At 32.7% G+C, this 72089-nt stretch overlaps 4 protein-coding genes across 7 annotated transcripts; all 4 read right to left on the bottom strand.

Moving 5' to 3' along the window:
- Window positions 1-27980: 27980 nt before the first annotated feature.
- Window positions 27981-30995, bottom strand: LOC134709346 (uncharacterized). The gene is made up of 2 exons (XM_063569516.1): window positions 30921-30995; window positions 27981-28638 (listed from the first exon to the last, which is right to left on the bottom strand). Exons 1-2 carry the CDS (start codon window positions 30988-30990, stop codon window positions 28067-28069), a joined length of 642 nt encoding a protein of 213 aa, XP_063425586.1. The 5' UTR covers window positions 30991-30995; the 3' UTR covers window positions 27981-28066.
- A 5013-nt stretch (window positions 30996-36008) lies between these two features.
- On the bottom strand, window positions 36009-37356 carry LOC134709345 (uncharacterized). Its single transcript, XM_063569515.1, has 2 exons — window positions 37231-37356; window positions 36009-36617 (listed from the first exon to the last, which is right to left on the bottom strand). Exon 2 carries the CDS (start codon window positions 36604-36606, stop codon window positions 36049-36051), a length of 558 nt encoding a protein of 185 aa, XP_063425585.1. The 5' UTR covers window positions 36607-36617; window positions 37231-37356; the 3' UTR covers window positions 36009-36048.
- A 4362-nt stretch (window positions 37357-41718) lies between these two features.
- On the bottom strand, window positions 41719-43738 carry LOC134709344 (uncharacterized). 4 transcript variants are annotated; one of them, XM_063569512.1, is made up of 2 exons: window positions 43667-43738; window positions 41719-42468 (listed from the first exon to the last, which is right to left on the bottom strand). In XM_063569512.1, exon 2 carries the CDS (start codon window positions 42456-42458, stop codon window positions 41901-41903), a length of 558 nt encoding a protein of 185 aa, XP_063425582.1. In that variant the 5' UTR covers window positions 42459-42468; window positions 43667-43738; the 3' UTR covers window positions 41719-41900. The 4 variants fall into 4 exon arrangements, with proteins under 4 accessions (XP_063425582.1, XP_063425581.1, XP_063425583.1 ...); XM_063569511.1 differs by lacking the exon at window positions 43667-43738 and adding an exon at window positions 43461-43628 and having other exon boundaries at window positions 41720-42468; XM_063569513.1 differs by lacking the exon at window positions 43667-43738 and adding an exon at window positions 43099-43143 and having other exon boundaries at window positions 41720-42468.
- Window positions 43739-45253: 1515 nt separating this feature from the next.
- Window positions 45254-70579, bottom strand: LOC134711225 (uncharacterized). Its single transcript, XM_063571699.1, has 2 exons — window positions 70556-70579; window positions 45254-45956 (listed from the first exon to the last, which is right to left on the bottom strand). Exon 2 carries the CDS (start codon window positions 45942-45944, stop codon window positions 45387-45389), a length of 558 nt encoding a protein of 185 aa, XP_063427769.1. The 5' UTR covers window positions 45945-45956; window positions 70556-70579; the 3' UTR covers window positions 45254-45386.
- Window positions 70580-72089: the final 1510 nt, after the last annotated feature.

Here is a 72089-nt window from a genome sequence, read left to right as displayed (position 1 = left end):
TTTAGAGTTGTTTGTTATACTCTAAAGACCGCTAAAAAATCAAGAATCAATACATTCTGATGAATAGAAGCGGTAAAGTTATAATTTTGTATCAATTTTTATTGATATTTCTGCCCTTTTTGCAAGAGTTATTTCCCTTTTCAATGCAAATCTCCATAGGAATTTTAAATGGTGAATTTTTTAGTTTTCCTCAAGTTAGATTTTTTGGGACTTTTTTCTGTGTATATTTGGGGTATAATGCTAAAGATTAAAACTCAAAAATCTTCTGTTGCAATTACTTTCAGGTTAGGGTCAAATTTATGCTAGATTGACTGGACTAAATGTGACGTTCGTATGTAAGACGGAAGTTAATTACCGAGATCCTCGAGGAGAGAAGCATTTTCCTTTGCCTAGCATGTTTAAACGTGTCGAAAACTTCTTTAGTGTCAATGTCATAGCCAGAATGAACGTGTAGCAGTGCAAGTAAAGAAAGTCGCTTTTGTCCCACGGTCCATTTCAGACACGTTTTTTTCACGTTTCAGAGCGCTAAAAGAGTATTCAGCAGTAGCGGGTAAGGGTGGCATTGTGAGAATTCAGATCTCCAATGTTGCAAAGAGTTGGTCCTGTTTGGTAATACTTTCATGTCAACAGTATGTGCTTCACAAATTATAACCGTCATGTAAAGCTAAAACATTTCAAACATTTCAAACATTTCAATTGATGTTTAAACTCATTAATAGAATTTAAGTCCTGTTCTTAAATTTAGTTATCACGGTGCGCTGTGCTATTGAGTTGGTTGGTTATAAGTGAGAAAACTCAAATTTCATTGGTGGTTAGTGAACCATACAATTTGACGTCACGATCCTTTTTATAATTCGGGTCCAACAGGAGAGGCTGCTTAAATAACTTGTTTTTATTAGAGGAAAATTTTATTCAAAATCCCTCCCTCCTCCCGAAATGTATATTTATTGTAAATACAATGTATTAGAATAAGATACTGCTGTGTTGTAATTTATAATTTCAGGCGAAGTTATCGAACCTTCCAACAAAGACTTTGAATTTATAAGGTCTGTGATTTGCATAATTCGCTGAATCGAAAAACATTTTGTTTTATGAATAGGATCATTTACTACATATCTAGATGAACAATGTAAGGGTTTCGATCCATCACCTGTGTTCCCACGGTGATTTCCAAATTGTTTCCTATCTAAATTAATCCGATCTTCAGTTACCATTATCTGTGGTAGTAATTTATATATATATGTAAGACTCAGATCGACGTCCGTTCCTTTAAATCGACGTCCAATTCTTACGTCACAATAAAACAAGACTCCAAATCGATGGCAAATTTATGCCCCTCTAATCGACGGCCAATTTATGCCCCTCTAATCGACGTCCAATTTCAGCTTCTCTAATCGACGTTCATTTTATAAACTGGCAGCAATGACGTCATAACTTTATAAGAGGACGTAGTAAGTATCTTTCAGATAGCAATGATGGAACAAAACACAATACCGGATGAAGGGTATGTTTTCGAAAGAAAAAGAAAAAAAGGGATAAGCAAAGATCCGAACGCCGAGACATTTTGGGCCGACATGCTTTATTATGTGGAAATAGCTAAAGCAAAAGAACAAAACAGCAAATGGGGTCCGAAAAAAATTATTGCAGAACTAAAACTTGGATTAACTGAGAGAGTAGTAAAAACGGTATTAAGTCAATATTTTTATGATCAAAATACAGATTGTCTGTTCAGAAAATCTATTGATTTAAATGTTCACCATAGAAGATGTGTTAGCAAAAATGATTTGATGAATATGATAAAAGAAAATCATAAGAAGGACCACAGAAAAGCAGACAATTTACGAAGCACTGAGGTCAACAGTATTTCCCGTTGTCAGAGAAACCATTAAAATTCTGTTCAAAACAGAAGTTAAATGTCAGCAATGTGCCAGTGGTATTGATTTACCAAAAACTACTACAACACGCTGACCAATTCCAGCTACGTATCCTAACAGTCGCTGGCAAGTAGATTTGAAGAAGATGCCATCTGTAAGAGGATATATATATGCATGCAACATAATTGGTTGTTTCTCAAGATTTGCCTTTGGAGGACCAACAAAAACCAAATCGCTAAAGAAATAGCAGATTTAATTCTAAAGTATCTTTACCTGTTAGGATATCCAAGAATTTTACAGACTGATAATATAAAAGAATTTTCAAACTCAAACCTAGCAGATGTTATTGATGTTTTTAAAACACGACAAATTCATGGGCGTCCTTATCATCCCCAAAGCCAGGGCCGGTTAGAAAGGTTTAACAGAACGTAAACAGAGTATTTTAGAATCCAGATGTCTGTACACAAAGACTGGCCTTCTGAACTTCCAAGAGTTTTACTATAACTACAATAAAAGAGTCCACAAAGTCAGCATCGCCATCAGTTATTTTTCCAGCGACCAAACTTCGCCCCCCCCCCCCCCTCAGTAGATGAACAGGTAAGTTTCGTTAAAAGATATATAAATATGCTAAATTTATGATGTAACGCTAGTTTATTAAAAAAAACAAAGGGAACCTTGAATTCCGTATTTGTCAAATTTTGTAAATGTTCAATTAAATTTATTATCTTATTTAATTCTTCATATCATTATTATTTGACTATTTACTTTAGATGTTACTGCATATCATGCAATTTGCTCATTTTTAATAGTTTTACATTTTAAAATATTTTTAGATTCCATTCACAATCCTCACCCAGGTGGAGAGAAATTTTTTGACCACAGCACATTTGGATGTAGAGGATAAAGATTTAGAGCCTCATGGTACAGAAGAAACTACAGAGACCTATCAGCCCGAGGTCGGTGATAGTTTCACCAGTGAGCACATAAAAGATGGGGTTAATCTTAGTGAAGAAAATATAAAAGAGAATATAGGTATAAATTTCGTACATTTTTTTTTTATTAGAGTATTTTTTTTTACAAAAAAAGGACATTTTCAGTGAACTAAACTTTTGCATGTAAAATAATTTAATTTTTGCTAAATAGCTTTTGACTTTAGGAGTCCAAGTAACAACAAAAACCACACAGTTCATCATCTAGTTATATATAAATGCTGTAAAGATGCATGTTTATTTGATATTTACTTGTAAAATACCACACTAGCGTGTTAAAAGTATCCAAAAATCGTCATTACAAATACGCTAAGACGACTATATATCGTCCTAGAATCTACGAAATATTTGCCACTGGACTTTAAAACCCAACAATGGATAAACACTATAATATTATAGTAGTCTATGACAAACGTTAATACTTTGTCGCTTACAAACTACAATAAAAGTAGGTACATGTACATGTAGAAGAAAATATTGATGAAAGAATTTGTGATGATGTACGTGTGTATTTATTTACTGTGGAAAACTTGTGAAAGTTAACGCTAAATTACAGAGCTTTATACGAGCGCCAGTTTTGAACAGATCTTACAATCGAAACTAACCCAAAATTACGTAAGATTTTGATGACAATTGTTGATTTGTTACATTATTTCAACGTCAAACTTATTTCTTAAAAAGATAAACTATAAAATCTAACTGATTATATTGTAGCGCGCAAGAGATATATGGCAAATAAGGTTGTCAGCAAACTCCCAAACAATGACCGTACACAAGACCTTGACCCAAGACTAAATCTCAAAATCAGAACCAACTGAGGTGACACAATAAACCAGATATAAGACTGGAAAAGCAAACTATGTCTCGCTAGATTTGTTAAAATCTAAAGTAAAGGGAAATACGTTTTCAAGTTCAATACTTTATTATTAGCATGATGTTATGGTCACTTTCAATATATATAATGGACTATTAAGGACTACAGTTTACCAATAAAATATGAATAACAATAGTGTGTTTATTATTTGACTAGGGTTTTCTTCAGATACACTGACACTGGTATATAAAAATGAGACCAGTAGCAAATATTACATATAACAAAGAGACAAGTGTACTAGAGACTTTACTAGTAGCGTATGTCTAATATTAACAAGGTATATCTGAGGTATATATATATATCACTTAAAGGTTTAACTGAGTACCTAACTTCTGAGTTTAAATTGGTAACGTTATATAAACAATAAGAATATTCAACAGTTTAATACACAAGAAAGTGTGCTAGCTGACCCTGTGCTAGAGCGTTATCAAGTGTACAAAATTTAGAGGCAAGTGTGCTAGCTGACCCTGTGCTAGAGCGTATGCCTAAGTTCTAAAAGGTTTTTAATATATTAAATTCTTTATTATAAACGTTATAACTTTAGTACACAAGAAAGTGTGCTAGCTGACCCTGTGCTAGAGCGTTATCAGGTGTATAAAATTTAGAGAGGCAAGTGTGCTAGCTGACCCTGTGCTAGAGCGTATGCCTTAGATCTAAAGGTTTTTAAGTATTTACTTGTAAATGAATGTACAAATAGATTTATGAAGAGAAAATCAGTTAATCTCAGTTTATACAAATTTAAGCTATTATGACAATTGTGCTAGAGACTTTACTAGCAGCATATGCCATATAATTTATCTCAAAGTTTACTCAAAAATATGTTTATCTGTAACTTGGTTTTCTTATTTACTTCAAGACAATTGCTAGAGACTTTACTAGCAGTGTAGTCCTGAGACCCTTATCCTTATCTTAATTACTTTAACAGGACAAATGTACTAGAGACTTTACTAGTAGTGTATGTCTTTTGACTAATCTCCCTATTTATACAGTAACTGTTATTTAAACAGGACAAATGTACTAGAAACTTTACTAGTAGCGTAAGCCCTTTATCCTTATTCCAATTATTTTAATCAAGACAAAATACTAGAGACTTTACTAGTAGTGTATGTCTTTTAACTAATCTCCCTATTTATAGTTATTTAAACAAAACAAGTGTACTAGAGACTTTACTAGTAGCGTATGTTTTGTGTCCCTATTGCCTTATCTAATTTATTTAATTTGCGTAAATGCAGACAAGTGTACTAGAGACTTCACTAGTAGCGTATGTCTTGTAAAATAGAGGACAATAAAAGTGTAACAAAGAACTCTCAGATATACCTTTAAAATCCTATAATATAGTTTATATTTTAAACGCAAAAATAGTTTTATTGGCTTTGGACTCATAAATAGAAAAATCTAACTTTCCAGTAAAATGTACTTAAACAAAACTTTACAATTCCAAAACAATGAAATTTTGAACCATAAATTCGTGAAACAGCCTTTAAAAGTTACTTTTGAAATGAAAATAAACTTCTTGAAATTATCATTAAAATCTCTGTAAAATTACGTTTTTTTCCAATAAGAAAATTTAGTTAAATAAATAATTTTCTAAACGTAAAAATTGGCCTTACTTTCTAATAAAATTTTGTCAGCGGTTCAATCCCTAATAAAATGGCGTGAAAGTGACGTCAGTGCAGCGTTTTCGAAAGGTTATATAATACCCGCCACTGCACGACAGTGCGAATGTACCGCACAGGGGCATGCACGATACCCTTAAGTGCCCCATCTTGCACGTTGCAAAGTAACCAATAGCCAATCAAAAAGCTCCATTCTTTAACAAGTTGAATCGACAAAGAATACAAAGTTATTAAAATATAAACTTTTACATTTTCTAACATTAATCGTAAAATAAAACATTTCTATAACAATTTCTACAAAAATTAAGGTAAAATACTTTATTCTTTTAATCAACCAATGAAATCGCTAGCCTTCCATCTGAAGTAATGGCGGATAGCGATACATGCTGTCTGTAACAGAAACGAAGATCGACAAGTTTAAGCAAAATGCATAACCTTCAGTGGGGAAAAGTGAATTCGCAAACTCAATTCGACTTTAGAAAAGAGTGTATATAAGAAAGTTTGGCTGTCATTGTCCAAAATTGACAGAAAGTATGTCTAAAGTGGCGTCGATCCCGAAAAAGTTACAGATGAAAAAGTACGGGAACTTTCTCAAAATAACAACAAGTCTCAAAATTTAAATATCACAATATTTCTCATTTTCTACCCATTTGTTGGTACAAGTCAATACACAACACAATTATTAAAGCATTTACCATGACTAGGTAAACATAAAAATATATGGAAAGTCATTTTAACAGAAATCTTGATGTTTACAATTTATGCAAAAATGAAAACATTCCTGACTTGGATTATTTTATGAAAATATCTCTTCAATGAACAATAAACAAACAGTTTAGTTCTATTATCATAGGAACTTAGCACTCATATAGAATGAGTAACATTATCAACAATTCAAAACATATATCTTATCTATAACAGGGAAATAACATATTTACAGCATAATATAAAAATAAAAAATATATGCCCTGGGGGTTACTTGTCACATTTTACCCCCTGTTAAAATTTGTGTCCCCACAAATTGGACGGACTAGAAAACATCTTCTCCCTCTATCGTGTCACCTTTGAAAAGCTTTCCACATTTTCCAAAATTTATTACATCCAAACATTTATCTTGCAAATATCAAAATTTATATTTATTGTCACCAAAATATTTCTTCAGCAAATTATGACTAGTGTTTAGTCATAAATAAATGAAAGCAGAGACGTTTTCAAAAGTAACGGTACGTATCTATAAGAAACTCATGAGTTAAGTAATAATTTCTTTACTTTACTATAATAATTTAACAGTAAAAATAATTTCTAATATTTATTTTCTAATAATGTATCACCATTTATCTAGGTACATCCACAACCATTATCCAATACAATATTAACTATATCATATTACTTTACTTAAATACATACAATTTTAAAATACACAACCATAAATGATCGACCCTTTACCATGCTATAAGCAACACATAGCTAAATCTAAAATTATATTTTTCAGAATGACAGGAAATGCTATTGATCTAATGAATTTAAGATTGAACAGAAAGGTATGTTTTATTTTTAAAAGTGTAACAATTTGAATTAAACAATTATAAACTTGATTTCTGAAATGTTTTCAATACTTATAAAATCTCTAGAATAAAACCATTATTTAGCTGGATAACATTTAAAAAAAAATAATTTACTCTCCCTTACATAATTTCAAATTAATTTCATGATTTTCCACCATTTTACCCTAAATATTTACCCAAAATTTATAATACCCTAAATATAACAAGTTTATCTTCTTCTTTTTGCAGGTGGAAGTGGATGGCCAAATCTCTGTCTGCTGGGTGTCGGCGTCCGGCGCCTTTGTTGAATTCTGGATCTGTTAACGATGGTAGTTGTGTTCGGTCGATCGTTCTTTAATCTTCTGATTTCATCCCCTTGCTCCCTCACCACTGATCTCAAACCCTGTACCTGCGACACCAGACTTTCAATAACCGTGCCCATGAAGTTCTGGACCTTGGCTAAGAGGAACACCATTCCATTCCGTGGCTGGATGGTTTGTTGAGGGTGATACAGGTGGGTTGCTAGCACCTAACAGCTGGGGCAACAAATTTACCTCTTCCTCTATTTCTCTGTCTCTCATAATGATGTTCCTCACTGGAGAGGCCAGTTCTGGTGTGGATACCAATGGTGATTCTGGTAAATCAAAAAATTCTATGGTGTTTGTGTACTGGAGGTCAACCCCAAGGGCAGCCTGGTTCTCCTGTATTATTTCCTGAACAATGTTGGTTTCTGTTGGCAAGGGTGGTGAAGCTTGGATGGAGGGTGATGACCAGTGTCCTGGGTTGAAGTCGAAAGGAGGTGGAGGTAGAGATGAGGAAATATCAGATGGAGAAGTGTAATTTACAAACTGGGCTGGTTCTGGTTCTGGTTCTGGTGGTGGCATAAAAGATGGTATGTAAACAGTGGCCCTTCCTACTGGCCGTTCTGGGATCACACATGTTGGTTAAGTGGGAGGCGATACTCCACCAGTACTGCTCCCTGAACTCAATTCTACTGGGTCTAATGTAGTGCCCAAACCGGGTCTCTGCCTAGGCAACAGTTTAAAATCTCTTCCTGTCTGCGGGAAGTAAGGTGATTCTGAAATAAGAAAGTAGTCCTTGTCTGGCAAGGCTGAAAGGCTATCCTTCAATGTCTGATGAGGCCTATGAAAGTTCACATGCTGTTTCAGAGTATCCATGTTGGTGCATCTAAACTGGCAAAGTGTGCAGAAGTAAGGTGTTCTCGAAACGGACACATGGTTCACCAAAATGTGTGTTACAACTCTATGCTTCTGGCCCATATCAGCAGGTGAATCGGTACACAGAAGACAGATGGTTGCCCTTCTCTTGGCCTTGGCGGCATCATACTGAAAACTCATCTAAAAAGAGTATAGGACCTTTAAAACTCTTGCCCAGTTTAATGGGTCTGGTCCCAGAAATAACCTGGCAGTGTATCTGAAGTTTACTTTAGCTTTATACAGGGGAGATAATTATACCCTTAAACCAAAAGAAGGTACGTTTATATTACTACTTATTAAACGGTATATAAAAATTTCATACACCAAGTTTATATTATTTAAAATAAACTTAAATACTTAACAATTTTCATATTGGTAAGCAAAATATAAATTTGATCCCTAACTTGTCAAGTTAGATTTCTTTGGAAGAATTCATAAAAATAATGAATTCATATTTGATATCTCTACTGATATTTACAAAAAAATATTTTTATATTTTCAGTTCATCACTCAAGTATAGTACAGACAAAGGATAATGGAGTTTAACCGGCCATTAACAACAGTTAAGAAATTTGTTTTTCAACTATTTTCATCCACTTGGGTATGTTTTCACCAATGTAAGGTTTCAACTTGTTATGATTAATAACCTTTCTGGTTCCCTTAGCATCTAGTTGTATTTGAAAATTTATTTCATTCAACTTTTTGATAATAAGGCAAGGTCCCAAATATAAGGGTTGCAGTTTTGGACTTATGCCTTCCTTCCTGGTCTCGTTTAAGTACCAAACTTATTAAAATATTATAAATGACTAAGTTTACTTTCTGGTCATAGTAATCTTTACGCCTTTTAGCATTTGCTGATAAATGTTTTCTGGCAACACTATGAGCCTTTTGCAACCTCTCTCTTAATTCACAGACAAAATCGCCTGGATTTACTTGGACTTCACCTTGAACCAAAACTTTTGCTTGTGTCACCTCAACTGGAAACCTGATTTCCCTTCCTAACATCAACAAGTTAGGAGTAAGACTTGTAGATTAATTCGGAGTAGACCGGTAAGCACCTGCAAGACAACCAAGATTTAAATCCCAGTCTGTCTGTTCACCTTGTAAATAAGATTTAATCATAGACAGTAAACTGCGATTAAATCGCTCTGTTTGACCATTACCCTTTGGATTTCTTACACTGGTTCTTGTTTTTCTAATGTCTAACATAGAACACAGCTCTTGAAAATATCACTTTCATAGTTGCGACCTTGATCAGAGTGTAAGGCAAGTGGACAACCATAACGACATATAACATCATTTAAAATCAAGTAGACACAGGTAACAGCAGTGGAGTCCGGTACAGGAAAAACCTCGACCCACTTTGCAAAATGGTCTGTTACCGTTAAAACATATTTATTATGTCTTGGTGTGACAGGGAGAGGGCCTAAAATATCAGTAGCCAATCGATCCCATGGTCCACCAGTAGGCATACTTCCTAAAGGGGCCCTGTATCCTTTTACTGAAGGTTTATTTGCCTGGCAAATATCACACTTTGCTAACCATATGGTGATGTCCTCTCTCATCTCATACCAATAAAATCTCTGGGAAAGCTTTGCCTTTGTCTTTTTCCTTCCCAAATGCCCAGATGTAAATGAATTATGCATTTGAGCTAAAATTTCAGGTTTCAATTTCTGTGGGGTTAAAAACTGTATTTGGTCAGCAGTTTCATCTCGCTTAGAGAATTCTTTAAAGAGTAAATTCTCTTTAAAAAATAAGGATTCCCAAAAGTGCCAATAATGTCGGGTAGCTGGACTCAAACTTTCCACATCTCTCCTTGGCGGTCTCTTCCCATCTGTTTTCCATTTAAAAATATGGCCAATGGCTTCATCTTCCTCTTTTAATTTCTTTAGCTCTGGTATAGTGTGTCCTGATTTCCAAATGGTCCAAGTATTAGCTTCCTCTGTCTGTTTCCTTGTCTTTACTACATTAAGACTTTTGAAAATTTTCTTTTCTTCTATAAAGGGGGGGGGGGAAATCATGGAAGTCACCATGTCACGAGCTCTTCTTGTACATTTAGCACAAGGACCACATTTCACATATTCCATATGGTCTGTTTGGGGACAATCACACTCACGGGGGTTTATGCATCGTGACATAGCATCTGCATTTCCATGTTTGGGGCCTGGTCTATATTCTACAGTAAAATCAAAAGCGGATAGTATTTCAATCCACCGGGCAATCCTGCCCTTAGGCTCTTTAAGGCTAAATAATCATATCAAGGCCTGGTGGTCAGTCCTGACCATAAAACTTCTACCCAATAAATACTGCCTATAATATTCTATAAAATAACGGACTGTCAACAATTCTTTGTCTGTAATGCAATAATTGCACTCAGCTTTATTTAAGGTACGACTGCCATAAGCGATCACTCTGGGTCTTCCATCTTGAATTTGGCTCAAAACTGCTCCAATGGCAAAATCACTTGCATCCGTATCTAATATAAAATCTCCCTTGTCTAAAGGATATCCCATTATTTCTCGACTCATAAATACTTCTTCAAGTTGTTCAAAAGATTTTTGGCACTCATTCGACCAGATAAATGCATTTGACTTCTTAGTGAGCTCTGTTTAAGGCTTCACAAGAGAAGAAAAATCTTTAATAAAACGACGATAATAGCTACCCATACCAATTAATTGACGGACTTCAGTTACATTTGTTGGCTATGACCAAGTTAAAATTTTGGCAATGTTATCATAATTTGGTTGAACCCCTTTTCCTGATACAAAATGACCAAGAAATGCAACTTCTGACTTTAACATAGTGCATTTTTCTGGTTTCAGCTTTAACCCTGCCTCCAAAATTCTAAGGAGCACCTCTTCTAGTCTTTCAATATGCTGGTCAAAACTAGGGGAGAAGACTATAATGTCGTCCAGGTAAATTAGACAAGTTTGCCACTGTAAACCGTTTAAAACTAATTTCATTAGTCTTTGACAGGTGGACGGCCCATTACAAAGACCAAAGGGGAGAGTTGTGTATTCAAATAGACCATACTTAGTCACGAATGCAGTCTTGGGGATGTCTTCTTTCTTTACGGGGATCTGATTGAAACCACTGATCAAATCAAAAGTACTAAAAATGGTGGAACCACTCAAAGTATCCAGGCAGTCCGGTATGCGTGGAATAGGAAAACTATCGAGCCGACTTAGCTTGTTTAGCCTGCGAAAATCGCAGCATGGTCTCAGCTTACCAGACTTCTTCACAACCAAAACCAGTGGAGATGCCCATGGACTGTGCGATTTCTGGATAATCCCTTGTTGTAACATCTGGTCTACCAACTTCTTTTCCTCATTAGCGTAGGCCAAAGGTACTCTTCTTGGTGGCTGCTTCACTGGTCTGGCATCCCCTGTATCTATACAGTGTTCTGTTAAATTAGTTAAACCAAGGTCCATGTCATTTTTAGAAAAAGTATTTGAAAATTTATTTAATAAATTACAAATAATATCACATTCTTCTGCTGAACGTTCTTTAGTAGATTCTAAAAATAAATCCTGTAAGTGATCAGGAACAATACCACTTTTCCCACCATCTGCAGTCCCTTTCTTTGAAATGTTCCTAATAATTCCAGTGTTGGTTTCCCACTGAACTGGTTTATGGTCACCTAATTAAATACGTCTAACTACTGAAAAATTACTGATTTCAGCTTTATCTTCGCATGAAACTAAAATTTCTGGTTCCTTTATCAAGCTTTCAGCTTCTCCAATAACTGTATCTTGATATAAAGTAAATTCTGTATCAAAAGGGTTTAATATTCTAACTAAACTGGTTACATCTTTTTCAATGTTAACTATAGTAGGGGCCATAACAACGGGGTATCTCTGTAATATATCTTCAGTGGGGTCTAAAACAAAATCAAAGGATCCTAAAATTTGGTCATCTTCATATCTATCTATAAAAACATCTATAAGCATTTCACTTCTGGGCGGTATATAAAAATTATCAGCTACTCTAATTTTTCTTACTCTTTCAGGTAAGCCAATTTGTTGACAGGGAATGGAAGTATCACCTAGCAGCATAATCCCATCGCGTAATCTTAAATTAGCTGGTCCACAATCTGCCTTCATAAATACATCAAGACCCAACAAGGCTTCGTCCTCAATATCTGCAACTACAACTTCAATCTCAAAAGGTAAATCTCCTAATTTGATGTCAAAAATGGCTTTCCCTAACTCATGTAGTGGTTTGCCATCGGCACTAGCCAGCATATTTGACTTCTTTAAGAGGGGTCTTTTAGCAAATGGTATTTGTTGAAAATCCCTTCTCGATAACACTGTTCGAGAGGCCCCTGTATAAACTGTAAAATTCACTTCAGTGCCTTGCACATGACCCTCAATATAAACTCCTTCGCTGCGGAGTACTTGACGCCCAATCAATTGTGGACTAAACAAGTTTTGTTCACTGCTGTCGTCACAGCTTGAACATAAATTTTCATTCTCACCCTGTGAGAAATCAATAACCTCATTAAAACTACTTTTATTTCTACTCAAAACCTCTACTGAACTACTGCTGCTATGTGACACTTCTTTATTCTCCTCTCTCAAAATTTGACCTTTCTCCTGAAAACCCTGGGTCAGCTCCTGGTGTAACACAATATTGTGTTTCATATCATTAATTATCAAGGAATATTAATAAGGAAATTTATTAAAAAGGAACTAAACAATTCAATGACAATCATGTACGCTTTGGAACTTAATAACGATCTGTTCAAATATTATAGACATATATCCTGCAGCCAATACTGAACCATGTCTACTGTGAAATAACATGTATCCTTCAGGGGTTAATTGCATAGTTTGACAATTAACCATAGACTAGAATTATTTAACATTCAGACTAATACGTAACCGGACATTAGCTATGGGCCAATGTTTATGGACAACCGGACTATATAAGATCCAGCTTTGGACTTGAAAGAGGACAGATTGGTACAAGCTATTGGTACCGGAGATTCCGTCAAGGTCTTCCCCCTCGTGGGTAGGCTGGAACTCATGCGCTTAATATCCGAACATACTCTATCAGGACTGAACATTATACCACTATGCGATCATGTGCCGTGTGACAATTTATTGTACATTTGAACAATTCAACTTTAAAGACAGTTATTGAACATTCGAACATTTGAACTTTAGACTCTTTCTTGACTTTGTTATTACTTAATAAAATATTTAATAATTACTGACTTCGTCACATAAGTCACAATTTGATGCCGTTTGACCACGATCGACTTGGATTGTTTAAAATAACGCGAAGGAATATTAAAGGTAAGAACTCAGTTACTTTCATTTTTCTTAATGGAAAATCAAGATATTTCTATGTCAGTACAAAAGGTAGAAATGGCTTTTCAAGGGATGGCACACATATTAAGTAAAGTTTTTAATTCTAAAGGGATTGAGGCCGTATTTATTAAAAGGCTTAAAATATGATGTTTGTTCACGAGATGTGGTTGACACGATGTTTGTTATTAGGTATTTTTAGGTACTTTATATATAGGTCAATTTAAAAATTTTTGAATACACATTTTTTTTTCATGATAAGAATGAAAGGTTATTTTTGGTGTATTTTTTATTTGCTGTTATTGAATTCAATATATATCATAGGATAAATGATTTTTTTAAAAGAGTAAAATGTATTTTTTTTAGAAAGTTAGAAGCTAGTTTTTCATTTGGAGTAATATGTAAAAAACAAGTAAATATGTCTGATACAATATAATGTTTTTGGAGGTATTTTGGGTTTTTGTTTTGATCTTATTATGAGTTATTTTTTTTTGAAGATACATTTAATTATTCTAGAAAACATATGTTTTACGTAAATTTAGTAGTGCACCGGTGTAAATTAAGGTTGATTTAGAACCTATGGTAGATGAAGTTAAGGGTACTTTGAGGATACATTGTTTGCATGTAATAACCATTGGCGATATGGTTTATGCAGTTGGAAAGTGTGTATGCACATTTGTTTAGAGAAAACAAATAGTCTATAATTTTAGATTCCAACCCCTTCTTCGGTTGATTAACATAAGTGATGTTAGTAAATTAAATGGTGCAAGTTTTTTTTATGGTGTTAGATTACGCCATATTTACATATTGTTAATAGATTAAGAGAAGTATCTTCATAAAGTAGCACATTAAAGAAAAACATGGATATGTTTGCCCTTAGGGATTTACTAGTATTGTTATAGTAGACTGATATTTGTAAAGAAAAAACGGGAAACTTCATAACTAATGACAGAAATGTAAATGAAATATATAATTGATATAAAAGGAAAACTAGCTTTAACGTAATTTTTTTTTTCTCATAAGCAATCATGAGGATTATTATTATAAATTAAGATAAAAATAAGGAAATAAATAATTAATTAAGGAGTTGAAAAAAAAAGAATCTTAACGATGTGTTTAGTTCATAAGTAGGCATAGATTTTTTTTTAATTGTTTTAGTTTTTAAGAGGTTAGTTAAGTTTTAAAGGTATATAATATTTTTAAACTCAGATCTCAACATATACCCTAACACTAAGTCGTATTGAAATGTATAAAAGGGATAGGCAGTAGGTTTGAAATTTTAAAACAAATGAAAAATAGATATATAAAAAAAGAAAGGAAATAGTATAAGGAAATTACTAATTTTAGAAAAATGTAATACATTACAGAGAACGACATTTTTTTTCTCATTTAGGTGTTTTTGTTGTCAAATATGAAATGTAGAGTCAGTAACAAATTGCGCAAAAGGTAGTTAAAATTTTATTTATGGAATCTTAAAAGTTTTGTTTTTAAGGAGATAAATTTGAGGTCTATATTTAACGTTAAGATTAATTAATGAAACACAATTTCAAACTGTAAAAGTATTACAATTGGAAACGAAGTAACACATATAATTTTTAGTATATATTTTATTTGTTATAGGTATCATGTACATGTAGGTGTAGGGGTTATATAACATGATGGAATTGAACTTTTTTTTTATTGTAAATTTATAATGATTTTTACGTCTTGTGTAAATACACATATTTTGTTCATTATTATGTAGGATTTTTAAAACTTGTAGAAGTTGTATACGACAGATTCCCCCTTTTATTTTATTTTTGGTTTTAACGGATAATTCGATATAAAAAAAAGAACGTATTGTATTGATTTATATGTAAAAGTTTGCTAGGCTCGGACAATCCTGCGAACTCAAGGCGAATGAACAAACTATCAATAATCTGATAGATGAATAAAAAAAAAAATAAAAAAATAAAAAAGAAATAAGGGGTAGTAAACAATTTTTAGTTTTTTCCAATTGAGATAAGTTTATCAGTGGGGTTTAGGTGCGATCTTCATTGGAATAGCCATATTTTTTTACTGTTAATTAATTCAGAATATATCTTGGTTAGCCAAAAAGAATGTTGTGAGTTCTGGTTCTAATGCCACGAACAATTGGGTAAAAACAAATGGTGTCTTCGCAATTGGTTGGAATAGATGCTACTGATAACAGAGAGATGTCTTCCTCCGCGCCATTGGTCAAGGACAAAACTTAACCGAATGCCGATGTTAACAGCCTCTTAAGAAGGACGAGCCAACCAGCTAGATGCGTCAAATACTACGTAATGGAGATGATGATGACGACACTTGTACAAAGATGTGCGCCCTTTCCAGCAGTTGATGAACTTTATACTATGATGGTGTCGGAAATAAAACATAAACTATGTATGTCGAACTATTTAACTGAGGATTCAAATGAACTATGTGTAAATATATCCAGCTATTGGACTTGGAGAATGTTATGAACTTATCATATCCAGATATTGGACTTATGGAACTTATTAAACTTTAGATATGTGGTGATGGTTACCGGAAACTTTGCAATGAACTATCACAATAACCTACAGGAAGAAAAACTACCGTATTTTATTGAACTTTTGTTTTATTTTGGAGGAAAGGCATTTGTAACACAATATTGTGTTTCATATCATTAATTATCAAGGAATATTAATAAGGAAATTTATTAAAAAGGAACTAAACAATTCAATGACAATCATGTACGCTTTGGAACTTAATAACGATCTGTTCAAATATTATAGACATATATCCTGCAGCCAATACTGAACCATGTCTACTGTGAAATAACATGTATCCTTCAGGGGTTAATTGCATAGTTTGACAATTAACCATAGACTAGAATTATTTAACATTCAGACTAATACGTAACCGGACATTAGCTATGGGCCAATGTTTATGGACAACCGGACTATATAAGATCCAGCTTTGGACTTGAAAGAGGACAGATTGGTACAAGCTATTGGTACCGGAGATTCCGTCAAGGTCTTCCCCCTCGTGGGTAGGCTGGAACTCATGCGCTTAATATCCGAACATACTCTATCAGGACTGAACATTATACCACTATGCGATCATGTGCCGTGTGACAATTTATTGTACATTTGAACAATTCAACTTTAAAGACAGTTATTGAACATTCGAACATTTGAACTTTAGACTCTTTCTTGACTTTGTTATTACTTAATAAAATATTTAATAATTACTGACTTCGTCACACTGGTCATTGGAGTTGACCCTCTCTAGTTTAAAGCTATTTCAGGGAAAGACTCAGTTTTCCCTGACCTAAAATCTAGAGTTGGTGGAGTAGCCTCCCTTATTCTTCATTCATTCCATGGTTGGCTTCTTTTAAAGTCGGGTTGTCTTTTTGGGTTACTAAAGCAGTTCCTGGCAAAATGTCCTGGCTGGCCACAATAATAACAAGCAAAAGTTTTCTTTGTATCTTGACTACCATACCCCTGTTGACTTGGTGGATTTGCAGTATTTATGTTTTCTCTTCTATTGTAACTGTGAGAATCTGGTACATAATTTGGTGAAGAGCTAAAATGGGAGTTCCCCTGGTACCCTTTTGGTTTCTGTATGTTTTCATCTCTCCTTTGCTCCTGATTTACTCGCTTGATTATATCTTTAATTTGTTCAATATCTTAAGTGGTGAATCCTGGTTTAGTAGGGTTAGTTTGGTCACTGTCTTCACTAAGTGATTGGTCATCTTGTTTCTTTCCTTTGTTTTTACCCTTTTTACTGTTAGTTTTCTGTTTTCCCTTAACCTGCCTAACTTGCTTCTTAAATTTGCTTACTGTATGTTCTTCTTGTGGACTTATAGCTTCAGTAAAAGTGATAACTTCTTGAACTGCTTCTTCAATGGTGTTTGGTTCTTTATATAGCTCCACATGGACCCTACTGTTATGGTCAGAAAGTCCCATCAGAAATCTTTGTAACAGGTCCTCTTGCCTAATTTTCATATCTCTGTTTTTGTAAGCTTTGTCATAAATCCGTTTCAGCTCTGCTGCATAGGCCTCTGGTTTCTCGTCAGATTTCTGGTTTCGTCTATTAAACAATGTTTTGTAGTTTTTCTTGGTCTCGAAAGTTCCAAATCTGTTGTGTATCTCTTTGGTTAATCTAGTATAGCTTGATAATGTTCTTTGGGCAAGTTGATCAAAGGCAAAGTCACCTGCTTCTCCTTGTAGACGAGGAAGTAGCTCTGCTAATTTGGTGTTGTCGTTCCAATGACTCAGTTTAGAAACAGCTTCAAATCTATTGTAGTACACCTCCCATTTTTCTTTGCCTGTATAAACAGGTAATTTAACATTACTAGACATAGCAGGTTTTCTTTTGGGTTCTGTTATGTAACATGTATCTATACTGCCTTCTATAGAATCTTCATAGCTGCTTTCATCTGAACTACCATCACTGTCTGACTGGATGGCAAAGTTTGACATCACAGGATGTAATCTGCCTGGGTCACTTTTGGACTTTGTTGATCTTTTCTTTGCTTTTCTAGTCTCCCCCTTTTCAGTTAACTTGGTATCACTGTGGAAACCCTTGAATGCTGATTGGATTGCTGTCACCAGTTGACCGGTCATTTCTTGAAATGCCCTTTAATTATACCATAAACACCAGCTGTGTCACCATGACTTTGTATTTCAGGTTCTTCTCTCTCACTCTCTGTGTGGACTTCTCTCTTCCTGGACAGTCTCAAACTTCTTCTTGGTCTGATATCTGAACTAATTGGTATAGAGCTAGTGCTGGGCAAGTTTATGACGCTTACTTTAGGTACTACTGTAACATCTCTGTCGTCAGTTTCTGGCTCTGAAAAGTCTGTGTACATATTACAATCTGTGTCAGTCTCGATGGCATCTGTCTCTGTATCTATTTCGCTCCTTTCACCTGGTCTGGGTAGTGCTGGATTCTTCCTTTTTACCATAATTAAAAGATATTCGTATCACTGGATCCGCAAATGAAAAACAGATCCCACCGAGGATGCCAAAAATGTAGCGCGCAAGAGCTATATGGCAAATAAGGTTGTCAGCAAACTCCCAAACAATGACCGTACACAAGCCCTTGACCCAAGACTAAATCTCAAAATCAGAACCAACTGAGGTGACACAATAAACCAGATATAATGACTGGAAAAGCAAACTCTATGTATCGCTAGATTTGTTAAAATCTAAAGTAAAGGGAAATACGTTTTCAAGTTCAATACTTTATTATTGGCATGATGTTATGGTCACTTTCAATATATATAATGGACTATTAAGGACTACAGTTTACCAATAAAATATGAATAACAATAGTGTGTTTATTATTTGACTAGGGTTTTCTTCAGATACACTGACACTGGTATATAACAATGAGACCAGGAGCAAATATTACATATAACAAAGAGACACGTGTACTAGAGACTTTACTAGTAGCGTATGTCTAATATTAACAAGGTATATCTGAGGTATATATATATCACTTAAAGGTTTAACTGAGTACCTAACTTCTGAGTTTAAATTGGTAACGTTATATAAACAATAAGAATATTCAACAGTTTAATACACAAGAAAGTGTGCTAGCTGACCCTGTGCTAGAGCGTTATCAAGTGTACAAAATTTAGAGGCAATTGTGCTAGCTGACCCTGTGCTAGAGCGTATGCCTAAGTTCTAAAAGGTTTTTAATGTATTAAATTCTTTATTATAAACGTTATAACTTTAGTACACAAGAAAGTGTGCTAGCTGATCCTGTGCTAGAGCGTTATCAGGTGTACAAAATTTAGAGGCAAGTGTGCTAGCTGACCCTGTGCTAGAGCGTATGCCTAAGTTCTAAAAGGTTTTGTGTTTAATATGTTAAATATTTATGTTTAATACACCAGAAAGTGTGCTAGCTGACCCTGTGCTAGAGCGTTATCAGGTGTATAAAATTTAGAGAGGCAAGTGTGCTAGCTGACCCTGTGCTAGAGCGTATGCCTTAGATCTAAAGGTTTTTAAGTATTTACTTGTAAATGAATGTACAAATAGATTTATGAAGAGAAAATCAGTTAATCTCAGTTTATACAAATTTAAGCTACTATGACAAAATGTGCTAGAGACTTTACTAGCAGCATATGCCATATAATTTATCTCAAAGTTTACTCAAAATAGTGTTTATCTGTAACTTGGTTTTCTTATTTACTTCAAGACAATTGCTAGAGACTTTACTAGCAGTGTAGTCCTGAGACCTTTATCCTTATCTTAATTACTTTAACAGGACAAATATACTAGAGACTTTACTAGTAGTGTATGTCTTTTGACTAATCTCCCTATTTATAGTTATTTAAACAAAACAAGTGTACTAGAGACTTTACTAGTAGCGTATGTTTTGTGTCCCTATTGCCTTATCTAATTTATTTAATTTGCGTAAATGCAGACAAGTGTACTAGAGACTTTACTAGTAGCGTATGTCTTGTAAAATAGAGGACAATAAAAGTGTAACAAAGAACTCTCAGATATACCTTTAAAATTCTATAATATAGTTTATAATTTAAACGCAAAAATAGTTTGATTGGCTTTGGACTCTTAAATATAAAAATCTAACTTTCCAGTAAAATGTACTTAAACAAAACTTTACAATTCCAAAACAATGAAATTTTGAACCATAACTTCGTAAAACAGCCTTTAAAAGTTACTTTTGAAATGAAAATAAACTTCTTGAAATTATCATTAAAATCTCTGTAAAATTACGTTTTTTTCCAATAAGAAAATTTAGTTAAATAAATAATTTTCTAAACGTAAAAATTGGCCTTACTTTCTAATAAAATTTTGTCAGCGGTTCAATCCCTAATAAAATGGCGTGAAAGTGACGTCAGTGCAGCGTTTTCGAAAGGTTATATAATACCCGCCACTGCACGACAGTGCAAATGTACCGCACAGGGGCATGCACGATACCCTTAAGTGCCCCATCTTGCACGGTGCACAGTAACCAATAGCCAATCAAAAAGCTCCATTCTTTAACAAGTTGAATCGACAAAGAATAGTTATTAAAATATAAACTTTTACATTTTCTAACATTAATCGTAAAATAAAACATTTCTATATAATAACAATTTCTACAAAAATTAAGGTAAAATACTTTATTCTTTTAATCAACCAATGAAATCGCTAGCCTTCCATCTGAAGTAATGGCGGATAGCGATACATGCTGTCTGTAACAGAAACGAAGATCGACAAGTTTAAGCAAAATGCATAACCTTCAGTGGGGAAAAGTAAATTCGCAAACTCAATTCGGCTTTAGAAAAGAGTGTATATAAGTAAGTTTGGCTGTCATTGTCCAAAATTGACAGAAAGTATGTCTAAAGTTGCGTCGATCCCGAAAAAGTTACAGATGAAAAAGTACGGGAACTTTCTCAAAATAACAACAAGTCTCAAAATCTAAATATCACAATATTTCTCATTTTCTACCCATTTGTTTGTACAAATCAATACACAACACAATTATTAAAGCATTTACCATGACTAGGTAAACATAAAAATATATGGAAAGTCATTTTAACAAAAATCTTGATGTTTACAATTTATGCAAAAATGAAAACATTCCTGACTTGGATTATTTTATGAAAATATCTCTTCAATGAACAATAAACAAACAGTTTAGTTCTATTATCATAGGAACTTAGCACTCATATAGAATGAGTAACATTATCAACAATTCAAAACATATATCTTATCTATAACAGGGAAATAACATATTTACAGCATAATATAAAAATATATAATATATGCCCTGTGGGTTACTTGTCACAATATTATCTTAAGTGACGACATATTAATCGTAAAAGTGCTATTTTTCTTAATATTTACAAGTTATACTTTTCGGTAAATCTAATTAATTGCTATATAAAATCTTACTTTCAAATGCACTTTTATATCTATAATCTATTTTTCAAAATCCATGAACTTCAAAAAAATCAATTTGTGAACGAGGGACTAATGGAATATTTTAAGGAAAAACAGCTAGATTATATCCCTTAGTTATTTGGTGGAGACTGCGAAATGTATTTACACCTACAGTGGGGGGAGTTTTACAGTTTAGGACAAATCCCGCCATGAACAAGGGAACAGTCGTATTTGTTAGTGGATACTGGAGAAAAGGAAAATGTATAAATATCATCAATAATATGTCAAGAGGGAAATTATTTGTAATAGAAGATGACAACACAAAATAGAAATTTGAACTCAACAGATACAAGCTTAGACCTAACGTTAAACATATTCTCTGTGCCAAATGAAATATATTTAAAAAATATGTTTTTTTAATTAATTACCAGCTATCTAATTATGTTTTGATACAATTTTCGGAATTAAATTATATTTATGTAAAACAATAAGATGTGGTATGATTTTTACTAAGACAAATATCCATCAGAGTTGAAATAAAGGCAACCATACGGCCATCAGCAATGATAAAAACCATACGGAAATGTTATTGATTTAAAGCGGCTTCATTATTAAAAGCCATATTGAAAATGTAAAAAAATTTAACGTGAAAGATAAAGGCCTTATTTAATGTTATTGCAGTGATTTACTCTTGATATTGATATTTGACATTGAATACAAAAGACGGCAGTAAATGTAGGTCGTTGTTCTTTAGCAATATTTGGACGTCGATTAGAGGATCAAAATATTGGACGTCGATTTGAGGATGAAAATAATGTGACGTCAGGTTTGGACGTCGATTAGAGACCGGACGTCGATCTGAGTCTAACATATATTATGTATGACGGTACGGTTGCCATAATCAGCAATATGCGGGTAACCTAATTTTTCAGTTATATACAACATGTATAAATTATGAGAATAATTATATTATAGGCTATGGCCAAATACTGCCAATTTGTTGTTTGTTCTTAATTAGCATCTGGTATAACATACTTTTGTTAAAAAAACAATCGTTGTATTAATCTTCATCCAATCATACTTCTGGCTTTATGCACAAAGGTTTATTTTGTTCGAAATATCAGAGTTGATAAAACATAATACAAACATCTAACATACGTAATAAACGTCGGTCCAAATGTCATATTAAATCAAAAAAATCTGTGTATAGGATCAGAACTATATCCTACAGCATAGAACAATCGTCCAAGAATAAACTGCATGACCATAAAAGGTATATTATTTATATTGCTCTCATCGAGGAATGTCGAATAGGTTAATACAGCGGATGCATGAAGTAAGAATTGTTCTATTGTATTTCGGAGAATTCGGTTTGGAAGTTCTACCAAGTTTTCTGCCTCACCATTTAATGGATCAATGGCGTCTGTATTCCCACGAACTCTTAACACTCGGACCATAGCAAACATGATAGTTGTTGAAGATAAGAACAGCCATCTTATAGTGTAATTCAAACGATCTGTTGGTGTCGTTAGTTGTGACGTGTCTATTGGTTTTGATCTTCCCAAAGCATAAAATATAACATTGAAAGCGACAGTAGGGAAAATCTGTTTCCTTGCCAAACTTTTATTTTCTTCAAATGTTTTTTTGGTAGACTTCTTCTTTTCTGACATAATTTTTCAGGCTAAAAATTGAAATATTAAATATCATGCTTTTATCATGTCTATTCATGAACAATACAAATATGGTGGCAGTGTTTGGATTGTCAAAATATACCCCTTTCTAACGAAAAAAAGAATAAAGGGAAGATGAACACTCAAAAACGTTGAAGTGAATGGAATATTTCTTTGTGTAGTAGTGTTAGTTATATTATTGGCTATACTTTTTGGACCTTTTGGATCATAGCGCTTCATCTTTTATTTAAGCTTTGGATTTCAAATATTTTAGCAACGAGCATCACTGAAGAGACATGTTTTGTCGAAATGCGCATCTGGTGCAAGAAAATTGGTACCGTTAATTTTATCATACTTGTCTTGATTATAATGTAATCTATGTACAATAACAAATTTTCATCAATGCTAAGTGATTTCCTCCAGTAATAGATGAAACCCAAATGAAGGACTAGCTAAAACTCAAATTTATAATTTATTTTAATTAGATGAAAGTTGTAAAAATAAAACAAAACATACTTAACTTGAATCAATTAATCTTAGGTGTTTTAACCATCCAATCTTGAGAGTAATTTTGGATAAATAATTTTTAACTCATATTTATGTCATACGCTCTCTTTCGTAGTTTAATGATAATATAAGATGATATATCTTCGTTCCACATTTTGACCTTTAATTCGTTCCACATTTTGACATTAAAATACATGTGTATTAGTACTGTCAATTAAGAATAAATATAACCATAACCTGCAACAGAAGATTTTCAAGTTTTAATCTTTACCATTATAACCCAAATATACACAGAAACAAGTCCCACAAAATTTAGTTTGAGGAGGACTAAAAAATCACGATTTTGAAATTCCTATGCGGATTTGTATTGAAATGGAAGATTACTCTGCAAACGGGCAGGAATATCAATAAAAATTGATAGAAAATTGATAATCTTACCGCTTCTATTCAGCAGATTGTATTGAATCTTGACATTTAAGACGTCTTTAGAGTATAACAAACAATTATAAAATATGTGTTTTATATATTTTATCATCCTACAACCTAAATTTCTTAATTCATTAGTAACTGTTGACCATTTTATGAAAATTTTCGATGTTAAGGTAAAGATATAATTAAATAAAATCAATTAAGCATATTGTTTAAAATTCTTCAAATAAGGTAAATGCTGAAATAATATAGTTTACAGATATAAACAAAACAAAATTTTCACATTATTTTTTCAAAATGTTCACAAAGCCACTTTGCAATTTCTTTAATCAAGAATTGAATGCTTCTTTTTGTAACTTCATTGGGGTGTAAAAGCGTTGACCGAAGTACATTTTTCAACGCTTTTACAACCCTATGAAGTTACAAAAAGAAGCATTCAATACTTATTATTACATTTTTTTAGCAATGATCATGAAAACACGAATTTTATTATTGTTTTATTTAATTCACGTGTGCACTTTATTGTGGGACCACGTGTTATCATGAAGGAAAAGTTTTGTTAAGCAATGCAATTGCTTACGGAATAACACGTGATGTGCAGATAGTCAATCAGAATAAAGTATCATAATGAAACATACATCTAATGTAATTATTGAAAAATATGAAGAAAAAAAATATAACCGTACCACCTCCATTTGTACATTTCATGAGCAGAAGATAATATAATAAAGTCAAATACGAACTTATAACCCAATTTAAGTATCATGCTTTACATGAATTTTCAGAAAGTAAACCAAAAACGACCGAAAAAGACTCTTTTATGTGGAGTGATCTTCCTTTTCAATGATAATTTCAACAAGAAATTGAAAAAAGCTGATTTTGAGTTGTCCTCAAGTAAGGGACTTTTTTTCTGTCTAAATTTGAGACTCAATGCTATAGATTAAAACTAAAACATATTCTGTTGCAATTAGTTTGAGGTTAAACTTTAGTTTGACTGGACTATATGTTAAATACTATATAAGCCCGTTATTTGCAGAACGCCAAATTTATTTCTATATTTAATAAATAAAAAAAGAGGGGGCGAAAGATACCAAAGGAACAAAAACCTTGTCGCTATTTGTCCGCAATAACAGGATATCAAAAAAAAATAAAAATGTTGACGTCTTAAAACAAAATATATCCCTTACACGTCTTAAAACAAAATATATGACGCCACAATGGAAGAAAGATTGTTGTATGACGTCAACAGTTCAAGCGGCCGGTAATAGCGAAAATGTGTATTCAAACTCGTAGATCAAAGATAACTGACAACGCCGTAGCTAAAAAAGAAAAAGACAAACAGACAAATAATAATACAATGACAACATAGAAAACTAAAGACTGAACAACTAGAACCCCACAAATAACTGGGGTTATCTCGTGTGCTCCTGAAGTAATATATCCTGCTTCCGAAATTTCAGGACAGATACTTATTGACCTGATAGACATGTTTACATTCTGAGAGCATCAAACGAGTTCACGTAGGACGATGGCGCTCCCGTGAAGAAATAGTCAGGGATTTTGGACCTCCACCATTCTTTGTGTGTCCTCCAAACGTAACAAAGATGGTGGCCGCAGGACAAAAGGCTACCGTTTTAACGTTAGCGCAATTATTAACATGATCTATAGTATACCATGTCATGTCCTCAAACACCACTCCGTTTTTTACACTCTTTTTTTGGTTTGTACTTTATATATTTGTTTCGTGTCAGGCAATTCGTCACACTGCGTGTCAGTCAATTTAAGAGACTGACTTTCGAACTATTGCTCGGGCTTTTCGTTTCCACAATCTCCGAGTTTTCTTCCCTTTTCTCGCCTTCATTTTTTTTAATAATTAATTTACTTTTTTAAGTCCTGCCTCCATATGTATACCATTTTTCATGAGTTTGGTTACAGAAACCTCGTCTTCTCTATGTTTGTAATATTCCTTTCTGCGGTGCAGCGTGGTGAGTTTTTGTCATCCAGAGCAAATATCAACTTGATTTTTAAACAATACTAGATTTAATGTAACTTTTTTATAATAAACGAATCAGATGAATTAGTATTTCCTCATGGTAGTATGATCAACCACACCACAATAAGTATCATTATGGCTGTTCGAGATGTATACAAACGATTCCACGTTCATAAAGAAAAGGGGCGCTGTATCTGATTTCTCGTGCCGAAAATTTCTGGAAAGTACATATATTCCATGGGAAATACAACTTCAAAAATGTAACATGATGATCTTGAAATATAAAGTCTAAGTGCTGACGTTGTTGATCATCTTATTCACTTGTTATGGTATTATTTTATTTGTTTTTGTTAATTATTACATTTACTGTTTTACCTTTTTTGGAAGTATCCATTTGACGTGGCTCGATACCTGAATATCCCGTCATTGTGTTATACTATGTGTCTTTTTGCATTTTTGTTTGTCTTTGTAGACATATTTGCTTGTTTTTGTATTGATTAAGATGATAACACACTGATGACTGCTGCGCCCTCAGGTTGTACATGTGTAACAAGTTAGGTTTAATCCAACATTTTGAACATGTATATTTCAAGTCAAGAATATGACAGTTGTTCTCAATTAGTTGGGTGTATTTGCTTCACGGGGGGTCTCAACAAGGGATTTTGGGTACTGGTGTGCAGCTGGGATTTTAAAAACACCCCCATTCATATATTGAATAATTGTGAAATCCCTACCTATACATATATTTCACAGCGAAATCATAACCCATTCATATATTTATCACCCATTGATATATCACAATCGGTCAATTACCACCTATTGATATATTTCCTCGGTAAAATTGCACCCCATTGATATATTTGACGGATCAAAAAAGGGACCCATTCCAGCGGCACATATGTATATACCTTTATATAGGAAGAGACCCCCCCCCCCCCCCCCCCCGTGATTTGCTTAGGGAGTTTCCATGTAGAATTTGCCTCAGAGTTTGTTTTTTATGTTATAAAACACTCTCTAATTTTGATATAACCGAAAATTGTACATGATTGATTACATCCACTTCATTTGGTGGATAGTTGCCTCATGGTCTTTGTTCGTTGCTTATAGTGTATGCATATATCATTTTGTTTTTCTTCTTTAAAAGGTAATTTGTTTTTAAAGTGATAAAGCTTATATCATAAAATATAGGCGAAGGATACCAGAGGTACAGACAAACTGATATATTGAAAATAAACTGACAACGCCGTGGCTAAAAAGACAGACAAAATTGAAAGATAGTGCAAACAACACATTGACGGGATGTATAAGTACCGAACCACGTCAAATGGATACCACCGAAAAAGTAACACATGTAACAGTAATATTAGTAATAGAACACAGACAATTAATTAACAAGTTATTTAGAAAATAAGCCGTGTCAGTACGAAGAATGTATACCCCAAGACCATCTTGTATTATTAGTGTAGTTGATTTGGAATATTCATCAAAAATATCTTGGTATACCTTTCGATGAACATTTTTAATGACCATGTAAACCAATTCAAACGATAAAACTAACGACTTAATACATCTTTTTAGTTTTAAAATGTAACAATTAAACAAACGACAACCACCAAAGAACAGGCTCTACTTGAGACAGCCATATACCTACAAAACGTGGCAGATTTATACATGTTAGCGGGGTCCAAATGACAATGTTGTAACAGTACAACATAAGAGTGAACTATAAAATCAGTTAAAACGGACTTACAGATGGGTAATAATACGGACGTGGCCGGGTACTTGTACATCCAAACAACAATAAAGACACTAAGTTAAGATCTGAGAGAACTCTCAGTTACTGACAACTAATAGAAAAATGCATCTAATACTAAATTATAAATCAGTACACATCCAATGCATTCATACATTTGTATGTCATAAACAATCAGAGCAAAAAATGACCGTATGCATACCTTTCGGACAGCATTTATGTGTTAATAATATTACGAGTTCCTGATTTACAATGTATATCGGCAATTTATAGCCAAAAACAAATAATACTTCGAAACAATTAACTGATACACAAACTATTTGACACACTTTTATTAAAAAATACTTGTTGAATCATTCTACAGCCAATCATAATTCTAGTGTTTTGAAGAACTTTATTGTTCTAAAATAATAGCGTTGATACAACATTGTACGTACATCTAATATATGTGACAAACGTCGGTCCAAATGTCATACTAAATCCCAAAGATCTGTGCATAGGATGAGAACTATATCCTACAGCATAAAATAATCGTCCAAGAATAAACAACACGACCATTAGAGGAATGTCATTCATATTGCTTTCGTCCAGAAATGTCGAAAAGGTTAATACAGCTGATGCATGAAGTAAGAACTGTTCAACTGTATTTCGTAGAATTCGGTTTGGCAGTTCTACCAAGTTTTCTGCAGCACCATTTAATGGATCAATGGCGTCTGTATTCCCACGAACTCTTAACACTCCGAACATGGCAAACATGATTGTTAGTGAAGATAGAAACAACCATCTTATAGTGTATATCAGACGATCTGTTGGTGTCGTTAGTTGCGACGTGTCTATTGGTACTAGTGATTTCCCCAGGGTAAAAAACAGAACATTGAATACAATAGTTGTGACAATCTGCTTGTTTGCCAAACTTTTATTTTCTTCAAATGGTTTTTTGATAGACTTTTTCTTGTCGGACATGGTTTTCGAGGCTGAAAACAAAATATAATTGAAATTTCATGATATTACAAAGTCCACAATTCCATTCTAGTAATTTGGGAACCCCTGTTGATTAATTACGACAAAATACTCTCATCCTTTAAAGATGAAAATTAAAAGAATGCCATATTCGATTTTACAAAATTTTGTGTAAAGTAAAGTGATCGTCAAATATATCGGATACAACCATGCTTTTAAGGGACCGTACAATAATTATAAGGCGGGCGGGACCTAATTCACAAATGACAAAAAAGGCTATAAATTCTCAATGACTTGTTGACCAGTCGAGAACAGATTTGACATGACTCGACGTTCCCTCCACTGTGTGCTCGAACTGTGTCTCAATTTTATTGAATTAGTCTGATGTAGTACTTCCTAATCTAGGTATAATCTAAATATGGTCTCTACCAATTGCCAAACCAATTTTGTTTTTAAAAATAAGGCTAGATTTTTAGTTCTGACTAAACTCAAATAATCACCTTTAACAATTTCTATCATTTTTTTAAACTTAGATTATAGTATAACTCTACAGTAATCTCATTTATGTTTTAATCTTATAGAATCCGATGTTATTTGGTAGTTTGGTTTATTGCTGTTAAATTTACGGATTTAATTAATAGGTAAGACTTTTTTAAAAAGCTACAATTTTCAGTTTAGGATAAATTCAGATAGTCACTTTTAAAAACTTGAATAACTTTTCCAAATAAACTTGGATATCTCTAAAACTCTACAGCTATCACCATTTTATATGAATCGTACAAAATAGCAGGTTTTTTGGTACTTTGGTTTATTTCTGTCAATTATTATGATTTAACAAGAAGGTAAAAAAAGGCTACAATTTTAGTGGAAATCATGTCTGCCTTTGCTTTAAAAAGAACATTTCTTTCTTGAAAATTAGAAGAGATAAATTAACAGTGTATTTTTGGATTATAAACATGCTCTGAAGACAATTGTGAATTAAACAGATGATAATATTGTCCCTTGTCAAATTTGTTCTTATTCTAAATTAATAATATTTTGAAATTTGTATACATGTATAAGTATAATAAATGTAAGATAACCAAAGGTGAATTGCAAATATACAAAAGAGTGACGAAAGATACCAAAGGTACAGTCAAACTCGCAAATCCAAAACAAATGACAACGCCATGGCTAAAAATGAAAAAGAAAAACAATAGTACACATGACACAACATAGAAAACTAAAGAATAAACAACACGAACCCAATGTTTTCTTTAAAATAGCATCTCTACAATTATAACAATCATCAAAAATATCTGTGAAATTTGATAACTGGTCAAAGAGTTATATATATCATACTGGATCTATGTTGTCAAAAACTATAAAGATAGTAATATTAGCATGCAATTTTTAAAATTTAAGTTAAGTTAAACATAAGTTTACATTTTTTTGGGTGATAATCTAATCTTTTTTTATTGATTGTACAAATATTTCGTTTGGGTATTTACCTAATACATGATTTTGTTTGATAGCAATAGATTAAATAAATCTTCATGTCCTATGGTCATCAAATGTGAAAAAAGGGGAGAGAGACCCTTTGCCTGCAGTGGATGAAAAATGTGTTTTTCCAACTATGATTTGCACCGGTTCCACCTGTCTGATATATATTGCACAGTCCCTAATAATACAGCGCCATTGTAAAATCTTCATATGTAACTTTATATCATGGTCAGTGTAATATTACCTTAGTTGCAATGAGCACAACGTTTGAAAATTTTTGGTCCTCAATGCTCTTCAACTTTGTATTTGTTTGGTTTTATATATTTTATTATCTTAACGTCAATGATGAGGTTATATCGACGAAACGCGCATCTGACGTATTAAACTATAGGTCTGGTACCTTTGATAACTAATTACATACGAGTTTATATTGATATTTTTGTTCAGTGTTCACAGATCACCCTTTTGTATATTAAAATGTCTAACTGAGATTTTATCCGGAATTATGGCGATAACTTTAGTTGTCTTGTCTAAATATAGTGTCTTATCCTTTCTCTAATGGGTTGATGTTTAACCCTTCCTGTAATAACTTGAGCAGTCCTAAATTGAAGGTACTTGAATCTAATCTAAATTGCTCTATCGTTTTGCTTTCGTAATTATTTGCTTTCATTTTGAAAACATTTTTGATTTTGTGTGGTTTTTTTTAAATATTTTTAAAATGAATAAAATATGCTCAATTTGATATTTTTTTAAGCGAAGAATGTTTTCTCCATACAAACTAATAGTACTATATAATAATTAATTTCAAACTTACATGTATGTGCTACGCTTCTAGTTAAACGATATAATAATATGGTATATCTTTCGTCCAATGTTAATATCATTAAACGATATACCTTTCGTTCCACATTTTGAACTAATGTTAAATACTATACCCTTCGTTCCACATTTTGACCTAATTGTGTGTTAAACATTTTTTCAACATAAAGATACGTTGTTTGTGTAGTCTAAGGACGATAAACGGATGTCTTAATTTAGTTATATATCATTAAAAAAATTCGTAGTAAAAATACCATTTTAGCGTAAATTTCAACACTTTCAAACTTAATAAGCAAATAAATTTGATTTCTGGAGCTTATATAAATAACATATATAACAACAAAACTATCAATGTGTTTTGGCGTTCATTTTGGTAATTTCAGTTTGTTTAATGTTGAATACGTACGATTTACTTATACTTGTACTGAAGGTGTGGCAATGATTGAAATCCTACATGTGCATATGCCTGTCCAGGATCGTGTACCTGGTCAGTGGTTAGTTATCAAAGGTACCAGGATTATAATTTAGTACGCCAGACGCGCGTTTCGTCTACATAAGACTCATCAGTGACGCTCATATCAAAATATTTTTAAAGACACACAAGTTCAAAGTTGAAGAGGATTGAGGATCCGAAATTCCAAAAAGTTGTGCCAAATACGGCTAAGGTAATCTATGCCTGGGATAAGAAAATCCTCAGTTTTTTCGAAAGTTGGGTAAAAAGGAAATTTATAAAAAATGACCACATTTTTGATATTTATGTCAAAACCAAAGTGTTGACTACTTGGCTGGTGATACCCTCGGGGACGAAACGTCCACCAGCAGTGGCATCGATAAGTTGTGTAAATAGTTATCAAAGGTACCAGGATTATAATTTAGTACGCCTGACGCGCGTTTCGTCTACATAAGACTCATCAGTGACGCTCATATCAAAATAATTATAAAGCCAGACAAGTACAAAGTTGAAGAGCATTGAGGATCCGAAATTCCATAAAGTTGTGCCAAATACGGCTAGCAACTTGCTGATCATTGGTAGTCGACTAGTTTTGTTTTCCAGGACCAATTTAATAAGTGACATATTAAACAGAAGCCGTCTATGGATGAATAATACATTAAAATGTATAATAGAAAATACGAAAAATAATTAAGAGTAAAAAGACCACATCAACAACAATTACATCGTAAAGACGTACATGAACAACATAGTGTTATCTTAGACAAGTTTAAAAAAAAAAAAAACTCTGTTTTACTTAGCTAGACTATGTCATAAAATTGAAACATGAATATAAAACCATGCCAAATGCTATCAACATAATTAATTTGAACAAAGACATAAAATATCATAAATTATTTCAGAAACATCTGAAGTCTAATAAAACTTATTCGTTAGAGGCAAATAAGTATAATTAAAAATCGTCAAACTTCGACAAAAAGAATCGTTTTAACTAAATTATTTTCGTGAGAAAATCACGCTTTATATATATATATATACAAATACGTTCTTCAACTTCGTTCTTTATTTGGCCTTTTTAACTTTTTTGGATTCGAGCGTCACTGATCGAGTCTTTTGTAGACGAAACGTGCGTCTGGCGTATATACTTAATTTAGTCCTGGTATCTATGATGAGTTTATTTATAAATGTTAGTACTATGTAATAAATAAGTGTAAACTTACATGAATGTCCTAAGCTTTTAACTTAAGATGTCGTTTCCAAATGATGGAAAATTATTGTACTCTAAATAGTGTCGTCTTTTTCCTTAAAGGATTGACGTGTAAGGAGTCCTACTTGAAAGTACTTGCATCTACTTTAAATTGATCTACTGTCTAGATAATAAAACAGTTAAGCTCAACTGGTACCAATTCAGAACCGGCCACTCAGGGTAGACATGAGATGGTCTCAACAGAACTTCCTGCGGTAACGCAGGAAAGTAAAAAACTAATATGATCCGACGTACAATACAGGAACGGATCATTACCCCTTAATCTTGCCAGACCCCGCCAAACAACCTTTAACTGTGACAAAGTATTTTATTACCAAATAATGAACAATTATACTATTATTGGAGATATAAACTCTGAAAGTTCATAACAAAAATTTAAAGTTCTATATGTATTCCAGGTGGATAAACTAAAATCATACTGATTGTTTCAATCGCATTGCTGGTGGCTGATTGTCCTGGTAAAACTCACTCGAATATTTAGAATACGATAGTTCTCAAAAGTTTGTTCAGCAAACAATTCCATCGGCTTAGTCTAGTCATCTTTATTTTGTCCAACAACGTATTAAGTATCAGGCTTCTCTCAGAACAGCCTGAAAAATGAATAAAACAGCAGCAGACACAAGCAATTGTTGATAGAGTGTGAGGGGAGAAGGGTGGGTTTTGAAACTTTCACTTATCCAGAGCGGCTAGTTCAACTGTGAGGCTGAAGTCACGTGATGTTTATAAGCCGGAAGCAAGATGCGGATCCGAATGATAAAATATGTCATTTAAGGAAAATAAATATATTAATCAAATCTCTTTCATTAAATTGGTTTATCTTATAAGTGATAAACCTTATAAGTTTTTCTTTATGGTCTTTTCTTCTTTCAAGACAATCACCTTTTCTTATTGTTTCTTTTTTTGCTTCTGTGAATACAATTTTCTGTATAAGTGAATTTGCTGTCAAATTGTCAATAACTTTTTTTGATTTGTTTTTTTATTGTATTTTGTATATTTAAATAATAATGTTAATTTATTTGTTGCTTGTAATTGTAAAGTTGATTAATATGTTCAAAGGTTCTGGTATTTGAAAATCATCTGAAAAATAATTTATGCTGACATCTCGATGTTGCAATTTATCGTTGGAATGCTGTCTCTTTGTTGTATTTCCTACCACTTTGTCATATTTTTAATTTAAGTATTAAAAGATGTATTTTCCAACTTTATTTAAACTGGCAGAAGTCATACCAGTTTATAAAAACACAGGCTCAAAACTAGATGTTTTAATTACAGACCAATTGTAAGTTTACCATTCATTTCTAAAATCCTTGAAAAACGTGTGAAAACACACTTAGTAAATTATCTTAATAAATACAACTTTTTGTAAAGAATGCAGTCAGGCTTTCGAGCAAACCATTCTTGACAAACTGCAGCGCTAACAGCTTTATTAGACAAATGGCTTAAAGCCATATATAATGACGTTGGGGCAGTGTTTCTAGATCTAGCAACAGCATTTGATCTTCTCAATCATGAACTGCTTATTATAAAATTAAACAAATACAAATTTGCTTATACTTCATTACGTTGGTTTACATCATATTTGGCTGACAGATATCAGATGGTATCAATTTCAAAAACATTATCAGATTTACAAAAAGAAAAAAAGTGTTTACATGTACCTCAAGGATCGGTATTAGGACCGGTGTTTTTTGAATTTTCATCAATAATCTTCCTTTGTCCAAAAGTTGCATCAGTCAAAAGCTTAATACGGTTTTATAAAATACACTTGATATGGCTAAACACAATAACAAAAACAAGATAATATACACTGAACAAATAAATTTGATTGTTGACCAAACGTAAATACAATATTAATTGGAAAAAACGGGGTTGAGGTGTAGAACAAAATCAGAAAGACAAAAATGACCTTAAGCACGGTGGCAGGACAAATACAACTTTATCAGTAAAAATATCACATAATTATAATGTAATTTAACGTTCTACATTTTGACAAAGCTACGGTAAGTGGTTAACAAAATTAGTTGGTCTTTGTAATGTCAACGGTTAATTGTTTGTAAATTGTCGAAATGAATGCTAAAAGTACACTTTAATAATGTTTGTTTTAAAGTGTGAAGTTTGCGCTTTATGAAGTTGTTGCTTTTATCAAAGTCGCTTTCGAAAAAATTAAATATAAATGTGGTTTGCAAAACGTTTGTATTCAATTGTGTTTATTCCTTTGTGTTCGTGTATTTGGAGAAAATGGTGTTTTCATGGGAATTTGATGTTGATGGGTTTCTCAAAGCATACATGTAAATGCCTTTAAAGAATTAATATTCCTGAAAACATTAAAATTCATGGTTTACCTATAACCATTATATACAGGAAAAAAGTGACCCAAAAGAACACAAATGGATACAAAATAATATCAATATAATATTAACATGCACGAGTATAAGATGAATCCAGAATATTTTGTGTTGCTCTGTGTAATTGTAAATTAACATCGTCTTTTTAGCCGTCAATATCCCCACACAATCTTTCAGATGCATATGTCATTTTACTAGTATTTTAAAAATAGGATGTGGTATGACTGCATTAAGGCAATTTCCAACGGAGACAACGAAACGTAGAAATTAACTATAGTTCACCGTAGGGCTTTTAACAATGAGCTAAAACATACCGTAAAGTCAACCATAAGATGCCTCGATATGAGAAATGTATATATAAAGGTAAATATTTCAGACGGAAAAAAAACCAACCCCTTGTAATTACAAAGCAATCACCATAAAACAAATAATATACACAACAAACGACAGTTACTGAATAACAGGATCCTGACTTTTGACCGGTAATAACCGAATGTGAAGGACTTAAACGTGTTTGCAGACTCCAACCATGAACAGGGGTGTACCATATTGATATGGATTTATAAATCTTTCTTCCTTTTGTAAATACTGTCTGCTGTGTTCAATTACCAATGCAAGATTTAACACTGCGAGTGAAAAAAAATTTTTTTTAGTATAGGAACAAGTATGCTCCTCATTTTTCTTAAACTCGCCTCTGAATAATCAAGTACATAAATAATTGTGCCAAAAAAAATGAGTATTCTTACGGGAACGTTTAGACTATATTTATTTATGATTATTTAATATAAATTGAAGGTAAACGATATGCATTATGACATTCAACTAGTGAACTTTTCGGACGATAACTCATTGAATTTGACATTAATCTTACACATTGATTGATTACTGCTGAAAATACTGATACTTATTGATACAATACATTCTTATGCCTTAAGAGAGGTATGAAGAAAACTTAATGGACAATAAAAACTCGTACGCACAATAAATAGTTAATACACATATTGTTTTACAATTTTATTATACAAATGGACATACATTCAATATACAAAACATGTTCAATCTAAAATATGAATGTGGTTATTACACAATATGTACAATACATATATGTTGCCATCGTAGGCCAAAATGTCATGCTAAATCCAAGAGCTCTGTTCATAGGAGCAGAACTAAATCCAATAGCATACAGTAATCTTCCAAGAATAAACAGTATGACTAGAAGAGGAATATTTCGCATACTGTTTTCGTCCATAAAAGTACAGAGGGTCAAAACCGCTGATGCATGGAGTACCAATTGTTCTGTTGTATTTCGTAAAATTCGGTTTGGCAGTTCTACCAAATTTTCAGAAGAGCCATTTAATGGATCAATGGCGTCTGTACTGCCCCGGACTCTCAACACTCCAAACATCGCAAACATCATTGTCGATGAAGAAAGGAATAACCATCTTATTGTGTAAATCAGTCGATCTGTTGGTGTCGTTAGTTCAGACGTATCTAATGGTATCGTATTCCCAACAGCATAAAATACGGCAATGAATACGGCTGTGACGGCAAATTGCTTCCTAGCCCTACTCTTGTTTTCCTCTAATGTTTTTTTCATCGACTGTTTCTCGTCCGACATGGTTTTACAAACTGAAATAAAAATAGTTTAAAGACATTAGATGACTCCTGTAATGCTTTCATTAGATAATTGTGTGTATCTTATTGATAATTAAATCCTTAAAAAAATATTTATATTATTTCAAAATTTAGTAGAAGTATCAAAAGTCTCCAAACCGCATTCCCTCAACCGAGTCTAAAATGTTGCGAATCAATAACTTATTGGTGTGTGACTGTAAATATCATGATTGCATATCTATGTCTTATGTTACAAGATAATTGTTGGTAGGTAAATTAATTACAGCTTGTGGGTGATGTCACAATGACATTACAACCGTTAGCGTTATTTCGTTTATCCAGTATCATTTTTTTACAACAAATTGTTAAACTGAGCAAATGTCTAAAGTTAGTTCAATGACATTAGATGAAGATATTTTTATTTTTTTTTAAATCACGGCTGCAGTATGTAAACTCTTTAAAAAAAAAGTACAATATGTTTCTCTCTCTGTCTATATTTTAAACATTTTACGAATACGATCAATATTGAAATCAGAAGAATGTAATTAGTTTACTTTAAATATATTTTTAGAATATAGTATCCAAAGACAAAAATTTCACAAATAAAAATAAAACTATTGATACTTACTATTTTACAGCTGTTGTTGTCTAAGGTAAAATAAGTTATGTTAATATTATTTCTCTCATTCCACCTTTTAACTGAAATTATGTTCGTAGTATTTCTTTCGTTCCACATTTTAACCTTCACGTATTTGTTATTTATTTCGTCAGCATTTAAATTTTATGAAAAAAGATAAATAAAGTAATTTGTTTAGATATTTCGTAAGCTATTATCGGTTATGCACGACTTCTACAATTGAATATACAATATATGTTTCCTTTTCAAATTTTATATTAACACCGGGAAGAATAATATAAGAATAAAAGGTAAAAATCTTGTCAGTCCTTCGTTTCGGAAGTACAATTAAAGTATTTCTGTTATGTAATTTCGTGCATCCTATGTGAGTCGACTTACAACTGGAATTAAAAGGGGAGAGTTGATACAAAAAAAAAAAGAACCCAAACCCATTACCGGATGTTAATAATATCATTCTACACGTTGTTCTTTGATTTGAAGGACATGAAGGAGTTGTGGTTGATAACAGCTTTTTGGTTGTCTGTGATCATAAGCTTTATATGTTGTATGGAACCTGTTTATTGTATTTTTAAGAATGTATAACTTAAAGTATTGTTATTCATTGAAAACAGAGGGACGAAAAATACCAGAGAGGCAGTAAAACTCATAAATCGAAAATAAACTGACAACGTCATGGTTAAAAATGAAAAAGACAAACAGACAAACAATAGTGCACATGACACAACATAGAAAAATAAAGAATAAGCAACTCGAACCCCATCAAAAACTAGGGGTGATCTCAGGTGCTCCGGAAGGGTAATATATATCGGGCGTATACCATTATTAGCCTGATATCTATGATGAGTTTGTATTTATACCGGACATTTGCTTTTATTTAATTTATTATCCTATTTGACCATTTGCTTAATTGATGTCTCAATGAACTTTAAACAAACATAAATGAATCAGTAAGTCAGTCAATTCAAGTCAGATTGGTTATAATACATCATTCTACATTTTGACATAGATTAAGTAGTAATGTACTTTAGATTAAAAAGGTTGTTCTCGTGCCTCTTCGGACACTTCAATTTTAAAAATCAGGTACAATACAAACATAGGAAAAAAACGGAGCACAATAGCGTGGAGATATATGCTAGATAAATAGACAGGTAATTATATTGCATGAATTTGTTAGAATTTTCTGCATAAAAAAAATCCGATAAATAAACTGACTAAGAGAAATCAAAAACATAGCAATAAAAAGAGGCTTATTAAAGTGATTAAGATTATTACACAATGATGAATGCTATACCCCTATATTGACATTTTTACCCACTATGTTTGTTTTGTTTATATATCAACATAACAAAATACCTGTAACTAGTCAGGAATATGACAGTTGTTATCCATTCATTTGGTGTGTTTGAGCTTTTGATTTTGTCATTTGATTTCGAACTTTCTGTCCTCAGAGTTCGTTATTTTTAGTTATTTAACTTTTAGGGACAATCACATCTTTGAGGAAGCTTAAAGTCATATGAAACGAGTGAGTAGTGAAAAATAATGTTTGTCCAATTCTCCAACCAATGCATGTATACATCATAAACTTAGTCCTCTGTGCACGATTTTATCATTATTTTCGCAAATATATCATATAATCGTCAATTTTTTTTCTCTCTGTTTGTTATGATTTAACAAATATGGCAGCTCATTAAATTCCGTGTTTTGAAGCCGAGTTTTACCGATTGTCACCTCATAGTAAACAAATCACAAAAAGAATGGGTATTGAGCACGTTTTTAACATGTATAATCAGATATTTGTTTATTTCAATGACAGATCGATGCGTATTGTGGTCACCGGATTTTTACGAGGAGGGTTACGCTCGGGTCACTATGCATACGGAAACTATGTCGGCGAATTGCTTCCTGGAAGCAAGCAATTAAAACAAGTAAACTTCTTTATAAATGTGGACAAATTAAAGAATTTTCCTCAGAAAAAAGTATATGTACATAAGTTGTATAATAATAATTATCCATTTAGTTATAAAAAACATATGCATATTTTTTTTTAAACTGAGGTTTCTTATGACTTTAAAAAGATTTCTGCAAAATTTAATTTATCTGTGTGTCCTGTCGTGTAAGTCATAATTGCTATTTTTAAAAAGTGTATATCTATTATAGTTTCTTAGACAAGTGCTTATGAACATCCACCAGAACTTGCGGTCATCTGATGTTCAGTACTTCAGTACTTTGATAACTATAAAAAAAAAGACAGTAGACATAAACGAATTCACCTCAAATGATCTTCCGGAAAAGTCTGTATTGATATTCAAAAAGAGACCACGTTTATGTATAAGCATAACCGTCAGCATGGCTCTTTTCTTTCAAAAGAATTGTATCTTCTTGTGTACTAGGTTTTATTAGTCAATTTAAATTGCCGATACTTTATAATGACATAACGAATGTATCCAAGGCCTTAAAATTGAGAATGGAAATAGGGAATGTGTCAAAGAGACAACAATACGATCAAGGAACAGCCGAAGGCCACCATTGGGTCTTCAATGCAGCACAAAAATCACCTGTCCTAGAGGCGTGCTTCAGATTGCCCCCAAACAAAAATGTACATTAGTACAGTAATAACGGATGTCATACTACACACCGAAATGTATAAAAGAAACTAAAATGAAATTTCATAAAAACAGCAACAAAAACCAGAGGCTACTGGCTTGGGGCCGGTGCAATCATGCGTTACAATTATTATATACACCAAATATAGTTTCCCTACTGTTACGACATTTACACCTTGAAATCATTTTATTCACAATACGTAGATAACATTTAGCTTGTGGTACTTGAAAAATATTCAATATAATAGAGAAAACTTTCATTTACGCCAATGTTCTATTTTAAGCCATATCGGGCATGTTGTTTGTCAAGCTGACTAGATATACGAAGGATGCATATGGTTATCGGCTTGGGTAAATTAAGGCCCAGTTGTCTCAGAAGAGTAGAATTACAAAGAGCTTAACGGAAAACGACGACAGCCACCAAGAGATGAACATATGTTTCTTGACCTTTGGGCCATGAGAGCGTTACATGTAAAAAAATGTCTGATCGTGAGTTGATATGATTACAGATAGTACCTATCAATCAATTTGTGATGGTTACCGTAAAACTTCCGTATTGTCAACTGCAGTTGTTCTTTCTCGTACCGTACAGTAAGAGATTTTGCATTAGGGGCACACTCATGCTTTTGGCGTTAAACAAACATGCACGGGCGTCATTTAGACATGTGAACGGCATATCATAAGCAAAATTTATTCCAAAATGAACAACTGTGATATACATTATATGGCTGGTCCAGAGGAGGGCGTAATTGGCGTACGCCCCTTTAAACAAAAATAACACCCTAAAAAAACGTTACATTTGTGCATTTCACAATTATTTTATGTTTTTTAGCAAAAAAAGGTCAATTTTTTTTTATTATACGCCCCCTTTCAAATATCCTGGAAACGCCCCTGCCAAATGACAGGAAACAACGTGAATAGTTATCAAAGGTACCATGCTTTTAATTGTATACGCCAGACGTGCTTTTCGTCTTCATAAGACTCGCTAGTCACGCTCAGATCAAAATCGTTGTAAAGTCAAACAAGTATAAAGTTGAAAAGCATTGGGAATCCAAAATTCCCAAAAGTGGTGCCAAATACAGCTAGGGTTATCTCTTCTTGGGATAAAAAAAATCCTCAAGTATTTCGAATAATTTATACTTTTACAAACAGTCTTTCGTGTTATTTTTTCGTAAACAATGAGTGAATGTCATTTTGGCATCGTCAAATCCTGTCATAATTAAGGCGTCAATCCATTTTTTTGTAGAAAGAGTGTGCAACGCTCTCTATACGTTAAAACCCCGTGCAACAACTCGTTGAATGGTTTGTATGAAGACAATTACAATGCGCAACTTTTGTAAATATCCAATATACGCTCATTAGTTCTAATTTCCCCGACCTTCATCCAAAAGGATCTACCTTTTGTGTTCATTGCACATTTGTTTTCGTCTTTAACATGTATGAAATACTTGCCGCTGGACGTTAAGCTTCAATTGACCAATCATCACTTCGGTATGTTAAGCCTACCTTTTGGTGCATTTCGATTAAGTTACAACTTTCATGTAATTATAGAAGGATAGAAAGTAAATTGTTAACTAAAAGAGGGACGAAAGATACCAAAGGGACAGTCAAACTCATAAATCAAAAAAAACAAACTGACACCGGCATGGCTAAAAATGAAAAAGACAAACAGAAAAACAATAGTACACATGACACAACATAGAAAACTAAAGAATAAACAACACGAACCCACCAAAAACTAGGGTCGGTCTCAGGTGCTCCGGAAGGCTAAGCAGATCCTGCTCCACATTTGGCACCCGTCGTGTTGCTTATGTGATTACAAATCCGGTAAATAGTATAATTCGGTAGGTCACATTTATGAAAGGGAAGGGGATGACATGACAATAAATTGCATGTATTTATAGTAAAAATTACAAATAAAGAACATTACTTTCATAGCTTATCACTGCAAAAACTACAGTGTATAACTGATTTGTGAGGTGATCAAACTAAAAAAATATGTGTTTTTTTTCTGTTCTTCAACAATCGAAATTATCATTTACTTCGTTTACGTTTATTCTAATACAATAACGATGATATGACAAGATATGTACAATAACCATACGTTCCTAATGTAGGCATAAATGTCATACTAAATCCAAAAGATCTTTTCGAAGCTGCTGAACTGTAACCCAACGCATAGAACAAACGTCCAAGAATAAACAGTATGACCAGAAGAGGAATATTTCTCATACTGTTTTCATCCATAAAGGTCGAGAGGGTCAAAACAGCAGATGCATGAATAATAAATTGTTCTGTTGTATTCCGAAGAATTCTGTTCGGAAGTTCTACCAAATTTTCGGATCCACCATTTAAGGGATCAATGGCGTCTGTTTTCCCTCGAACATTTAATACTCCAAACATGGCAAACAGGATTGTTGTTGAAGATAGGAACAGCCATCGTATGGTATAAGTCAGACGATTTATTGGTGATGTAAGCTCAGACGTGTCTAATGGTATCGATTTTTCCAGTGCATAAAACACAGCAAGGAATACGGCAGTGGCGGCAAATTGTATCATTGTCTTATTTATATTTTCACCATAGGGTCTTTTAGATGATACTTTCTTGTCCGACATTGTTTAGCAGCTGAAAATAATAATAGAATAATATAATGATATTATTTTTTAAGTATTACTATGTTTTAGCATCAAACTATACCAATTTTATAATGTCGTGTTGAAGAAAACATTTGGTCATTTTTTCTCGTAAAAATTAACGTGTCCATCGTTTCAAATCAGTTAAATCCTAATAGAAAAATAGCAAAGGATTCATTCTAATCTAAAGTCTAAAAAAAAGAAAATGGCGATGGGGAATGTGTCAAAGAGACATAACCCGACCATAGGGTAGACAACAACCGATGTCCACCAATGGGTGTTCAATGAAGCGAGAAACTCCCGCACCCGTAGCAGTCTTTCAGCTGACCCCTTAACGAATATATCTATACTAGTTCAGTGATAATGGAAGTCATACTAAACTCCGAATTATAAACAAGAAACTAAAATTAAAAATCATACAAGACTAACAAAGTTCAGAGGCTCCGGACTTCGGACAGGCACAAAAATGCGGCGGTATTAAACATGTTTTTTTTTATTTCTCAACCCTCCCCATATACTTCTAGCAATATTAAAAAGATTCTCAATAAATTCGTAAGTTACTGAAGTATTATAGGACCAAATAAGGAATAATAACATACCTCCTTGTTTACTGTAAATATACCTTTATATATAGGCTAGAGTTATATCGCAGTTTATGTTATCAATATTTCATTTTAGTATCTTTAGACTTCGACCGATTTAATACAAGACGTCACAGCAACCTCTCCTCCCCCTCCATTAATTATAAGATTTGAATCTCCGCGTTCGTGTCTTAAAGCCTTGATGGATTTATAGTTGTAGACTTTGTCTTTGTAAAACAAAAGTTGATTAATTTTGTTCAATACATTTTCTCTAGTAACAAATGAGATGCAATTGTGCACCGGCATTTCTCAAAGTTGCAAAATACTTTTGATCTTCATCTAATTATATTTGAATATAAAGAGGTTCCAGTGAATTTTGAAAAAAATAAAGTTACATACTTACATGTATTATTTCAAACCATGCTAATATTGATTCATTTAATTTAAGATATAAATTGAGAATGGCAATAAGCCGGGGAATGTCTCAAAACCACAACAACCTGACCAAAGAGCAGAAAACAGCCGAGGGTCATCACAGCTTCACCTGGTTCCTAAACAAAAATGTGTACTAGTACAATATTTGCATTACTGTAAACGGTACATACATACATTTCTATTTTTCAAAATACATGATAATAAACTCTCACAAAATTCATATAGTTTCTTTCGAAGGTCAATATGATTTGAAAGGATATTTATCTCGTTCCAGGTTTTGACCTGAATAAAGTACTTGTTTAACAAGATTAATGGGTCTACTTTACTAGTTAAAAATCGTATACCTCCTCCTGTAAATATCACATAGTATTACGTAACAACTTTCACTATACGTTAATCGGTTTATAAAATCAGTTTACAAAGATTTAATGCAGAAAATGCAATTTATAAAGGAAAAAGTAGTCACACAATCATAATCCCGTACTCGCCTTTTTTTATACTCTCAGTAGACATTTTTTAAGGGGAAGATACAGAGTTCAAAACGTGCATTTATATTTTAAGAAATATTTGTGTACATTATATAAACTTAAGAAGATGTGGTATGATTGTCAATGAGGCAACTCTTCATAAGACAAATGGAAGTTTTAAACGACCTTGACTGGCTATTCAGCCCCTTGTATGGTCGACTATCTTCAAAAGACCAATGCACACAGAACACTGGGAGTGTTATTATACACGTATAAGTAAAATACTTTTTATTTGCTTAGTGTTCTTGTTTCGTTGTTTCGTTTTGTTTTCTGTTGTGAATGTGTGAAAAAAAAACTAGAAAATGGCTTTTATTTTTATGTCCTCGCCTATAACAAAAAAGGACGGATTCCTTTTCATATGTGTACACCTTGCAGAAGCTTTTATATTTTTTTCTGTTGTTATATCTTTTTATTTCGTCAGTTATAAATATGTACTATATTATGTTTCCAGTATAAAACAATGTTTCATGATATTTCTTCCATTTACAACTTAAACAATAAAAGAAAGATTCGTCGCGTATAGTGGTTAGCGCATTGGACTACACATAAAAAAAGTTCCTAATTCGATATCCGCTCAGAGGAGAAACTTTCAGGAAATTTTTTACGGCTCTCTCTTGACACCATTTGTGAGATTGGTCTTGAAAAAACATTATTGTCCGTCGGAAGGGGACGAAAAATGGCTAACCCGTGTCAAATGATATCTTGCACGTAAAAGAGAGACGACGAAAGATACCAAAGGGACAGTCAAACTCATAAATCGAAAATAAACTGATAACGCCATGGTTAAAAATGAAAAAGACAAACAATAGTACACATGGCACAATATAGAAAACTAAAGAATAAACAACACGAACCCAACTTGTTGAATTAAAAAAAAAAGAGAGAACTACAAGGCTCATACCGCTACACGACAGCCCTCGCACCCGCAAAAGTAAAAAGGGATTAATATAATCCACTATATATATAAATGTGTTGAAACCAAATTGAAAGGAAAATCTATCCCATGACATTCTCAAACAAGATCGGTTTTTTTTTCTTGTACTTTTTCGTTTGGTACCAGTGAAACAGTGATGGTAACAGTTACACAATCAATAAAATTGAATAGTGTACAGAGAGTTTATTTCAGCACGTGCGCGTCGTTTGTGCTATTTTTGTAACTGCTTACTGTTATAACAAATAAACACAGGTTTGACGATTTATACTGTATGAGCGAATATTAAAAAACACACAGGTCTATCTGGTAAGCATATTTATTAGACTATAAATGTTATGGGATATAAAAGACTAAAAGCTACAATGCTATTATACTATGAAGCCGATCTAGTGACATTTAATGGTTACAAAATAGAGAAATTGTCATGTTCGTATTAAAATACAAATGAAGATACGACACGGTACGCACAATACGCATAGGTTGCAAATGTAGGCATGAATGTAATGCTAAACCCAAATGCTCTGTTCATCGGTGCAGAACTAAATCCAATGGCATAGAACAATCTTCCAATAATAAACAATATGACCAGAAGTGGAATATTTCTCATACTGTTTTCGTCCATAAAGGTCGAGAGGGTCAAAACCGCTGATGCATGAAGTATGAATTGTTCTATTGTATTCCGTAGAATTCGATTCGGAAGTTCAACCAAATTTTCTGAGCCCCCATTCAATGGATCAATGGCGTCTGTATTCCCACGAACATTCAACACTCCAAACATAGCAAACATGATTGTCGTTGAAGATAGGAATAGCCATCTTATTGTATATGTCAGGCGTTCTGTTGGTGATGTGAGCTGTGTCGAGTCTAATGGTAAAGATTTGCTCAAAGCATAAAATACAGCAAGGAATACAGCTGTGGCGGCAAACTGCTTATTTGCTCGACTTTTGTTTACTTCCAATGACTTTTTAGCAGACTGATTCTTGTCCGACATGGTTATAACAATCTGCAAATATCAATGATTTCTTCAAATATTACTGATAATTAATGCTGTCGTTATTTTGAGTGAAGCATCTCAATGTTTTATAGTAATGCACCTAGGGAACATCCTTCAATGTTTAAGCAATAAAAACATGAACGTGGCTTAAAGAAACAACAGGTTAAAAATGCGAGAGTTTCTGGTCCTTTCCAACCTCTTTAGTGCTGAGTACAAATAGATTTTACAATCAAAACATATTCATGGTTATAATTTAACTACAACACTCAACGCCTCAACGTAAAACGTTATTTTCTGGCGAGCAGAATCATTTGTTTACTGACATTTCTATGACTCAGAAAGAGTAGGAAATAGTATCACAAATATAACGGATAAAATTTAATATGAACATTCAAAGCGAGTGAATAAACTGAGGTAAACACCATTGAGCTTCTAGGAATTGACATCAACGATAATTATTATTTCGAAAGTTGTGAACGAGACAACCATTCTAAATGCTTTGATTTATTAGGCACATTTATATAACACGTATACACTAGTCAGTATATAGATCTATATATAACGAGAGTTGGACCCCCCCCCCCCCCCCCCCCCCCCCCGATTCCAAACATCAACAATATAAAACATAGCACGCGCTATTCATACCTTTTTTTTTCTATTTATAAAGGGGTCAAATGCCTGTTGGCAATCTTCAAAGGTCACGTAGATGCCGATGGTCACAGAGATTGCGATCGGTTACCTTTAAAGTTTATAATTTTACAGTTTCGTTTATTTTTCGTTACAGTGAAACTTCTCAAAACCGGCCGCCCGTTGGACCACGGGATTCGGCCGGATTTCAGGGGTGGCCGGTTTAATGAATTTGAAATTAACAAGAGTTACTTCCCTTCAATATAAGAGTTACTTCCCTTCAATATTTGTGCATTTGTTTTTTTTACCATGTATTGTACCTCAATTATAAAGTTTGTTTTGTTGAGTAAATTTAGCTTTGTATTCTAAATTGATTATGAAATAAATATTAAAACATCATTTGTATCTTTATTATTTTTTATTTTGCAGGAATAACAAATAAAATGCAACTATATAACAAAACAATTTTAATATCAATATCTCATATTATTGAAAATTTAAGCTCCACTCATCGGTACCATACGATGTTCATATAACATTCCATAAACAAAACATACACATTAAATTAACACGCCTCGAACTAATAACACACCCTTTATAAAAACTAAAAAGGTTTAATAAATTTCAAGATAATATTTCGAATATAACGAATTATGATTAAATTGCAAAAGTCAAAGTGAGTGATTAAATTTAATAATTAACCTATTATTTTTTTTTTAAATGATGAAATAAAGTAGCCAAGCTAAAACATTTAATGATAATTAACTTTCATCATTGATTAGCGTGGGTGAAGATCAAAATCTCTCAACCGATAATTTATTCGGGTATTGATTTGACATTGACAGGTGAACACTACTCAGTGGCCATGCAGGTGTCTAATTGACCGGATTAACTTGTTTGTTTATATAACAGTATTATATATGGACTAATGATTACAAATGAGAAGGCCGGTTTTATGAGGTGATATTTTATTGATTTTGATTACACAAATACACAAATAACGGCCGGTATCCGGTTTAAAGGGGTGGCCGGTTTTATAAGGTTACCTAACCGTTTATTTACATACACGCCGGCCGGGACTTGCGGTTTTGGCCGGTATGAAGGGAGAACCGGTATTAAGAGGGACCGGTTTAGAGAAGTTTCACTGTATATGTTTTTCAAATGGAAGATATATTCTGATATATAATATTTGTTCCAACATGAACCGATATTCTGACATTGTTAAAATTGTTTCTTTCGACGGAACAAATATACGTTTACAATTGTACTAGAACACACCCGCGAAATCGCGGGTATAGTACAGCTTTGTGGACTGTTGTAGGATGATTTTTTTTGTAAAAGATAGTGTGTATGGGAAATTTCATAAAAGATATCAACAGCCTTCTCCCTTGTTTAAAAGTCCAATATTCGTTTCCTATCTGTTAAATTCAGATAAATACGTGTGTCTGGTCTCAGACCACAATTATTCTTCTCCTTTGCTACAATGCTGCTTTTGGTAAAAGTCAAATAAAATTAACAATTTGCACCGTTTCAAACATGAAATAAATCTAACTGCTTATATATAGACCTTTATTAGTTTAATAAAATATGCTTCTAGGACAATCCGTCAGTGTTTTTTTTTTCTTTTGAGAGCCTTATTAAGATGTCAATGGTAGGATATGCATATTGTATAAATGACTTAGGCTAATTTGAGTGGTGGTCGGAGGGGTCCTGATCCCGAAATCACGCGCTTAAAACCATGAAATCCAGAGATGCAGAATTAAGAGAAAAGCATACCCCGAAATCACGAAATCGAAAATATATTCCCGGATCCAGTCAAGATCAATCCCCAAATCCCGCGCTTAAAAACACACGATCCCGTCGCCCCGAAAAATGCTCGCCTACTTTTAATCTCTACCTTACTTTCATTTTTGCCAAACTCACTATTTTCCCTTTCAACAATACATTTTATGTCCCATTTACGGGCATTATGTTTTCAGGCTAGTCTGTCCGTCCGTCCGTCCATGTATGTCCCGCTTCAAGTTAAAGTTTTTGATCGAGGTAGTTTTAGATGAAGTTAAGCATGTTTTACTTCTTTTAATATATATGCAAGTGGTATGACCCCTTAAGTTATCAGTTCAAAGAAAACAGTAGACAGAATCAGAGCCGACATTCTATACTAACATAGAAAGTCCCTGACAGAATACAGATAGTCTCTATATATTAAAGTAGTATAATCGTAGTTTACTTGTAGATAACGCGAAAAATAATTATCTTCTTTAAGGAGGTATCATAGTTGTGGTTCTTGCGATCTAAACACCGTCATATGAAACGCGAAAAATAATTGTCCTCTCTAAGGAGGTATAATAGTTGTGATTATTGCGATCTAAACACCATGATATTGAGAACGCTCTGAATGGCTATTTTTTTTCTCTATTTTTGTTATCCATCATATATATATGATTGGTTGTACTTGTGTCAAATATTTTACTTATTTTAATATATATATATACAACTGGTATGACCCCTTGAATAGTAAACATTTCAAAGAAAACAGTAGACAGAATACAGAGAGTCTCTGTATATTAAAGTATCATAATCGTATTTTACATATAGATAAACGCGAAAAATAATTATTGTCCTCTATAAGGCAGAGCCGACATTCTATACTAACATAGAAAGTCCCTGACAGAATACAGATAGTCTCTATATATTAAAGTAGTATAATCGTAGTTTACTTGTAGATAACGCGAAAAATAATTATCTTCTTTAAGGAGGTATCATAGTTGTGGTTCTTGCGATCTAAACACCGTCATATGAAACGCGAAAAATAATTGTCCTCTCTAAGGAGGTATAATAGTTGTGATTATTGCGATCTAAACACCATGATATTGAGAACGCTCTGAATGGCTATTTTTTTTCTCTATTTTTGTTATCCATCATATATATATGATTGGTTGTACTTGTGTCAAATATTTTACTTATTTTAATATATATATATACAACTGGTATGACCCCTTGAATAGTAAACATTTCAAAGAAAACAGTAGACAGAATACAGAGAGTCTCTGTATATTAAAGTATCATAATCGTATTTTACATATAGATAAACGCGAAAAATAATTATTGTCCTCTATAAGGAGGTAAAATAGTTGTGGTTCATGCGATCTAAGCCCCATGCTATGGAGAACTCTCTGATTGGCTTATTTATTTTTCATATTTAGTTATCTATCATACGATTGGTTGTATTTGTGCATCTTTCAAACCGGAAATCTAATCTATGACTAAAAGTTAGTTCGATGACGGAATCATATCCGGACTCCTTTTTTGTCGATTTTCTCCCAAAATAACTCAATCTGAATAATTATAAAAATGGATGACAAATGCGACTATGCATGTTACCTATAGGACACAGAGGCATGATGATTGATTTATTGTGGAAGGAAGAGAAGCGACACCAAAAATGAGGTCTTCTCGTTTAATAGTATAGATATGTAGCACTTAGAGTACAAATGTAGCTATCTACAAGATTCGAGAAATTGAGTCAATTCGGTTGAAATGTATTTTGCAGGTAGTACATGTAACGGTTTCATATATATATATACATATATATATAGAGAGAGAGAGAAAAAATATCAGTTTATACATACCTATACTTCTCTAGTCTCGATCATCCAGCCGCTTTATTTTTCAAAGTAGAGCGTCTGGATGACAAGTGATATAAAAATGGTAATTTATGACATTCGGAATATTATCGGATTTTTTAGCTTGTATTTAAAGATAATGTCCAAGACGAATAACCAAGAAGTTGGTTATTGACTTCGGAAGAAATTATATTACGATAATACTATTGAAAAGCCCGATTGTTGTTTAAAGCTATTTATATTTTTTTGTGACGACAAACAAGTCGTGGAAAACACCAGACAGCATGGCTTCCATCACCGCAAAGGAAAATAGTAGCACATCAAACTTTGGTAAGATGATATAACAACACAAACTGTTACATAAATTTTAATACAACCTGAGACATCGATTATTTATATTCTTTCATGCGTGTCCGTGCTACGCAAGCTAGTTAATAATTATATACAATAAATGGCAATTTTTGTGTTGATTGGGACCACTCGAACAGTCGTGTGTACGCTATAAATACATTTTGTGCCAGTTGATTTGTAGTATCTTTAACTTTATAAATACTATTGAAAAGTGCTATGAAATATGAACTTCATCCAGGATAAGGTTGTTGTATCTGTCTGTAGTGTATAATGGAGTTCGCATTTTGATATGTGTAAAAAAAAAGGGGGAGGGGGGAAGGATGCGCAATGTTTTCCACATTTAAAGGAGGGAACGCAATCAAAAACCATTAGCAGAAGAAAACCAAACAAAGTATTTCTAGAAGATGCCAATTTGAACATACACCAAACGGTCAAAACGATTTATGCTTGATTTTTTTTAACAAATGCATTTAGTTTATACAAACATAAAGAAGTGGGACACGTTGTTATAAAAAGTAATTTAAATATACTGTTAGTAATCAAAGTCTGGACTGGTCAACAAGACAATACTTTTTTGAACTTATAAAAGGCATTTTTTCCACACAAAAAAAATCAAAAATGAATACATGCAATGTTGTCGGTGAATATATACCAATTGGCTTTCTAAACCTTGAAATGAAACCATGGCATGAGGAAAACACTGAAAATTCGATTTTATGCAAAACAATAGATCCAGCATCAATGAAAGGAGGTGTCAATGAGGCAACAGCCGGTGATCCCAGTGATATACATTACCAAAAGTAGACATCAACATGATTAAGTGGTCAAAAGTACCAAAAGTTCAATTATACAAATTAGAACATGCGGTATGAATACCAAAGAACAGTTATCCACCAAGTTCAAACGAGGTGGATGTGAGCAATTATAGACAACTGTATGGCCTTCAATAATGATAAAAATTCATACATGACTATGATAGAGAATACAAACAAGGAATGTGTCAAAGAGACATCAACCCGACAAAAGAACAGGAAACAACCCAATGCCAACAATGGGTTGTGTCGTCAACACAGCGCGATAATCTCGCATGCCGTAGCGGGACTCAGCTTGCACCAAGACATTTTAAAATGTATATTTATATATGATGTTTTTTCCAAACATTTTGTTTTTCATATATGCTATATGCTGGTGACCAAAAATTAATATGCATGATTTTAACATTTAATTTCTTTTGTAGACAAACCAATGAAGATTTCTGGACACAGATCTTATGTGTAAAATGTGAAGAATTAAAAAAAAATCTATAATACTTGAATTTTCATTGTATCATAAACAGCTCCAATTTTATAAGAAAAAAAAATATTTGTTTTTAATTACTGAATCAGCCAGCAATCATTATAATCACAGTATAAACATTATTCTGACAGCAACCATAAAGCGAAAAAAGGTACACAGACATTTATTCTAGGTAAATAAAACAAAAATCAAGAATCACATTGTTGTCAGATAGTTAAATAAATTAAAAATCATATAAGAAATTTAACAGTTTTCACGTTTGAATTGTATCTCACTCTCATTTACATGTCTGTCCCTTCTCAGTTATTTATATGGTATGGAGTTTTCTTAATATTGAAGGCCGAGCAGTGATTATATTTGCGAACATCCATGTCATTTGAACAATGCTAGGTTGTTGCCTCATCAGCAATCATACCAATCTCCTTATTTTATATAAAGAATCACATGTAGAGGAGAATTTTTGTAAAGCTGCCCTTTAATACATGATGTATATTGGTATCCAATTCGTATTACTGGTGAACTCAGGATTATAGTTAACCTTGTAGTAGGAGAATACACTTTTCAGTTATTTTTTTTTAAAGTTATCATGCAGTATGGGATAAATCCCATTCCATCTTTTCCGTGTGATTGATTCAAACATGTATTCAAAGAGTATTGGGTTTCATGAATGACTGGTTAACTTATGTATTTCTTCATGGACACGGAGACTGGCAAAGTGGTAGTGTGACTGTGAAGATTGGTCCCTAAATGTTTTCTTCCCAAAAGGATTAGGCGATATCGATTATTGTGAAACATTCAGACTATTCTGTCGTTTGCAATTTTAAGATCAGTTAATTTTGCAAATACAAATTGAGTTGGCTCATTGTACGTATGATCTCACTGGTATGCCACTCCAGTAATAAGTTGTTTAATATGGAGGATTTTCTACATTGAAATCTTAGTATTTGTATGAGTTGTTTTTCTTTCCATAAACGTAACTTGATGTGTGCTTTTCGAGTAAGGTAAGTGCGTCAGATATCTGAAAGATTTTATAGAAAAGGAAAGCATAAATCATAACAAGAATTTACAGAAATTAGAATAACGAGACAAAACGAAGAAAAAAGGGAAAAAATAAAGAATACAGACTAATTTGGATACAATATAGATCAATATACCGACTGTTGGTTGCTTAAGGTCAAGTTGCAAATATTTCATAGAATAGAGAGTGTATGCTATAATATAAAAATATAGAAAAAATGCATTTAAGTATGAAGATAAGAGAATATTAAACGTGGTGTGTTATAAATATACAAATAGATTGATTTTGGGTTGCTTGGTTATCGTCTTGTGGTAAATAATGGTAATGTTCAGGACGGAAAAAATGACAATAAATATAAAATTATAGGCCGTTCGTTGTACATGTCGGAGAAACTATAACTCACCAGAAAATAAGGGTATATTGTATGGCTTTATGTACGACGGTCCACCTATACGGATTCCTGGACTCTCTTAGCACACAGCGGAGCATGTTATCCCCTATACGCAAACGGTGGCTGATCCAGACCTAATTATTAGAAGGGCACTCTGCATGCAGTCATGCTACATTGTTTCCCTTATATAATCAACCAAATTTTAACCGTGAAAAAAAATCCTGTGTTAATTCTTATTTTTTTTTTACATGTGTCTCAAAATTCAGGAAAAAAGACCGCCGCTAATTACAGTTTTTTATCGTTCTATTAAAATTGCCCATCTGCAAGTTAGGCAAAATAGGGTCAATTCCAAAATGTCAGTTTTAATAATCACATAATTTTTATACAAGTAACGTTACACTGTTCACACTTTGTAATATAATGGGGATAACGGAAGTGCTATTTATAGATATGTTCTATATTTAATTATTTGTTACGCCCCCTATAAATATCTCACCAGTCTGGTTAATCACCCCAGACGCTATATTTAAATGCGTCTGGGTTATCGAGACTAATACTTCTCACCCTGTGATTCTGTAAAATTGTATGTCCCTATATTTTGACCTTTTAAAAGTATTTGTAAACAATTGTCTACCTTGTTAAAGGGAAGATAATTTAAACATGATATAGGATGTCATATAGAAACAAATATAATATTCATAATATCAGCAATAAAATATTGGCTTCATATATATACTTGACTCAAATAATTCACTTGCCCTAAAAATATATAAAGCAACAATTTCATTAAAATCCGATGTTCTAAATGTTCTAAACGCCTAAATCAACGATCGACATGAGTAGAAAAAGGAAATAAATATTTTAACTGGGAATCAATCGGACTGTTTATTCAGAAAATAATATAAATGTACTAATGATTGCCCGTATGATTGTTAAAATTGATTTACGTCCAGCGGCAAATATTTAATAATGAAAAGGGTTTCAGTTTACCTTGTTTCAATCTTACTACCAAAGCCATATGAATCTATATTATATTTAAAATGCTGATATTTTCATATAACTTCATGTGCTACATGTATATGTATCCAGTAAATAAAAGTTTTGTTTTAACATCCAAACATGTTGCTGACTATGCTTTCGTAAATGAAATATCGGTCTGAACAAAATACATATCATTTACTTAATATGTTTTTACTAACAAGGATCTGTTAGGATCTGATCTTTCTAGTGAAAGCGCGGACACTGCAGGATATTTTATTTCTTATTTTTGCTGTTGGTAGAAGTATTATTTCACATTTTTGTAATTTTTATCACAAACGCTTGAGGTATGAACCACCCCTTCCTTTTATTCCTTTATTAAAGAAAATAAATATGTCAACTCAGTCTCCCTTACTGTATGTGGTCTTGCTCTCATCTAACCTGCTTTAACTCGCTGTCATTCTATTCTTATATCTTTCCTTTTTATTATTTAAAAAAAAAGAAATCGTGCAGGACCCTCGTTGGCAGTCAAGGTCACCACAATATAAATCGTTGATTATTTAAAGAAAATTTATAAATAATCTTTAAAATATAAAAAAACACGAAGCAAACAGGATAGATACTATATTTTCTTATTTTATAAAATAGTATTAAAAAAATGATATTTATTTTTCGATTTTTTTTGTATATCCGTGACTTAGATTTTGATTGAATTCTTGTGTGCTTTATAATGATGTATTTAACTCTTATTCTCGAGAAGAGACAAATATAACCCATGCTTTCAATTCACAGAACCTTACTCTCCATAGTAAGGACAATACTTTAAAAGGTTTTACCAAGAAAGTGATGAGAAGACAGTATACCAATACTTACTAATTATCTAATGGATATTTGGCAAGACAGTTTGATGTGTTTTAAAGACAGAAGATATCACTAAGATATTGGCAAGATTCAAAACAGCCTGATATGTCACTGTTAACTACAAAGTGATCTAAAGTATTAGTTTACAATTAGTATATTTTTATTTTAACATGAACTTGTCATGTACGAAATTAGTTAATGGATACAGGAAAATGTGGTGCGAGTGCCAATGAGACAACTCTCCATCCAAATAACAATTTATAAAAGTAAAACATTATAGGTCAATATATGGACTTCAACATGGAACATTGACTCACACCGAACAAAAATCTATTTATAGTCTGTAATAGGGTCTTTCCCAATGGCTTTTACCACAACAGTGACTTGATAATGCCACGTTAAAATGTTTATTTTTGTCACTTTGACAGAAACTGTGAATAAAAAAAAAAAATTTTATGTCGTTTTAACCGGTATAGTAAACTGACAAAGTTTTATTTTTTAAAGATACTTGCATGGAATTGACATGAATGAGGTTATTAAAACTTTAAGTAGTTGGCTGACATTATTCGGGGTAGGCGGGGTAGGAACGTAAAATCTGACTATCCGATTTTGGAGTGAAATCACGTTTTCGGCAGTCGATGGTTAATTAAATTATGTCTACACTAAAATGCACACGAAATGCTGATACATTTTATCGAGTCCATACTTTGTAAAATTTATTTTACACTTTTTATACGACCGCACACATTTTTGCGGTCGTATATTGGTATCACGTCGGCGGCGTCGTCGTCGTCAGCGTCGTCCGAAGACAGATGGTTTCCGGATTATAATTTTAGTATAAGAAAATAGAAATCAATAAAGTTTTAACACCATGTTTATAACCACAAAAGGAAGGTTGGAATTGATTTTGGGGTTTATCAATCATTCCATCGGTTTATGAATTAGGGGCCCAAAGCGGCCCAAAACATACATTTATCAAATCAGGACAATAAGAGTTTATAAAGTATTTCAATTACACTGAAATTTTACCACAATGTTCATACCATTAAGTAGGAGGTTGGGGTTTACATTAAGGGTTATGGGACAAACAGTCTAGGAGGTTTTTTTTTAAGTTTCGGGATAATCACTTATGTTTAACTGTATGGATCTCTCTGACAATGTACCACAAGGTTCCAAATAATGCAGAGAAGGGTTGGTGTAAGTTTGGGGTTAATATCCCTGAACAATTAGGAATAAGGAGCCAAAAAAAAGGGTAAAAAAGAAGATTTTGTTTAGTTTACAGACAATAACTTGTGTTCAAGTGTATGGATATCTCTGAAATTATACCACAAGGTTTCTTACTACAAAGGTAAGGCTGGAATTGAATTCTGGGTTTTTTGCTACAAGGGGAATTTCAATAAGAAAGGGGCCTAAAAAGGGGCACAAATAATCATTTTTGTTCTTTTCAAATAATAACTTGTGTTTAAATGTATAAATCTATCTGAAATTATACCAAAAGTGTCAATACTACAAAGGGATGGTTATAGGGGTAAATGGATCAAATCATTAAGCAATTTAGGGCAAAAAAAAGGGGGAAAGGTTTTTTTCTGGTAAAAGGACAATAAGACAATTCAAAAGCAGTGTAAGGGAGGTAATCCAATCAATAAATTTAAAGAAAACTGTTATAACTATGTTTGATTACTCGATTACCTCCCTTTAATACACTGATTTAAAATTATGTTAAAGGAAGTAATAATGGTCTTGAGATGTGTAGCTGTAAATTTAATCTTAGAAGTAACTGTTAATTAATATTAATTTAACCATGACTGTAAGTTATTTATTTATATTTCAATACTTTATGATGTATTTAAATGACTTGTTATTGCTGCTAACTTAATATGAAATCTGAATTGAGATTACTTTTGGAATAAGGGATTGGGGAGGTGAAAATAAATGTATCAAGCTTGAATGTTGTGTCCATAATTTCCCAAACTGTTCAGGGTTCGACCTCTGCGGTCGTATAAAGCTGCGCCCCGCGGAGTACCTGATTTCTTTAGATTTCCCAGCATAAAGTATCACCAATATCGTTAATGGGGCAGATAGATAGTATGTTACTATCACAATCGTTTTAGATTGCAATGCACTTTTTGTACTAATTTTAAAGAACTACCTAAGGATAAGAAATATTTCTGGCTGTTCACAAATGAGCATTTACCAACTCCCATGCGCTAGGAAATAACATTATTAAAGGTTTGGAAATAAGACTATATGTAAACAAAATATATGAAATAATATTTTATTATTATATGATTTAATATAATAGTTATATAAGACACCTCTGATCCAGTCCATGACGTTATACTATGGTATTAGTTTTTCTGTTTTGCTTTTTCCAATGATATTGTTATAATATTGTTGTAAAATTATGCCCTTTATGGGTTCTTGATTAGATTAATAAAATTCTTATCTGATACTATTGATGTTGATGTAAATCATATACCAGAACGTCGGGGATTTTAAAACTTTGACAAAATATTCTCTGCGTCAGCATTGCATTCTATGAGATATGTATTCTTTAATATTCATAGTCTGATCATTTTCATACCGTAAATATTCAAAGTCGAAGAAAAAACTTTTAATCTAGTAAATGAAGAATAAATTATTGATCATTGATATAATATCCAATGGGAAATATTTTGTGCATATATAGAAGTGGAACACATTAGTATTGTGTCTAACTATATAAATCCATTAAAATGAAAAGTTGGGCTTATGTTATTTGCAATGAAACAGCAACTTCAAGTTGATATTACCAAAAGACCTCTATATGGGACAAAATAAAATCATATAAGTCAGGGAACTATATAAATAAGATACTTAACTGCTGCAGTGCAACTGCAATGTAGAACAGTAAGTAAGTACTGATACTACAAAATGTGTGTCTGACTAGTTATACACATGGCAAACGAAGAGATTGTATAGACTGTAGAATAACAAACAAGATAAGATATTTTTATTCCAATCAAAAGGTCCATGAAGAGCAAAGTAATTTTTACAATGATTCGTATAATTGTTACAGTAATGTTTACATAAATCATAAATATGAATTTAACTATTTCAATTTTAAGATGTAGAATCCACAGCCAGATCAGAGCCAAACACATTAAAAAAGGCATAACAATATATATCTATTATTAATAGGCAAATATTCTCAACGTCTTAAATAAAACAATATCTATACTATTTTGATAGTTTCGCAGTTCCAAACATTTATTAATATAAATAACAATATTTTTCAATACCTCTAGGTTTTCTTGAATAAAAAGCCAATTAAATTTGGCGCTTGTGCTTAACTTTTAAAATGTTTACACTGCATGATTTCGTACTTCTTGTATAGATAATATTTTCTGTTTTGGTGAAAGCCTTATATAAAAGTCACTTATTTACAGAAAAAATCCTCTTGAAGGGTTGAATCTTGAATAAGTAAGTTTATTCTGCTTATCAATAGTCTTCTTTTTAATTTCATTACAGGGCAGTGACTCAATATAAAACTTGTGTAGAACAAAGAAGGTCTCAATGTCCAGATTCCCAAAGTGTTACAAATGCAGAGATGATGATAAAACAATTTGAATCATTGTGTGGCGGTAGGTACAATCAAAGACCATGATATATCTTATACGTATTTTATGCTGAATGCAAGGTTCCATTATATTTAGGTCTTCATCGATTGAAATAAATTTTACATATGCCATTTCGGTTCATTCAACCTATGCCAACATTTAACCTAGCGTTTAAGTGTACTCAAAACCACTTTTGTTACATTTAATAGTGCTAATGTATATAATTGCATGGGTTGATAATTTAAATAAATTCCTTCAAATACATTGACTTTGTTCTCATCTCAAGATGGTGGTGAGTATTGGTGCAATTTGATGAGATAGCTGTTTTAAAAATTTGGTTAAATTTTATCTGCTTCTGCAGCTTTGTTTAAATTAAAGAAATATTTTGTTTGCCTTCTGTTTTTAGTCCCCTACCGACAAAGTCGAAAGGGGCTTTAGGTCTGAACTCTGCCCGTCTGTCTGATTGTCCGGTCTGTCCATCCGACAGTCAGTCAGGCAAATCAGATTTTCCAGACTTTTCTTCTTCATGCTTAATTATACATACATTTCTATTTTTAGATGGGCACAGTGTAAACAGTAAAAATAATCTCGGTCTTTTTCTGAAATAAGTTCTATCAAAACTTTTGATTTTCTAACCCTGTATACCACCATTCTCCATTTGAAATTGAAAAATCGCTATAAAAGAAATAATCCGTAATGCCTTTCAACACAAAAATAGTAGCATACGCTATAAATTTATAACTTTGGGATTTCATAAGGCATATTTCGTTAATAGTGACAATCAAAAAGGTAAAACATGCTACACAGAAGAACAAGTGGTCAGTATGCTGGAGTTTCTTATCGACAACATATTTGTTGAGCTTGTCGGTAGACTTTTCCAACAAATTGTCGGCATTCCTATGGGAACAAACTGCGCGCCTCTTCTTGCCGACCTCTTCTTATTTTCATATGAATCGAAGTTCCTCCAGACACTTGTCAAAATCAAGAGGATCAAAGAAGCCAGATTATTTAATTTCACTTTCAGATATATTGATGATGTTCTTTCCATAAACAATCCGAACTTTTCTGATTGGGCTCCATTAATATATCCCCCAGAACTAGAGATTAAAGAAACAACAGACACAGCTTCCTCCGACTCATTTTTAGACTTATATCTCGAATTTGACTTACACAGTCATCTCAGTACCAGAATCTATGACAAACGAGACGATTTTTATTTTGAAATCATAAATTTCCCCCACCTTAGTAGCAATATACCAAATTCACCTGCGTATGGGATATATATTTCCCAACTTATTCGATATTCAAGAGCTTGCAGCTCCTACTCAGACTTTGTAAAACGTCATCAGTGTCTGAGTAGAAAGTTGATGAACCAGGGGTATGTCAAAGAACGTCTCGTCCTTTTTCTAAAAAAGTTCATCGGAAGATACCAAGACCTTGCTGATATATATTCCGTATCAACTTCACAAATAATACACGATGGTCTTAATGTATAGATTCTGCGTACTGATGTTCTTTATTTTCTTAACAACGTGTTTTATAGTTCTTTAATTTGTCTTTGTTCTATTATATATATTACTTTTACTGTTGAATGTTTTTTTGTGATATCCGTTTGACGTGGATCGGTACTTATACATCTCGTCAATGTGTTTGTATTGTCTTTCATTTTTGGTGGTGTGTTTTGTATATGCGACTTTTTGTATTTCTTTGGTTCTGATAACGTGACTCTGTACTTTAAAATATCCCGTCAGTATGATATTGTTCTATTCTATGTCATTATGATATATTTCTATTATGAATTACAAAATGCGTTCAACCACAAACGTCAAAATCATTCAATCGCGTAGTGGAATTAACTATTTGTGGATTCTTATAAATTCTATATATACAGTGAAACTTCTCAAAACCGGCCGCCCGTTGGACCACGGGATTCGGCCGGATTTCAGGGGTGGCCGGTTTAATGAATTTGAAATTAACAAGAGTTACTTCCCTTCAATATAAGAGTTACTTCCCTTCAATATTTGTGCATTTGTTTTTTTTACCATGTATTGTACCTCAATTATAAAGTTTGTTTTGTTGAGTAAATTTAGCTTTGTATTCTAAATTGATTATGAAATAAATATTAAAACATCATTTGTATCTTTATTATTTTTTATTTTGCAGGAATAACAAATAAAATGCAACTATATAACAAAACAATTTTAATATCAATATCTCATATTATTGAAAATTTAAGCTCCACTCATCGGTACCATACGATGTTCATATAACATTCCATAAACAAAACATACACATTAAATTAACACGCCTCGAACTAATAACACACCCTTTATAAAAACTAAAAAGGTTTAATAAATTTCAAGATAATATTTCGAATATAACGAATTATGATTAAATTGCAAAAGTCAAAGTGAGTGATTAAATTTAATAATTAACCTATTATTTTTTTTTTAAATGATGAAATAAAGTAGCCAAGCTAAAACATTTAATGATAATTAACTTTCATCATTGATTAGCGTGGGTGAAGATCAAAATCTCTCAACCGATAATTTATTCGGGTATTGATTTGACATTGACAGGTGAACACTACTCAGTGGCCATGCAGGTGTCTAATTGACCGGATTAACTTGTTTGTTTATATAACAGTATTATATATGGACTAATGATTACAAATGAGAAGGCCGGTTTTATGAGGTGATATTTTATTGATTTTGATTACACAAATACACAAATAACGGCCGGTATCCGGTTTAAAGGGGTGGCCGGTTTTATAAGGTTACCTAACCGTTTATTTACATACACGCCGGCCGGGACTTGCGGTTTTGGCCGGTATGAAGGGAGAACCGGTATTAAGAGGGACCGGTTTAGAGAAGTTTCACTGTATAACTTTTTGACTAGTTTAAATCTCGGTCTATTCCTGAAATTTATTCTTAGATACTTTTGATTTTTTAACCCTGTGTGCTAACATTTTAAATTTTAAAATTGTTTGTATGCACATTGAACGACAAATCTATGTGACGTATAAAATGTTCTGACTTCAGACACACAAATCAATGAATATGTTTGTAGATAGATGTTTTTGTGTTCTGTTAAATTGTTCCTTTTAAAATTGTTATACGATGATGACTGATGTACCTGTATTTTGACTATATTATTTATTGTGTCTGTTTAGTTAATGCATCAATTTAAATATAACGGAATTTGATGAGACTGTCATCAAAGTGAGAGGGTAAGCGCAATAAAACCAGGTTTAATCCACCATTTTCTACATTTGAAAATGCCTGTACCAAGTCAGGAATATGACAGTTCTTGTTTATTCGTTTTTGATTCGTTTTGTTATTTGATTTTGCCGTGTGATTATGGACTTTCCGAACTAATTTTCCTGTAGGTTCAGTATTTTTGTAATTTTACTTTTTAGGCATGTTGCTTGGCCCTTTTGCTGCATAGATGTTTTGATAAACACCAAATGCAGTCGATATCCTAATATCGGGCGTAAAAATTTACAATAAACTTCTTAGTCTACTGGGTCAAAAAGAATTAAACTTAGCCACAATTTCCAACTATAGGGTATCTTGATTGAAAATGTGTCATATGATTTTAACCTTATTTTACATGATTTCCAGAACAACAATTATAGATAAAGGTGGGCGACACAGGCTCTTTGGGAGCCTCTAGTTTAATGTTTGATTTGAATCCAAATATTTATCTTGTGGTGGTAATATGATGCTTTCAATGATGCATGAGTTTTTGCCCTTTTATATATAGTTATGTAACTGTTCATTAAAAAAAAAAACTGGCGTTTTTGTTTTACATTTATAACATTGAATTCTTTTAATTTTGGAGATATTTGCTTTGTAATTTAGTATTTACTTGGACTTTAAAAGACAATCTGAATTTTTCAGAAAACTGTGGCCAATGTACCTTCAAACATTATTTCTAAGTGATCAATAAAAAAAAATAAGAATACTTTCATAAATGTTAGAGAATACACCTTTAAGTGTTCACTCTGAGATCAGATTCTAAATAACAACTATATTAATGTGCGTATTGTTATGCTTTTACTTTTCTACACTGGTTAGAGGTATAGGGGGAGGGTTGAGATCTCACAAACATGTTTAACCCCGCCGCATTTTTGCGCCTGTCCCAAGTCAGGAGCCTCTGGCCTTTGTTAGTCTTGTATTATTTAAATTTTAGTTTCTTGTGTACAATTTGGAAATTAGTATGGCGTTCATTATCACTGAACTAGTATATATTTGTTTAGGGGCCAGCTGAAGGACGCCTCCGGGTGCGGGAATTTCTCGCTACATTGAAGACCTGTTGGTGACCTTCTGCTGTTGTGTTTTTTTTTTTTATTTTGGTCGGGTTGTTGTCTCTTTGACACATTCCCCATTTCCATTCTCAATTTTAGTAATAGGTCCACCAGATTTGGTCTAGAATTATTTTTGTCTAAGTGTAAAATTGAGAAAGGAAATGGTGAATATGTCAAAGCGACAACCAACCGACCATAGAGTAAACAACAGCTGAAGGCAACCAATGGGTCTTCAATGTAGCGAGAATTCCCGCACCCGTAGGTGTCCTTCATCTGGCCCCTAAAATATGCATAATAGTACAGTGATAATGGACGTCATACTAAACTCCGAATTATACACAAGAAACTAAAATTTAAAATCATACAAGACTAACAAAGGCCAGAGGCTCCTGACTTGGGACAGGCGCAAAATTGCGGCGGGGTTAAACATGTTTATGAGATCTCAACCCTCCCCCTATACCTCTAGCCAATGTAGAAAAGTAAAAGAATAACAATACGCACATTAAAATTTAGTTCAAGAGAAGTCCGAGTCTGATGTCAAAAGATGTAACAAAAGAAAATAAATAAAATGACAATAATACATAAATAACAACAGACTACTAGCAGTTAACTGACATGCCAGCTCCAGACCTCAATTAAACTGATTGAAAGATTATGTCTTCATCATATAAATATCAAGTACAATTGTGTTCACCTAACCATGACCTCATTTTCATGGTTGATCTGACAGGATTCATCTAACCTTAACCTCTTTGCTGAGGTTCAGTGTTGAATATCAAAATGAAAGCACTTGGTACAGTTCCTCTGAAAAAAATAGGTCATTTTGTCAATATAATATTTGTACATTGTACAGCTCCGGGATCAGGATTTTCCCTCTGCATTGAAGATCCATGTGTGGCCTTCGGCTGTTGTCTTTTCATTGGTCAGGTTGTTGTCTCTTAAACACATTCCCTATTTACATTCTCAATTTTATGTCTGTCTAACAGCTAAATCCAGAACTTTGCTACATTTTCACAATTCAATAATCAATTTTAAATATGTATACTAAAGATAAGAAGATGTGGTATGAATGCCAAGAAGACAAATATCCACCAGTTTAATTTACTTGACAAAGTTAAAGCAAGGTATGAGAATCACTGCTATCTTCTTTGGTTGTCATAGTCTGAGTTTGAACTTGACACTTTATGTTAAGTATGTTCGCTTGTCATGTTTTTGGGAGTTTTGTCAGATTTGCTCTGGTTTAACCATTTGAATGCCTTAAAAAAATTTGACCATTGACCTCCACTTTTTATTTTATAAATCTTTTACATGTACGATTATAAGCCACCTGTAAAAGTTTTATACAATCCTTGGGTTTTTGTTTTAAATATTTACACTTATCGTGTTTTTTCACTACATGGGAGTTCTGAAGTTGTGAGTTTTTTAATGTATTGTGGTTTTACTTTTGTAAAATATTATAGAATTTGAAATATTTATTTTGTCATTCTTGCTTTTAACGTTGCATTGCATTGCTAATTACATAGATAATTGCTTTGATTTGTGTAGTAGTAGTAGCTAATAAATAAACACAAGTGTATATATGAATCTGAATGTCCATCGCTAAAGATGGAGATTAGATACTGCTTCTCGATAGCCCGGTGTCAATTATTTAATGAAAAATTGTCAAAAATATGTATGCGCCAGATAAAAATAACATGTCGTATACTTCTTTCACCTACATTGGGATTAACAAAAGAAAAAACAGTATATATAAAATTCCCATAGATACCAAGAGACCAGTTGGAGTTATGGTCCCCTTGTTCACTGATGATTGTTGTGGTCTGTGTATTGACCCCGACTGCCCTCACTGACCATGAGACCACCGTATAATCAATCTGGTAAGTAAAGTTTTGAACTGTAACCCATTTTTGACACCGAGACTTCGGGAACTACTATTACCATATATTTTGGACCCAGAGATTGACGTCCTGATGCCAATGAGGCATATTGTGTTCAACTTTGTAGTATAAAGAAGGATATGTGTGACCAGCAGTATACTTTTCATTTATTTTGCAGCATTTGTTTTTTTAAAATCTAAAATGAGTTTAACAAACATTTTATTCATTAACAAATGATCCTTTTTTTGTGGGGACAGATCTCAATGAGTTCTTCCTAATGTAGGTAGACCCCATTTATTTTGTGTACAAAAATAAAAACAAGTTTCTGTACCAGTGTTATAAAAAAAACTTTTAGAGTATCATTCTATTCGTGCTCTTTTTTGTATGTATCAATCGGTAAAAAATTGTATCCTGTTAGGATATTTTTTAGTTGAAAATTCTGTATTTGTATTTTTTTTAAACTGTCAAATAAAATAGATCTTTCTGCGTTATATGATTTGCAGTGTAATTAAAAATGATCCACTCCTCACACAATTTATTGTTAGATATGCCCTTTTTATGCAGATGTTTGTTCAGTGTTATATAACCAGTTCTTAATTTAGTTTTTCTTTGTATCTGGACATTTTTGATATTTTTATGTGAAAATTAATTTTTGGACAGATTTGATACAATGCTCGATACTTATCTTTATTCCATTTTTTCTCGCCACATATTCTTCATTAAATTTTTACACAATGTTTTAAAACCATCTTTGAACAAGTGTACAAAGATATAAATATTTTGAAAACTTAATGCCTGTTTAGCATGAAAATCAGCCAACTCATTGCCTTGTATTCCTACATGACTTGGTATCCATTCAAAAGTTATATTTGTGCCTGAATGATACAATGATATTATTAATAAATGAATGTTTATTAAGAATTGGTTTCTCATCTTATTTAATAGTATCTTCAGTGCTTGAAGCGCTGATAGAGAGTCTACAAAAATCACAACGTTAAAAGGAAAAAAATCTTGTAACCATGATAAGTATAGATAAATTGCTGTCAATTCACACATTAAAATAGATAGGTGATTGTACAACTTAAATCCACACATTAAAATAGATAGGTGATTGTACAACTTAAATCCACACATTAAAATAGATAGGTGATTGTACAACTTAAATTCCTTAGAATATAGCAAAGTACTCTCGACCAATGCAATTGTAGAATTTAATGTCTCTTAATTGTGGAGAATGAATGCAAATCATATTCTTAGTAGAGGTCGGTCTTTTACAAACGTATCAACCGTATCGTATTAGTTGACGTATCTGCATCTGCAGATATATCCAGGTGTAATGATAAGTCGTTATACTAAGGCTATTTTTTTCTTATTTTTTCTGTAGACTTAGCTTTAATTTTTTATAACCATGCATTGGCAAGCTTGATAACTCGTAATTGTTTGTCAGTAACTAAATGTACGATGATGTCCCATACGGAACCTTCTGACCTTGTTTGTTTACATTAAAATTTCAATGGCGTCAAAATCACGTGATGTCAATTCGTTATATCCAATCAAATTGCTCTACGGTCAATTAGGGGATTTTTCAGTCTACGGCAATTACGTTATTTTTTTGTGGGATATTGCTTCAAAATAGTTTGCAATAGTTCTGGGTTTTATTCAACAGGAAAACTCTTTTTTTGCCATCCCTTTTGACATCAAGAGAATTTTGTATGAATATTTACCTACAGTCATGATGGTCAGAATATCGATCTTTTTATAATGAATAAAAAGAAAATTCTATGAAAAATAAATGTAAATTGTTTCTTATTAACCAACTCTATATGCCTGTTCAAAATTATGGCATGGACATCGTTTTTTCATATAGTTTTCCTTTCATTTTGGTTGGGCTTTTTTCGCGGGAAAATCGAGAAAGAGGTAAGGAGCATGTCATTTTTAAATTCCTAAAAATACGATTTGCTTGACCTATATTGCCTGCCACAAGATTGATGACGCTGAATGGAATGTACACAAAGCAATGGAGGCCGGAAATGGGATTTTGTGAAGTTCTAGAATGTTTTTAAATATTCGGAAGTTGAGATTGAAACGGGCATTAGAAAATTGGCATTTTTTGGCAATAATTGAGAACAACAATGAAAACTTACCTTTAGAAATGTTTTTTTATTCAAAAGTGCAGAAAAAACGTATTTTGCACTGTTTTTCTACGCCAGAAGTACCGTAGTGACATCAATGCGGAGTTTCCCCGTGTGTTAAGTTCAAACACAAATACCTAACGAACTGACAAGATGAACGATCTTAGACTACGGTAGGATATAGAAAAATATTATGTAATCCCGAGCTTATTAATAAGACCATGCGTCATTTAAAAAAAACTAATTGGAATCTCTTCGAAACAATCAAACATACAGATTCAATATTTATGAAAACGTGTTTTGTAAAAAAAATAAGGGGTTCTATCAACTACTTTTACATGCCGTTAAAAAAAATAATGTAGGGCAGGTACACGAATATCGTACACAATCCTTTAATAATCTACTTAAAATATGTTTTAAGATCTTACATGAATAAACACCAAAAAAAATCAAATCTACTACTTATATTTTCAGTGACTGTATCTTACATTAATTTGTAGGAGACTTTACTATAGATAATTGTAAGAATAACATCTGCATGCCTTATATATCATGTACTGTAGTACGACGCTAGATTAAAACTGACGTGGAAAGGTAACACCCGGCCACCGTAGGCTTCATTTTTATGAAGCCCAGGTGGTCGTGTGGTCTAGCGGGACGGCTACAGTGCAGGCGATTTGGTGTCACGATATCTCAGTAGCATGGGTTCGAATCCCGTCGAGGGAAGAACAAAAACAAAATTTGCGCAGGCAAATTTACAGATCTGACATTGTTGGGTTGAAGTTTAGACGAGTTGTATATATATATGTATATGTAAGGAATTTTGAATATTTTTCATTTGCGATCGTATCATAAAAGGTAATAGAAAAGTACTGAGTATCACTCTATTTGTCAAATAACAATTTGGTTCTACGTGAGCACACGTTCATACTCAAACAATTGATTTTACCGTATTCACTCCTATCATGCCTGTAAACTGTTCCAACTATCCGGAATATCTTTAAAAGTCGGGTGACATATTCCACAAAAACTCAAATTTCCTTATTGTTTTGTAAATTTCTGCATTCGAAAATAATCAGTCGCCCATTTTTATTATTGAAAGTACATAAAATTAAAGCTCGGGATCATACACTGTTTTTTTGGTATATCTGCAGATGCAGATACGTCAACGTATATGATTGAAAATGCCTTGTGATGAGTACAAACAGTTGGACACCCTCCCATATCTTTGGTTGGAACACCTTTTAAGGACATACGATACAGTTTCAATCCCGTATTTACGTTTTGATAAAAATTTCTATATAGACTATTTTTTACCCGATACAACAAATATGTAATAAAAAAATATACCTCCATGTGCTACATTTTCAGTAATTTATGAGGTCAAAATTTTGTATATTTGCTCAAATTCGGGTTTGTGGCCGTATTTTTTCTTTCGAAAGAAAGACATAACTTTTTTGTTTTAAAAGATAAACAGAAATTGTTTTTTGTTTAATAATTTTAAATTTTTATATTATTTAAGCATCCTAAAAATTTATACATTTTTATTCAGAAATAACTCATATTTATCAAATGTTCATGAATGTAGAAAAAAAACTTAATTTTATGCTGTATATTTTTCAAATTTAGAAAAATTGCACTGTTTACGTTTTCCTGAAAATTGGTACACATAAACCTCACGCGTAATGAAACCAAATGGCATTTTAAAAAAAGAGGGGTCCATGAACTCGTTTTGAAGTTAAATCAGTTTGAATGATAAAAATCAGCCGAAAACTACATCTTTTCCCAATAAGTCACCGTTTGACGTCGCGAAAATAACAATTTACGTTAGCAATCACAAGATTCATGGTTGACTCTTTTTGTGCACACAGTAATTGCATGGAAGATAAAGAATTACAAATTTTAAATGGAATTGTACTCTAATAAATGTATAAAGAACCATAATTGTTACTCTGTACTTTAATGAAAGAAACTGTTAATCGTCAAAAAAATATTTAGATCCAAAGATTGATTAGTAGGATGTTAAAAATCTATTTGAAAACTAATTACAAACTATTTAGTTAAATTTGGAACACATAATTTATTTCAAAATAGCCAGTAGCAATTTTCGTTTTAGTATCTTCGTTACGCTACAATGAAATCTTATCCTTGTTGTCATTCGTGTGTAGTTACTTAGTACACGGAAAAAGTATGTACTATGAAAATAGAAGGCAGATTCAAGCAATTTGATTGGACGAGAAGTTGAAAGTGTGTGCTAAGAACTTCGAATTACTTAAACAAATAAACAATATCAAAGAAATGCAAACAAAACCAAACCAAAAGGCCTTACTCTTCAGCTTTCCAAAACTCTGATCAATTAATGGTTGGGAAGGATTGGTATTTCAAATATTCCGATTAAAAAAAAAACAAAAAAAAACAAAAAACAGGAATTTGAATTAATTTATATTTTGTGAAATAAAACCAGTTGTAACGACAAATGTGTTTTTTTTTAACTTCATCTGTAAATAGAAAAATAAATTTTCTCACTTAAAATATTACATGATTTACATTCATACTCACAGTCAGGAAACAACTACAATTTCTATCTTTTCTTTGTTCTCTTGTGTCACCTGATGTCAATGTGCACTTTTTCTGAATTATTTCTCAAAATAAAAAACATTCCTTACATCTCTAAAACTAACCCATAAATGAAATGCTAAAAAATGGCATGCATCATTAGTAAACATTTTAATTTACATTGACCATGATGACAATGAAACTAATTCATGAATAAAACCAATCAAGGAATCATTTTAGTCTTGATCACTTTACAATATTATAGTTTGTAAGAGTTCTATTGTTATACTTCGTAGTTTACGAATACCAATGGATTTTGACCACAGGCTGTGACGAGCGGGGTTTCTGGAAACCCCTGCTTCTACATTCCGCAAACAAAGTCCACTGTTATTCGTAACAATAGAAATTGATTTTTCTTTAAAAAGCATGAACATTAAAAATTCTAATCGTGTTTACTACAAATTGTTTCAAAATATTAAAAAAAAAAACACTTTAGAAAATTCCAATAGCGAAAAAAAAATTAAGTATCAATTTTGATTGCAAAAATAATCCTTTAAATACTCCTTTGGTGAAAGTAATATTTTTATCCCAGTCATATGTCTCTATTCTTAAGCATTGATTTTTTTTTTTTAAGGGGGAATTCTAACTCTCGGACCACCCCACCCCTCGTTATCCAGTGAACGATCCGGGATAGGGGTTCCGCGGGTTGGACCCGATTTAAAATATCGATGTATTTGACTGATTGGAACCCCAACCCCTTTCTGTTGAGTTCGGACCCCAGCTGAATCAGCCCCTGCCGCCCCCCCCCCCCAAAAGAGAGTTTCGAAATATTAAATCTGTATCTTTGTATGCTGAGCGTGTCTGATAGTCGAGTTTCTTTTGCAGACACACTTATCCCTTTGTAGGTCCGAATGTGAATGTTTATTTATTCTCGAAACAAAAAAATTTCTCTCTATAAAACCGTAAGATAAAAAATATAGTTATGATTACCTTTATTAAACTGATAAAGGTAAGTACATTGGGTTATACTATTATCTTTATCTTTGGTCTCTTCTACCAAATCCAACGCTTGCCAAATTATGTCGTCCGTCTCATTCCCTTCCATATTGACAACTGCATACAAGGAGCATGGCGTATTTTTTGTTTGTTATATGAATACATGATACGGTCAACCTTGACCTGCTGATGCACATATATTAACCCATTGATTTAATAGGAATATGCAAAAAAACATTGACATTGGTAAAATATACTCACTGCCGAGCTCTTAATTTCATATAATATACCTTTCTATACACTATCCAATTCAGCACATATTTATAACTTGAGTAATCCTGTAATTTGTTTATTTATATGTTTTAACTGACTAGGTGTAGCTCATTTACGTAATTTTGTAAATCTACTCACTAATTTAGAGCATTTGCATTAATCAAGTATTTGCTTGCGTATCCGTATCGTCGTATCGTATTACACGTATATGAGGAAAGGATAAAACAGTTAATTTATAAATATAACAATATCAATGATAATTTATGTCAGCACAAAAAGTGCTGACTACTGGGCTTGTGATATATCGTGTACCTTCCCTACATTGGCTCCGTTTTAAGGGCATGTTAAAGTAGTTGATATAACCCCTTAAATTTTTTTACAAAACACCACTATCACAAATATTGAAAGTGTATGTTGCATTGTTTCGAAGAGATTCCAATTAGTTTTGTTTAAATGAAACATGTTCTCATTAATAAGCTCGGGATCACATGATAATTTTTGATATATCTGCAGATGCGGATACGTCAACGTCTACGATACGGTTGATACGTTTGTAAATGACCGACCTCTATTATCATTGTACAATATGTGATTTCAAAAGGCCATTGACCTCAGAATTAAAAGATGGTAGCTGCTGGTGTAAGTACGTTTATTGATATAAAGCAGTGTTTTACTATACATGTCATTCTTTACATGGTAAGATAGAAAAATAAATTGACCCAAAGCAGGCAATTATTAAATTGCAGTGGAAGCTTTACATTCTTGCAAACATTTAACAATTTTATATAAAAACTCAAACTGTGATAAGTTTTGAAACATATAGATAGTTTGCAGTGGCAGATCCAAAAAGGGGGTGGTTGAAAACGCTCTTTTTTGTGATGATCAATGCTTATCAATTTGGACATACAGTTGGCCCTCCTTCCACTTAATCTAGGGTTATAACCCCTTTTGAAAAATGGATGGATCTTCCCCTGGTATATACCCATATGTAATCTAGTGGATAGTAATATGCTAGAAATATCGGTCACTGGACATTAGCAACCAATAATCAATCAATTCATGACGAAATAGATCAAATTGCTTTAATTTCCCTTCATAAGGTTTGATGGTTCACTCTTTTTTGGGGTACAAAGTAATAACATAAATAATTACAATTTTAGATGGCATTGTACTCTAATCAAGGTATAAAGAACCATATTTGTTACTCTTGATCTAAATGAAATTAACTGTTAATCCTCAAAAACACTTCAAGATC

This window comes from Mytilus trossulus, chromosome 3 (assembly GCF_036588685.1).
Source record: "Mytilus trossulus isolate FHL-02 chromosome 3, PNRI_Mtr1.1.1.hap1, whole genome shotgun sequence".
Classification (NCBI taxonomy): Eukaryota; Metazoa; Mollusca; class Bivalvia; order Mytilida; family Mytilidae; genus Mytilus; species Mytilus trossulus.
The sequence above is the reverse complement of the archived record's forward strand: the minus strand, read 5'-3'. Positions and strand labels throughout refer to the sequence as shown.

Excerpts from the sequence above, each read along its gene's own strand:
- LOC134711225 (XM_063571699.1), bottom strand. The coding sequence starts at position 45,944 with ATGTCGGACAAGAATCAGTCTGCTAAAAAGTCATTGGAAGTAAACAAA.
- LOC134709345 (XM_063569515.1), bottom strand. The coding sequence starts at position 36,606 with ATGTCGGACGAGAAACAGTCGATGAAAAAAACATTAGAGGAAAACAAG.
- LOC134709346 (XM_063569516.1), bottom strand. The coding sequence starts at position 30,990 with ATGATATTAACATTGGACGAAAGATATACCATATTATTATATCGTTTA. Across the intron at positions 28,639-30,920 it reads TAGAAGCGTAGCACATACAT|CCTCGAAAACCATGTCCGAC; the intron begins GTAAGTTTGAAA and ends TTTTGTTTTCAG.
- LOC134709344 (XM_063569512.1), bottom strand. The coding sequence starts at position 42,458 with ATGTCGGACAAGAAAGTATCATCTAAAAGACCCTATGGTGAAAATATA.